The 72,089-nt window shown below is 38.3% G+C and overlaps 1 protein-coding gene across 1 annotated transcript; it reads left to right on the plus strand.

Annotated features, from left to right (window-relative positions):
* Positions 1–6,210: 6,210 nt before the first annotated feature.
* On the plus strand, positions 6,211–6,447 carry LOC119524052 (signal transducer CD24-like). The gene has a single exon (XM_037822719.1). The coding sequence runs from the start codon at positions 6,211–6,213 to the stop codon at positions 6,445–6,447; it is 237 nt and encodes a 78-aa protein (XP_037678647.1).
* The last annotated feature ends 65,642 nt before the right edge of the window (positions 6,448–72,089 follow it).

Here is a 72,089-nt window from a genome sequence, read left to right on the forward strand (position 1 = left end):
CGCTGATACTGGATTTGCACGAACGAGGAAAAAATGGCATCTGTTTGTTTTCTTACAAGCTGGACAATTTTGCGTATGATGCAGGGTCCTAAGATGAGAGCTAGAATAATTATTAATAGGGGGCCAAGAAAAGGAAGGATGTATGGGAGGATGGGAGTGAAAAAACTGGACCAATAACTGGTGGCTTCACGATCTCTTTTACGCTTTTCTAGTCCCTCTCGGACCCTTTTTAGGCTGTCCTCGACGAGACCTGTGGAATTGGCATATACACAGCACTCTTCTCCTAGGGCGGCGCAGAGGCCTCCTTCTTTGAGGAGGAGAAGGTCAAGACCTCGGCGGTTTTGGAGCACGACTTCAGAGAGGGAATTGACAGAATTTTTTAGATGGTAAATAGCGTTTTGTAAGTGACGAATGTCCTCGTCAACAGCCGCCCTGAGGTGAGTTAGGGCGGAGCCTTGACTGGCTAGTGCAGCGATTCCGGTGCCAGCGCCGGCAAGACCTAGGAGGGAGGCAATTGTAAGGACGGTGATGGGCTCTCGCTTTTGCAGAAGGGCAGGAGCTGCAGTTCTTTCCAGACGGAGGAAGAAGTCTTCTTCGCTGTGGTATAAGACCCTAGGGATAAGGACAATTAGGAGGCAAGTTTCTTTATATTCGCTGATGATATTCGTGCTGAGACAGGGGGTAAGTCCTGTAGAGGAGCAGAGCCATTGGGAGGAATTATGAGGAATGAGAAATTTTGCCGAGCTGCTGGGAGATGAGTAGCTGGCACAGGCAGTGAGGTCGGGAGAGTTACTGGAGCGAGGGCGGACGCACTTTCCCGTATAGGAGACTGAATGAAAGGTCAGGGGGACGGCAGAGGTATTCCAATTGCATTCCAAGGGGCTGTCTTCTGTGCTTTCTGAAAAGGAGAGGTTGGAGGCAACGGGCTCGTACAGTGAGGAAGAGGTGGAGAGGCAGAGCCAGCAGGAGGAGGTAAAATTGGGGTTGGAGGAGTTCACTGAGGCAAAGGCGGCTTGGATGAGGCTGAGGAGGGGAGAGGAATAACGAGAAGGGGGCAGAGGAAGCTGGGGTGGTGGGGTTGGCGATGCGCTGTTTGTAGCTGAGGTGCGGCTGGTTGGAGCTGAGGTGCGGCTGGAGAGCTGTGGAAAAAGGGGGTTAATGACTTTATTGGGACCAATGGCAGAGAGTGTTTTCAATGCAGTATTTTGGCCTGGTTGGTTTGCAGCCTCCTTTTTTATGAGAATAAGTGATCCTCGGTCGGCTCCTTTCTCATAGATTCTGAAGCCTCAAGTTTGACCGAGTAACCAGGAGGGATCAGTGGGGAGCTGCACTCTAAGATTAAGATGTGTGCAGGATTCCTTACTTTCTTGGCCGAGCCAGTTAACAGTAGGGAGTTTGCACCCTGTAGGGGTCCACTTTAGGGTAAGGTAATGATTAGGAACAGGAGGCTTCCAATTAGTGGATAATGTTTCACACCCCCAGTATGCACAGTAGTACTCGTTGGGGGAATTACAGTACGATTTTCCAGGATTTGAGGATGGGCACATGTAATATTGGGCCTGGGGATCACTTACCTTTTGAGCGCAGGTTTCTTCGACTCTGGAGACAAAGGTGGCGAAAAGCTTATTCGGCTCCTGGAAGAGCTTGGTGAATTTATTAGGCTAACAGGTAGAGCAATTGGCAAATGCTCGTAAGGCGATGCCTCTGAGGACAGTCCAGAAGGTGGCAGGGACATTAATATAAGCAGACGCATTTAGAAACGTTTCAGTGCCCAAATAGGCTTCAGGGGGATGATAAACTCCAGTGGCTGCATCTTGCTCACTTTGCTTAGCTGCTTCTGCCTGGAAGTGAGCACGCTAGTCAACAAACTGACCGGGGTTAAAAATTGAACGGGCAAGCGAGGCCCAGTCTTGGGGGATGCAATAGTTCATGGCGAGATCCTGTAGTATTTGGGAAGCATATGGGCTACCTAACCCGTCCTCCCTGACGGCCTTGCGAAGCTGCTTGATAGTATCTAAGTCAATGGGATACCAGTCATGCGGCCTCTGTGGGGTGGGGGCAAGGTTAAGAGGAAAACAGCGAAAAGCACGAGAGAAAGGAGGACACGCTTGCAGAGGACTTGGCGCGGGAGTGGGGGTAGGGGGGAGCGTTGCCCCAAGGGTTGCCTTGAGGTGCAGAAGGCAGCCAGGGGTTGTTAGTCGGCAGGGTGGGAGGAGCGGCGGCAGCTGCCGGTAGCGGCTCCGAGGGGGAGCTCGCCGGAGGGAGAGGCGGGAGTGGGAGGCCCCAAGTGTCGCAAGATGGCGGCGCGGTGGGTGTGGCTAAGACACAAGATGGTGGATCAGCCCCGCCCTGTGAAAGGGCAGGGCCCAAGGCATAAGATGGTGGACTAGCTCCGCCCTGTGGAAGGGCAGGGTAAAGCACATGCGGTTTCCGGCCCAGCTTAGGGCTGACGTCATCGCCGGAGCATTTCCTCCCCTCGATGGAAGAAGAAGGAGGAAGTTCGCCATCTTGGCGTGGCGCAGTGTTATTTTGCTTTTTGGGAGTCACCTCGAGCGCGTTGTTAATCTGCTCGACTAAGGACTCCGTGTCCGAGTCATGATTTGAATTAGTATCGCTATCTGAATCTGTTGGCTGGGTTGATAGGGCCTCCTTGGATTTAACGGGGCCTCTATCAGGGGGGAGGGAGCCTTGAAGGCAGGAGCGGATGGTTATCAAGGTGGGGAGCAAGCCGGGAGGGAAGCGCTTGCTCTCATGTTCCATGGCATTAGTGACTCGATCAATAAGGCGATCATAAGTAACAGGGTCCCAAAGATGGCAAGTGGTGAGCCATGGGTTAAAGGGCAACAGGAGATCCCAGTATATCTGCAGCTGCCGGACAGACACTTTACAGCTATGCGTGTCTAGGAGACCCGCTAGAGCACGAACTTGAGGTGCCTGACATGTAGATATACGATTGCCCATAGCTGAGGGGAGAGGAGGGGGAGTTGTTCCCGAGCCGGGCCGGCCGGCTGGCGGGGAGGAGAAGGAGGAGTAGTTTACTGAGCAGAGAGAATGAGATAAACTGTGGCTGCAAGGCCGAAGGAGACGGCGAGAGCAGAAAGCAGTGCCCTTTGGCAACGAGAGCAGTCAGGGGGGGCGGTTGCAAAGAGGCACACGGCGCCAAATGAGGAAATAAAGATACAAAGAACTACAGCAAAGTAATGGAGGGGAAGAGGGAGAGCGTTAGGAGGAACGGGGGTCATAGAAGTGCGCATACAAGAGGACGAAGAGAGCGTGGGGGAATGCTCCTACTGGATGAAGAGAGCGTGGGGGAAGGGAGGAGCGGCTTCGGAGCAAGGAACCTCCCACGGCTCCGGAAGCGGCGAGGGAGAGGCGGCCCTTACCTTGCAGGCGAGGAAATGGGAAGCTGGAGGGGCGTCCGGGCGAGCGGGTGACCTGCCAAACTGTCGTGTGGAGACGTTCCTCACACGGGGCACCAGTTGCGGTCGGGGTTACTGCTTCTAGGGGGAGTGGCGGCCGGTAGCCGAGCCCTCAGCTCTCGGGGCTGCTTAAAGGGTACCGGCGGCGGGGGCTCTTTCCCGGAGGCGAGGGCGAGGCGGAGGACGTGGCCAAGGTCCTCGGCGAGAGGCGTGCAAGGTATGGAGGGCGGCGATAAGGACAAAAACCCTCTTCATCCAGTAGGAGTATGCGCCAAAGAGATTTATTCAGGGGTGATTACAGGTTATATAGGCTGGTAAGAGGGGCAGGGCTGGAAAGGAGGTGAAGTAGCCTAAAATGGCAATATTGAAGGGAGAGGGGCTAGGATTGGTTCTGAGAGGACGCAGGAGCCGTTGCAGCGGGCGGGGGTTGTTCTGGCCACGGTGCATGCGCGCTGGCGGTGGCAGGAGTGGCCTTGGCACAAGGGAGTATGTGGGTAAGATAAGGAAGTGGGGAAAGGGCAGTTGGGAGAAAGGCGGTTTCCTCCGGCAAGCCTCCCCTGCCAGTGGCATTTTGGGTGAGGAAAAGGGAGCTGCCTTGACCTCGCTCCTCAGGCTCGGGGGGGCTGCAGAGGGCACTCACGCCCGTACCTACTACCCTCCCCAGGGGGTGATATCAAGTCCCCTGGCCCAGGCCTGGTAAGTCGAGGCACAAGCTCAGTCCCCGCATATATGTATATATATATATGTATATATATATATATGCTATAGTAAATGGAAAAAAACACAGCTTAGAGAAGAATACAGTGTGTTTAAATATAATTTATATATGTGTACTTGTTTTCTATTGTTGTGTATCAATTGCCCACAAACAAAGCAGCTTAAAACAATACACATTTATTATCTGCCAGGAATCTGAGTATGATTAGCTGGGCTCTCTACATAGGGTCTCTCACCAGGCTGAAATCATAGTATCAGCTAGGCGGCAATCCACACTCACTGGTTGTTGGTAGAAGTCAGTTCCTTATGATTATAGAACTGAGATCCCTGTTTTCTTTTTGGCTGCTGGTTGCGAGTCCCTCTCAGCTCCTAGAGGCAGCCATAACCTAATCAAGTGAGCAACTACCCATGATATTCATAGGTTTTGCCCACACACAAGGGGAGGAGATTATACAGGGCATATACGTAAGAGTGGAAATCTTAGAATTCTGCCTTCCACAATATGGAATCATTTATATATTTTCTTCCATGGGGGAAAAGACTGAAAGTTCCTATATTAAGATTTCCAGCACTAATCATCTCTGTTGGGGTGTGCTTTTTTTTTTTTTTTTTTGAAGATACATTAACTTTTATTCTATAAAGCACACATATTACTTGGGAGGAAAGGAAGGAAAAGGGGAAAGAAGAATGAAAGGAAGGGCCTGCAGTTGCTTACCAAACTAAGCATAAATTCATCTGTCAAAACAAGGGCTCCACAGCATAGTCCCAACTATGTTCCAGAAATCATCTCCCAATACAGCTTTCCACTGATCCCATATTCAAGCCAAACTAAGTACCCTGGCTTACATTTACACTGTGCTTTTCTACCTGTACGGCACACTCATATTTTTTGTCTCATCTCCACTGCTCCATTTCTGTCAAAATCCTAGCCATCTGTGCCAGTTTGAATGTATTACATCCCCAAAACACCATTATCTTTGATGCAATCTTGTGGGGCAGACATTTTAGTGCTGATTAGATTGGAATTCTTTAAGTGTTTCCATGGAATATGCCCCACCCAACTGTAGGTGATAACTCTGATGAGCTGTTTCCATGGAGGCGTGGCCCCACCCATTGAGGGTGGGCCTTGATCAGTGGAGCCATATAAATGAGCTGACAGGCAGAGGGAACTCAGTGCAGCTGTGAGTGACATTCTGAAGAGGAGCTACAGCCAAGAGGGACACTTTGAAGAAAGCACAGGAGCTGCAGATGAGAGACAGTTTGAAGATGGCTGTTGAAAGCAGACTCTTGCTCTGGGGAAGCTAAGAGAGGACAAATACCCCAAGTGCAACTAAGAGTGACATTTTTGAGGAACTGCTGCCTAGAGAGGAACGTCCTGGGAGAAAGCCATTCTGAAACCAGAACTTTGGAGCAGACGCCAGCCACGTGCCTTCCCAGCTAACAGAGGTTTTCAGGACGCCACTGGCCATCCTCCAGTGAAGGTACCTGATTGCTGATGTGTTATCTTGGACACTTAGTGGCCTTAAGACTGTAACTGTGTAACCAAATAAACCCCCTTTTATAAAAGCCAATCCATCTCTGGTGTTTTGCATTCTGGCAGCATTAGCAAACTAGAACACCATCATTCAAGGCTCATTGCTATCTCCTCTATGAAGTCTTTCTGGATCCCACCAGCCATGAGGTGTTTCTTCTTGCTTTTATTTATTTTTTTCAGTTTAATGCATTTAATATAACTATACTGAGGATAGTGTAAAGAATATGTATATTGTTTTGGGGGCACAGGAAGAAAGTTAAATTCTTATCTTCCATAGTAGGAGAGAGTGGTAGGAAGTCAGTATACAATTTCTAAAGTGGAAGAAAGGCAACAAAATAACTGCACCCGCATGTTACTTAAAAACATGAAGATAAATAACAGAGGAGCAAAAAAAAAGTTTAAAAAAGTTGCCTCTATAGACCCTTATGTTTTTTCACTTTAAGATTATCTGGGACCCACCTTGCCGGTGCCCGCCCCTAGCCAGTGGTTCTCCATGCACTCAGCATCCAGCGAGACTCGTGGTGCACTGATGAAGCGGACATGGGCAAAGCGATGGTGGCCAGGCTCGGACTGGGGCTGCTGCTTTTGGCGCTGCTCTTACCCATGCAGATTTATTCAAATCAAACAACTGCCAGAACACTTTCAAGTAACTCCTCCCAGAATACCTCAGCTGACCCAAGTCCAGCTAACGCCACCACCCCAGGAGGTGGCAGTGCCCTGCAGTCTACAGCCAGCCTCCTTGTGATCTCACTCTTCCTTTTACATCTTTACTGCTAAGAGACTCAGATCAAGAAACATCCACGCTCCCCCATCTTCTGAACCCAACCCAAATAACATCTAAAGTCCAGCGTGGCAAGAAGAAAACAGGTCTTCATTGAATCTACTGGTTTCACACCTTACTGATGCAGAAAATGTTGAGAATCCCAAATTTGGCTGGTTTGAAGAACACGTGAAGGATTTGACTAGATGATGAAGGCCAGTATTAATTCTGCTGGAGTTTCGTGTAGAAGATGAAGACAGACAACATACAAAATGAAGACAGGATTTCCTTAAATGTGACTTAAGAAATATGGACACCTAAAACTCTACTTTGAAAAACAAATAGATTTTCTCTTATCTAGAGAGAAGCAATGGGGTGTGGAATGTAGATTCAGTTTTCATTTGGTACATTAAATATATAGGGCCATGAAATGATTAGGTAACATAAAAGCTTCCATGATTCTATTTATGTGTACATTATAAGGAACCTCCAGGTGTTACTGTAAATTCTACATGTACTGTTTCACCAATACTAATTTAATGCTGATAAACGCCAGATAAAAGTTTTACATTGTTAAGCTATCACTGTTCTCTTGGGAACTGAACCCTTATTTCTGAGCCTTTGGATTTGACACTGTATTTGACTTTTTATGTAGTAATTGACATGTGCCAGTGCAATGATGTGTTAGAATCTACCCCCCAATGCAAGCATAATGAATAAATCTTGCGTATTTATACACTTGTAAAAATCAAATAGTAGGCATTTCCCATCACATTTCCATCCACCCACAGCACCAGATTCATTTAGCTAAACTGATTCCAAAGAGAAGTGTATTGACCTCAACCAATTTCAAAATGCTGCTTTTTTGTTTTTGCATATGTTGAATACTTTTTACAATTTAATAAGTGATCTGTTTTGAAAGTAAAATTGACAGGTCTTGAAATTTAAAAGGCAAATGTGAAGGAGCCAAAAATAATGTAAATTCAGTATTTGGGAAGGGAGGACTGGAAACTATTCTGCATTAAATTCACAACAACTTTTATGCTCTTTCTGTAAATACTTTTTTTAATTTTATGAATCAGAATAGCCACATTTGGAACATTTTCTGTAACAGTTTGTATTTTTTAGATGGTCCTAAGCCTTAAGTTGGATTGATTCTGGAAAGTAAATCTTTTACAACTGCCTCAGTACACAGAAACCTTTTTAAAAATAGATACCGAGGCAGAGCAAGATGGCAGACTGGTGAGCTGTAAGTTTTAGTTACTCCTCCAGGAAAGTAGGTAAAAAGCCAGGAACTGCGTGGACTGGACACCACAGAGCAATCTGTCTTTGGGCATACTTCATACAACACTCATGAAAATGTCGAACTGCTGAGATCAGTGAAATCTGTAAGTTTTTGCGGCCAGAGGACCCACGCCCCTCCCTGCCAGGCTCAGTCCCGGGGGAGGAGGGGCTGTCAGCTCCGGGAAGGAGAAGGGAGAACTGCAGTGGCAGCCCTTATCAGAAACTGATTCTACTGATCCATACTCCAACCATAGATAGGCTGAGACCAGACACCAGAGAATCTGAGAGCTGCCAGCCCAGCAGAGAGGAGACAGGCATAGAAAAAAAAAAAAAAATAACACGAAAAACTCCAAAATAAAAGCAGAGGATTTTTGGAGTTCTGGTGAACACAGAAAGGGGAAGGGCGGAGCTCAGGCCTTGAGGCGCATATGCAAATCCCGAAGAAAAGCTGATCTCTCTGCCCTGTGGATCTTTCCTTAATGGCCCTGGTTGCTTTGTCTATTAGCATTTCAATAACCCATTAGATCTCTGAGGAGGGCCCTTTTTTTTTTTTAATCCTTTTTTCTTTTTCTAAAAACAATTACTCTAAGAAGCCCAATACAGAAAGCTTCAAAGAATTGCAATTTGGGCACAGCAAGTCAAGAGCAGAACTAAGAGAGCTCTGAGACAAAAGGCAATAATCCAGTGGCTGACAAAATTCACTAAACACCACAACTTCCCAAGAAAAGGGGGGAGTCCGCTCACAGCCACCATCCTGGTGGACAGGAAACACTCCTGCCCATCACCAGCCCCATAGCCCAGAACTGCCCCAGACAACCCAGTGTGACGGAAGTGCTTCAAATAACAGGCACACACCACAAAACTGGGCGTGGACATTAGCCTTCCCTGCAACCTCAGCTGATTGTCCCAGAGCTGGGAAGGTGGAGCAGTGTGAATTAACAAAGCCCCATTCAGCCATCATTTGAGCAGACTGGGAGCCTCCCTACACAGCCCAGCAGCCCAGAACTGCCCTGGGGGGACAGCACTCACCTGTGACATAGCACAGTCATCCCTCAACAGAGGACCCGGGGTGCACAGCCTGGAAGAGGGGCCCACTTGCAAGTCTCAGGAGCCATATGCCAATACCAAAGACTTGTGGGTCAGTGGCAGAGACAAACTGTGGCAGGACTGAACTGAAGGATTAGACTATTGCAGCAGCTTTAAAACTCTAGGATCATCAGGGAGATTTGATTGTTAGGGCCACCCCCCCTCCCCGACTGCCCAGAAACACGCCCAACATACAGGGCAGGCAACACCAACTACACACGCAAGCTTGGTACACCAATTGGGCCCCACAAGACTCACTCCCCCACTCACCAAAAAGGCTAAGCAGGGGAGAACTGGCTTGTGGAGAACAGGTGGCTCGTGGACGCCACCTGCTGGTTAGTTAGAGAAAGTGTACTCCACGAAGCTGTAGATCTGATAAATTAGAGATAAGGACTTCAATAGGTCTACAAACCCTAAAAGAACCCTATCAAGTTCAGCAAATGCCACGAGGCCAAAAACAACAGAAAATTATAAAGCATATGAAAAAACCAGACGATATGGATAACCCAAGCCCAAGCACCCAAATCAAAAGACCAGAAGAGACACAGCACCTAGAGCAGCTACTCAAAGAACTAAAGATGAACAATGAGACCAAAGTACGGGATATGAAGGAAATCAAGAAGACTCTAGAAGAGCATAAAGAAGACATTGCAAGACTAAATAAAAAAATGGATGATCTTATGGAAATTAAAGAAACTGTTGACCAAATTAAAAAGATTCTGGACACTCATAGTACAAGACTAGAGGAAGTTGAACAACGAATCAGTGACCTGGAAGATGACGGAATGGAAAATGAAAGCATAAAAGAAAGAATGGGGAAAAAATTGAAAAAATCGAAATGGACCTCAGGGATATGATAGATAATATGAAACGTCCGAATGTAAGACTCATTGGTGTTCCAGAAGGGGAAGAAAAGGGTAAAGGTCTAGGAAGAGTATTTAAAGAAATTGTTGGGGAAAACTTCCCAAATCTTCTCAACAACATAAATACACAAATCATAAAATGCTCAGCGAACTCCAAATAGAATAAATCCAAATAAACCCACTCTGAGACATATTCTGATCACACTGTCAAACACAGAAGAGAAGGAGCAAGTTCTGAAAGCAGCAAGAGAAAAGCAATTCACCACATACAAAGAAAACAGCATAAGACTAAGTAGTGACTACTCAGCAGCCACCATGGAGGCAAGAAGGCAGTGGCATGATATATTTAAAATTCTGAGTGAGAAAAATTTCCAGCCAAGAATACTTTATCCAGCAAAGCTCTCCTTCAAATTTGAGGGAGAGCTTAAATTTTTCACAGACAAACAAATGCTGAGAGAATTTGCTAACAAGAGACCCGCCCTACTGGAGATACTAAAGGGAGCCCTACAGACAGAGAAACAAAGACAGGACAGAGAGACTTGGAGAAAGGTTCAGTACTAAAGAGATTCGGTATGGGTACAATAAAGGATATTAATAGAGAGAGGGAAAAATATGGCAAAGATAAACCAAAGGATAAGATGGCCGATTCAAGAAATGCCTTCACGGTTTTAACGTTGAATGTAAATGGATTAAACTCCCCAATTAAAAGATATAGATTCGCAGAATGGATCAAAAAAAATGAACCATCAATATGTTGCATACAAGAGACTCATCTTAGACACAGGGACACAAAGAAACTGAAAGTGAAAGGATGGAAAAAAATATTTCATGGAAGCTACAGCCAAAAGAAAGCAGGTGTAGCAATATTAATCTCAGATAAAATAGACTTCAAATGCAGGGATGTTTTGAGAGACAAAGAAGGCCACTGCGTACTAATAAAAGGGGCAATTCAGCAAGAAGAAATAACAATCGTAAATGTCTATGCTCCCAATCAAGGTGCCACAAAATACATGAGAGAAACACTGGCAAAACTAAAGGAAGCAATTGATGTTTCCACAATAATTGTGGGAGACTTCAACACATCACTCTCTCCTATAGATAGATTAACCAGACAGAAGACCAATAAGGAAATTGAAAACCTAAACAATCTGATAAATGAATTAGACTTAACAGACATATACAGGACATTACATCCCAAATCACCAGGATACACATACTTTTCTAGTGCTCACGGAACTTTCTCCAGAATAGATCATATGCTGGGACATAAAACAAGCCTCAATAAATTTAAAAAGATTGAAATTATTCAAAGCACATTCTCTGACCACAATGGAATACAATTAGAAGTCAATAACCATCAGAGACTTAGAAAATTCACAAATACCTGGAGGTTAAACAACACACTCCTAAACAATCAGTGGGTTAAAGAAGAAATAGCAAGAGAAATTGCTAAATATATAGAGATGAATGAAAATGAGAACACAACATACCAAAACCTATGGGATGCAGCAAAAGCAGTGCTAAGGGGGAAATTTATAGCACTAAACGCATATATTAAAAAGGAAGAAAGAGCCAAAATCAAAGAACTAATGGATCAACTGAAGAAGCTAGAAAATGAACAGCAAACCAATCCTAAACCAAGTAGAAGAAAAGGAATAACAAGGATTAAAGCAGAAATAAATGACATAGAGAACAAAAAAGAATAGAGAGGATAAATATCACCAAAAGTTGGTTCTTTGAGAAGATCAACAAGCTTGACAAGCCCCTAGCTAGACTGACAAAATCAAAAAGAGAGAAGACCCATATAAACAAAATATTGAATGAAAAAGGTGACATAACTGCAGATCCTGAAGAAAGTAAAAAAATTATAAGAGGATACTATGAACAACTATATGGCAACAAACTGGATAATGTAGAGGAAATGGACAATTTCCTGGAAACATAAGAACAACCTAGACTGACCAGAGAAGAAATAGAAGACCTCAACCAACCCATCACAAGCAAAGAGATCCAATCAGTCATCAAAAATCTTCCCACAAATAAATGCCCAGGGCCAGATGGCTTCACAGGGGAATTCTACCAAACTTTCCAGAAAGAACTGACACCAATCTTACTCAAACTCTTTCAAAACATTGAGAAAAATGGAACACTACCTAACTCATTTTATGAAGCCAACATCAATCTAATACCAAAACCAGGCAAAGATGCTACAAAAAAGGAAAACTACCAGCCAATCTCCCTAATGAATATAGATGCAAAAATCCTCAACAAAATACTTGCAAATCGAATCCAAAGACACATTAAAAAAATCATACACCATGACCAAGTGGGGTTCATTCCAGGCATGCAAGGATGGTTCAACATAAGAAAAACAATCAATGTATTACAACACATTAAAAACTCGAAAGGGAAAAATCAATTGATCATCTCAATAGATGCTGAAAAAGCATTTGACAAAATCCAACATCCCTTTTTGATAAAAACACTTCAAAAGGTAGGAATTGAAGGAAACTTCCTCAACATGATAAAGAGCATATATGAAAAACCCACAGCCTGCATAGTACTCAATGGTGAGAGACTGAAAGCCTTCCCTCTAAGATCAGGAACAAGACAAGGATGCCCGCTGTCAACACTGTTATTCAACGTTGTGCTGGAAGTGCTAGCCAGGGCAATCCGGCAAGACAAAGAAATAAAAGGCATCCAAATTGGAAAAGAAGAAGTAAAACTGTCATTGTTTGCAGATGATATGATCTTATATCTAGAAAACCCTGAGAAATCAACGATACACCTACTAGAGCTAATAAATTTAGCAAAGTAGCGGGATACAAGATTAATGCACATAAGTCAGTAATGTTTCTATATGCTAGAAATGAACAAACTGAAGAGACACTCAAGAAAAAGATACCATTTTCAATAGCAACTAAAAAAATCAAGTACCTAGGAATAAACTTAACCAAAGATGTAAAAGACCTATACAAAGAAAACTACATAACTCTACTAAAAGAAATAGAAGGGGACCTTAAAAGATGGAAAAATATTCCATGTTCATGGATAGGAAGGCTAAATGTCATTAAGATGTCAATTCTACCCTAAGTCATCTACAGATTCAATGCAATCCCAATCAAAATTCCAACAACCTACTTTGCAGACTTGGAAAAGCTAGTTATCAAATTTATTTGGAAAGGGAAGATGCCTCGAATTGCCAAAGACACTCTAAAAAAGAAAAACGAAGTGGGAGGACTTACACTCCCTGACTTTGAAGCTTATTGTAAAGCCACAGTTGCCAAAACAGCACGGTACTGGCACAAAGATAGACATATAGATCAATGGAATCGAATTGAGAATTCAGAGATAGACCCTCAGATCTATGGCCGACTGATCTTTAATAAGGCCCCCAAAGTCACTGAACTGAGCCATAATGGTCTTTTCAACAAATGGGGCTGGGAGAGTTGGATATCCATATCCAAAAGAATGAAAGAGGACCCCTACCTCACCCCCTACACAAAAATTAACTCAAAATGGACCAAAGATCTCAATATAAAAGAAAGTACCATAAAACTCCTAGAAGATAATGTAGGAAAACATCTTCAAGACCTTGTATTAGGCGGCCACTTCCTAGACTTGACACCCAAAGCACAAGCAACAAAAGAGAAAATAGATAAATGGGAACTCCTCAAGCTTAGAAGTTTCTGCACCTGAAAGGAATTCCTCAAAAAGGTAAAGAGGCAGCCAACTCAATGGGAAAAAATTTTTGGAAACCATGTATCTGACAAAAGACTAATATCTTGCATATATAAAGAAATCCTACAACTCAAGGACAATAGTACAGACAGCCCAATTATAAAATGGGCAAAAGATATGAAAAGACAGTTCTCTGAAGAGGAAATACAAATGGTCAAGAAACACATGAAAAAATGTTCAGCTTCACTAGCTATTAGAGAGATGCAAATTAAGACCACAATGAGATACCATCTAACACCGGTTAGAATGGCTGCCATTAAACAAACAGGAAACTACAAATGCTGGAGGGGATGTGGAGAAATTGGAACTCTTATTCATTGTTGGTGGGACTGTATAATGGTTCAGCCACTCTGGAAGTCAGTCTGGCAGTTCCTTAGAAAACTAGATATAGAGCTACCATTCGATCCAGCAATTGCACTTCTCGGTATATACCCGGAAGATCGGAAAGCAGTGACACGAACAGATATCTGCACGCCAATGTTCATAGCAGCATTATTCACAATTGCCAAGAGATGGAAACAACTCAAATGTCCTTCAACAGATGAGTGGATAAATAAAATGTGGTATATACACACGATGGAATACTACGCGGCAGTAAGAAGGAACGATCTCGTGAAACATATGACAACATGGATGAACCTTGAAGACATAATGCTGAGAGAAATAAGCCAGGCACAAAAAGAGAAATATTATATGCTACCACTAATGTGAACTTTGAAAAATGTAAAACAAATGGTTTATAATGTAGAATGTAGGGGAACTAGCAGTAGAGAGCAATTAAGGAAGGGGGAACAATAATCCAAGAAGAACTTATAAGCTATTTAACGTTCTGGGGATGCCCAGAAATGACTATGGTCTGTTAATTTCTGACGGATATAGTAGGAACAAGTTCACAGAAATGTTGCTATATTATGTAACTTTCTTGGGGTAAAGTAGGAACATGTTGGAAGTTAAGCAGTTATCTTAGGTTAGTTGTCTTTTTCTTACTCCCTTGTTATGGTCTCTTTGAAATGTTCTTTTATTGTATGTTTGTTTTCTTTTTAACTTTTTTTTCATACAGTTGATTTAAAAAAGAAGGGAAAGTCAAAAAAAAAAAAAGAAAGAAAAGAAAAACAAGGAAAAAAATAAGATGTAGTGCCCCCTTGAGGAGCCTGTGGAGAATGCAGGGGTATTGGCCTACCCCACCTCCATGGTTGCTAACATGACCACAGACATAGGGGACTGGTGGTTTGATGGGTTGAGCCCTCTACCATAAGTTTTACCCTTGGGAAGACTGTTGCTTCAAAGGAGAGGCTAGGCCTTCCTATAATTGTACCTAAGAGCCTCCTCCCGAATGTCTCTTTGTTGCTCAGATGTGGCCCTCTCTCCCTAGCTAAGCCAACTTGAAAGGTGAAATCACTGCCCTCCCCCCTACGTGGGATCAGACACCCAGGGGAGTGAATCTCCGTGGCAACATGGAATACGACTCCCGGGGAGGAATGTAGACCCGGCATCGTGGGACGGAGAACATCTTCTTGACCAAAAGGGGGATGTGAAAGGAAATGAAATAAGCTTCAGTGGCAGAGAGAATCCAAAAGGAGCCGAGAGGTCACTCTGGTGGGCACTCTTATGCACACTTTAGACAACCCTTTTTAGGTTCTAAAGAATTGGGGTAGCTGGTGGTGGATACCTGAAACTATCAAACTACAACCCAGATCCCATGAATCTCGAAGACAGTTGTATAAAAATGTAGCTTATGAGGGGTGACAATGGGATTGGGAAAGCCATAAGGACCACACTCCACTTTGTCTAGTTTATGGATGGATCAGTAGAAAAACAGGGGAAGGAAACAAACAGACAAAGGCACCCAGTGTTCTTTTTTACTTCAATTGCTCTTTTTCACTCTAATTATTATTCTTGTTATTTTTGTGTGTGTGTTAATGAAGGTGTCAGGGATTGATTTGGGTGATGAATGTACCACTATGTAATGGTACTGTAAACAATTGAAAGTACGATTTGTTTTGTATGACTGCGTGGTATGTGAATATATCTCAATAAAATGAAGATTAAAAAAAAAAAAAAGAAAGAAAAACAAGGAAAAAAAAAAAGAAGATGTAGTGCCCCCTTGAGGAGCCTGTGGAGAATGCAGGGTTATTCGCCTACCCCACCTCCATGGTTGCTAACATGACCACAGACATAGGGGACTGGTGGTTTGATGGGTTGAGCCCTCTACCATAAGTTTTACCCTTGGGAAGATGGTTGCTGCAAAGGAGAGGCTAGGCCTCCCTATATTTGTGCCTAAGAGTCTCCTCCTGAATGCCTCTTTGTTGCTCAGATGTGGCCCTCTCTCTCTGGCTAAGCCAACTTGAAAGGTGAGATCACTGCCCTCCCCTCTATGTGGGATCAGACACCCAGGGGAGTGAATCTCCCTGGCAATGTGGAATATGACTCCCAGGGAGGAATGTGGACCTGGCATCGTGGGACGGAGGACGTCTTCTTGACCAAAAGGGGGATGTGAAACGAAATGAAATGGGCTTCAGTGGCAGAGAGATTCCAGAAGGAGCCGAGAGGTCACTCTGGTGGGCACTCTTACGCACAATTTAGACACTCCTTTTTAGGTTCTGAAGAGTTGGGGTAGCTGGTGGTGGATACCTAAAACTATCAAACTACAACCCAGAACCCATGAATCTCGAAGACAGTTGTATAAAAATGTAGCTTATGAGGGGTGACAATGGGATTGGGAGAGCCATAAGGACCACACTCCACTTTGTCTAGTTTATGGATGGATGAGTAGAAAAATAGGGGAAGGAAACAAACAGACAAAGGTACCCAGTGTTCTTTTTTACTTCAATTGCTCTTTTTCACTCTAATTATTATTCTTGTTATTTTTGTGTGTGTGCTAATGAAGGTGTCAGGGATTGATTTAGGTGATGAGTGTAACACTATGTAATGGTACTGTAAACAATCGAAAGTACGATTTGTTTTGTATGACTGCATGGTATGTGAATGTATCTGAATAAAATGAAGATTGAAAAAAAAAAAAAACAACCTCAAGATAAAGAACTCATTTAACTATCTAACTTGAAGGACAATTAGAGTACCCCAAGTATCTTCCAACCACAAACAACTTGTGTAATCTTTTTTCCATCAAACACCTTTGCCTGGAAAGGCCAAGACAGACACTATTTGGGTTGCTACCTGAATCTGTTCGCCCTGAATTGCAATTCTAAAACCCGAAATAAATGCCTTTGTTGCCCTGCAGCTTGGTTTGTTATTTCTCAGCTGACAATAGTCATTGACAGCTCAAGCTTTCTCCCTAATTTTTTGATAGTCATGGTCAATGACAAATTACCGAAAATAAATGAAATCAAGTTCTAGCTTTTTGAGGTTCTAAGGCATCAAGCTTCAAACACACCTCCATGCCTAACAAAGGTTCACTTCTCACCTTCACCCAGAAAAGCAATTTAACCTCTTAATGTCCATTTTCTCACTGGGAAAACACCTACCCAACCTCATGAGTTATCTTCTCTTTACTTCAACTCTCTACCCCTACCCTTCATTTTCTCCAAACAGCAGAGTCTTACTAAGATAAAATTGTACCTGACAAATTTTGTCAAGTCAAAACCATCTGCTCTTTCCCAAGTAGCTTAGACTGTATACTCTGGGTGCAATGGGTGCCTAGTAGGAAATCAAAGCAGATGCGGCTCAGTGGGTCAGTGAGTAAATTTACTGAATCGACTCCATTGTGATCTCTGTGAACAGGTTCACAGTAAAAGAGCCTAAGGGGCAAGAGTTTTCTTGAGGCCCCAGTCTGGAGCCCAAATCAGCACTCAAAGTACCATGCCAACCTCTTCCACCAAAACATTTCTCTGGGTTGCTAATTTGCTGTACTATTAAATTTCAAAATCCACTCTTATCTGGTGTAAAGAATAATGATGGTGATGATGTTAATACAGGGAAGCAGAGTGAGTACAGGAGGAGGAAACTTATAAGGAGGGGAAGTGGAAATGTTAGACTGCATTGTCTGACAGAAGGTTGTTAAAACAATCAAAGCCATTAGCAAATGAAAAGCGCCCAGCCTTGACTTCCAGCAGAGATTTTGGTATGAGTTGCTCAAGATAGCACAGGGCTAGTACAAAATGATCTGTAGGAACACTCAGTGAGCCAACCAAAACACCTAGTTTGTAGGGCAACTTTTCTTTAACTGCCTTTTTCAGGAGTACTTTCTTGCCTACTGTCTCTTTGAAAACAATGGCACCCATTTTGGCACTTTGAGAGCCATACCCCCAGAGATACTGAAAGGCTGTTCAAAGCTATCCAAGAGCTGTAAGGACCAGAAGGAAGCATTATATGACCAACCAAAAGAAAGTCTAGGTAGGAGTTATGTGGCCCATAGAAAAGATTATGTCCATCATGTGCCAAATCTTTCTCCATCAGGAAGAAGGAATTAAGGCTCCAGGGCATGCATGTGGGTGCCCCTGTGATAGGAGATCAAAAAGACAGTCTTTGGATACAGCTGCAGGTGTTAGTGACATTATTACGAAAGAAAGAATGTGAGCTACTTCAGGACTAAGGCATAAACACACTGAATAACCCAGGTTTCTTTCTTGGTTGGGATAAACATAGGCATAAGTCAAACAAAATGTTAAGTGCCACCTCTAGCTTGGTGTCACTGATTGGGGAAATGGAATAATTCTGGCAGTTTGTTTGTGATAACCTCAAAATTATATGGAGGTGTGGGGGCTGGAAGTCAAATAACCCCAAACCAAATTACTGCAATACTTAATTTCTGGGTATCAAAAACACTGAGGTATACCCTTACTGAGATTATTTTAAACCAGAGGTAATAATGTTATTCAAACTGGATCAGGAACTCTGGCCAGGACTGTAATGTACTAAAATTGAGCAGTGATGGCTAGTTGTTCCCCTATATCAGTTCTCCCATTGTTCACTAAGTGGTAGAACTATGGCATTTTAGCTGGGCACATAGCCACCCAGAATAAACACTACAATTTGTGATCTCAATTTCAAATGAATGTGACCCTGGGACTAAATACTGGCCAATGAGATGCAAGTAAAAGCAAAATCATTTAAAGGCACTAGGAAGTGCCTTTAAATGGAGGAGCATGCTCTTTTCCCCTAGTCTTCCATTCTGGTGGTTGGATAGCAGATATGATGGCTGGAGCTAGAGTAGCCCTTATGGACCATGAATTGGAAGCCATATGTTGAGAATAGTGCAGCAACAAGCAGAAGGAGTCTGGGTCCCTGGTGATCAAGGAGCTGCCATATAAGCCCTCAAGTACCTACATGGACTTTTACATCAGCTCAGACTGTGAATTTTTCATTTCTAGAAGTTTTATTTCGGCCTTTTTTAATACCTCCATGTCTTTGTGTAACATGCTCTATCTAGCCTCTAGCTTCTTGACTATTGAAAAACAGTTATAATAACTTTTAACGTCCTTATGTAATAAGCCTATCATCTGTGTTATTTCCGGGATGGATTTGAGTGACTGATTTTTCTCCTCATTATGGGTCCTATTTTCCAGTTTCATTGAATGCTGGGTAATTTTTTTAAACGTAATTTTATTGAGATATGTTCACACACCATACAAACCATCCAAAGTATACATCCAATGGCTCACAGTATCACCACATAGTTCTGCGTTCATCAACATGATCATTTTTAGAACATTTGCATTACTCCAGAAAAAGAAATAAATTAAGAAACAAGAAAACCCCACACATCTCATACCCCTTCCCCTCCACCCCCTTTTTGACCAATAGTATTGTGCTCTACCCAATAGACTTACAATAGAGGTAAGGTTAGCTATGACAGAGTAGTATTGTCAGAGTAGATACATGGAGCAATGGAACAGAACAACACATCCAGAAGTAGATCCATACAAACATTGGCAATTGACTTTTTTTTGCTATATAGTTATACAATCATTATCAACGATCAGGGTTATTGGAATACAGTTCAACAACTTCAGCTTTACTTCTGGCCTGAATGCTGGGTAATTTTCGATTGGACACCAGATGTGAATTTTACCTTTTGGGTGCTGGATATTCTGTATTTCTATAAATATCCTTGGTCTTTGTTTTAGGACACAATTAAATTACCTGTAAACAGTTTGATCCTTCAACGCTTATTTTAAAGCTTTCTTTGGCAGGTCCAGAGCAGCCTTGAGTCTAGGGCTAATTTGGCATCACTGCTGAGGCAAAACCCTTCTGGGTACTCTAGCTGATGCCCTGTGAATTATTATATTTTTCACTCCAGCTGGTGGGAACAGGTACTGTTCCTAGTCCTGTGTGATCTCTGAGGTTTGTTCCTTCTGCTTCTTTGGGGTAGTTCTTTCCTAGCCTAAGTTAGTTTCCTTACCCACATGTGCTATCCACAGTCAAAGATTCAAGGGGATCCCTCCCCAGATCTCTCCAGATTTCTCTCTCTGTGTGGCTCTCTCTTCTCTAGTACTCTGTCCTGTACATTCTAGCTGCCTTGGTCTTCCTGGAATCTGGGTTCTATCTCCTAATCACAGGGAGTCTGCCACACTCTGCTTGGGTTCCCACCCCTTGCACTGCTGCCTGGAAACCCTCTCCAGGTAGTAAGCTGGGGGTAATCATAGGGCTCACCTTGTTTATTTCCCATCTCCCAGGAATCACTGTGCTTTGTTGTCTGGTGTCCCATGTCTGAAAACCACTGTTTCATATATTTTTTCTTATTTCCACTTGTTTCAGACAGGAGGGTAAGTCCCTGTTATTCTATCTTGTCCAGAAGTAGGGACTTTGATATCAGAGAGAAATAAATGACTATTGTTTAAGCCACTGTTATTTTGGATTTTCAGTCATATCCAGCCAAATCTACTCCTAACAAATACAGGACTTTAATATATTTAGGATAGTTTCTGATTTTAAAAAGAGACACTGAAAGCTTTAGAATAACCAGGGACTTGAGTAGCACCCAAGTAAAGTCAAGTATCTGGATGAAAACTGAAAGCCCTGTCATTTCCCATGAGAAGTGCAATGCTTAAGCAGCCAAATCAATTCCTGCTGGTGACAGTTGACTAAATAAAGTACATTTTTCACTGAGTGTGTGTGGTGGTTTGAAGCTGTATGTACTCCAGAAATACATGTTCTTAAATTTTATCCATTCCTATGCATGTGAACGCATTGCAAGTAGGACCTTTTGATGAGGTTACTTCAGTTTAGAAGGTATGGCTCACCTCAGTCAGGATGGGTCTTAATGCTATTACTGGAGGCCTTTATAAGCAGAGTGAACATTCAGACAGAGAGAAAGCCCCAGGAAGCAAGAAGCTACATCAACGGAACCTAGAAGAGAAGGGAAAGACCAGGAGATGCTGCCACATGCCTTGCCAAGTGACAGAGGAGCCAAGGATCACTGGCTGTCAGCCCCAGAATGCCACAGTCTTTGGCGAGAAAGAATCGCCTTGATTTGGACTTTCTTTTAGTCTCAAAGCTGTAAGCTAATAAATTTCCACTTTTTAAGTCAATCAGTTTCATGGCATTTACTTGAATTTACATGGTATTTACAATGTGATTAATTTCTCATTCAGAAAGTCAGAACTTCCAATTGGACAGAAACTTATCCAGCAAGCTTTTCCTGAGCACCTACTGTGGCCCAGGTTCTAGGTTACAGTCTAGGGATACAGGTAAGAATAGACTTTGGCATACTCCTTCACCAGTAGTTCAGAATTCAGATAAGGAACCCTTAAGGTCCTTTATCATGTGAATGAGCTATTCACATGAATTTGGCTAAGAGGCTTACTGCCAGTTTACTTTTAAATAAATCTCATTTTTCTTTTCTTTTTCTCTTTTAATTAGGGATAAAGCCTTTCCAACCCTTGGTTCTGCAGTGAACCAAATAATTTATACCTTCAACATAAAGAAGGTTCTCCTGGAACAGGATATTCACAAAAACTCAAATCTTTAATGGTATCATTACAATGGACATATCATGTTGAACACACCCTAATCAAACCATTAAGCTTATTACTACCAATAACTGGAAAACTGACATCTTATTCCTCCTGATGTGAGGCACTGAGAAGGTCATAACATTGTAGTGGACAAAAATGTTTATCCTGAGTATATTAATGGGTAATGATCAGACAAATCCCAGTTGAGGGACATTCTGCAAAACAACTAGCCTGTACCTTTTAAAAATGTCAATGTAATAAAAGGGAAAAAAAAAAAGGAAAGGTGGTGGTTGGGGAAATAGTCTAGATTAAAGGAGATCAAAGAGGGGGACAACTAAATGCAATACACAACTTTTGATTGAATTCTGGATCAAAAACACAAAACTCTAAGGACCTTACTGAGTCAACTGGGGAAGTCTGAATAAAGACTTTATACTTGTATATTGTATCAATGTTATATTTCCTGAGTGTGATAACTGTACTATAGTTACATAGGAGAGTACCCTTGTTCTTAGAAGATTCATACTCAAGTATTTAGGGGTCCAGGTATCTGAAACTAACTCTCAAGTAGTTGATAAAAATACATGGATAGAGACATAAAGCAAGTCAGAAAAATAACAGTTGATGAATCTAGGTGAAGGTTTTACGGGTGTTCATTGTACTATTCTTGCAACTTTTCTGAAGGCTTGAAAATTTTCAGTATAAGAAATGATGGGAAAATGAAAAGCCTGTGATAAGTCAAAAAAGTTTCTCTAATCCCTGTTGTAAGAGCTAGCTTTTCTGAGAGGTTTCATAAGGGACCAGACCTGGACTTGCAAGCTGCAACGAGAAACCGTTCCATTCCTCTGTACTTCCCTTAAATTGTTCCACCCTCTGGAATAGCCCTGCACTTGCCTCTACCTCTCTTTTTCACTTATTAAAACCAAGCTTCCTGAATAATACTTACACTTTAATTCTCACTGAATTTATTTTGAACTGGGGAAAGCAACAGACTCAAAATTAGGCTTCTGCTTCCAGAGGTGTGCTGGTGCTGGCTTGTATTAGCTTGCACTAGCTTGCACTGGTTCACAGGAGCCAATTACATTGGTAGTTTGAAATCAGCCACTGTGGGAATATTTACCCGAAGGATATCTGCAAATGCTGCAAATCAGCACCCTACACCCCAGAGCTGTTGTTAAACATTTACCAGCACACTGCTGATTTTAACCCTTACTCTGTGAGGAGTGTTCTGAAAATGCTGTAATTGTTTTCCAGCCTTTATAAAGGTTCCTGAAGTTCCCTGAGGATTGCTAACAAAATATTCTGTAGAATGTTTCCTTGTAGCTTCTATTGAACCCAAGTCCATCATTTGAGTAATGGTGATGTATGTAAGAATGCAGTCTACATTAAAAAGAAAAAAATTTTGGCTTTGTTCTTGTATCTAAAAAAAGCTTTAACAGGGTGACAATTTAATGAGGTGGAAAAGAGTGCTGCGCCAGGAGACAAATGGCCCTGTCACTTACTGGCTGTATAAACTTAAACAAGGCACTTAACCTCTCCGAGCCATACTTTTCTCATCTGTAAAATGGAAATATTAAAAGAAGTACTTATCTCATAGAATTGTAATTAGGTATTATAGGATTCCCATAACTAAATTTTCAAGCTGAGATATATAATCAATCACATAATCATAAGAGCTAAAGTCTACTGAATGCTAACCAGAAGACAATCATTGCACTAATTTATTTAGACATATAACCTAACTTGGTCCTTACCACAGTTCTATGAATTTGGACTCATTAATTACTCCCCTGATCTTAGTACTGTGCCTAAAGTAATGTAGCACATGCCTACCTTGTATTTATGAATTTTTGAATTTTGTCTGCATATCGACACTGTGGGCAAGAAAGGTAAATATTTATATCCTTAACAGAGCCTCAGATTAAGTGTCTTGCTAATAAGCAGTAGAGCAGGGATTAGAACTAAACCCTTTGAACTCCTAATCCAGTGCTCTGCTACCTACGTTGTGTGACTTTAGTCATGACACTATCCAACACCTAATCTCTCAGTCTCCTCTTCTGCAAAAGAAATGGGTTGAATTTGAAGATCACAAAGGGTCTTCTGGCTCAAATATTTTTTGAATCTGGGGTGACCAGTTAATTCTAGGACATTTTTGGTTTTAGCACTACAAACTGAGATGGTTGGTTCCCCTACTTGAGTCTACCTTCTCATTCACATAGCACACCCAGGCCTCTCCCAACAAGACCTACCTGGCTCCCTTCACCTCTTCTTTCCTGCTCTTGTTAACACTATTTACTGATATTTTCTCAGTCTCTTTGTGGACTCCTCTTCTTCTGCCTGTCCAAGAATTTTCCCATAGTCCTAACTTCTGTTGATAACCCCTAATAATATTTTTTGTTTGTTTGTTTTAAATTCAATTTTATTAAGATTATTCACATACCATACATTCATTCAAAGTGTACAATCAATTGCTCACGGTACCATTATGTAGTTGTGCATTCATCACCACAATCAATTTTTTTAAAATGTTAGGACATTTTCATTACTCCAGAAAAGAAATAAAAATAAAAACGAAAACTCAAATCCTCCCATACCCCTAACCACTCCCGCTCCATTACTGACTCAGTATTGGCATAGTACATTTTACTGTTGATGAAAGAATGCCGTAATAACGTTTTGATGTATATCATTTCAGTCTTTTAAAACTACTTTGGGTGTGTGTTATAATAATTATTATCATTAGAAAATTGTGATCATACTGTATGAGTACTCACTTTCCATAAATTTTATTTAACATTATATCATAAGCATTTTTCCTAGCCATTAAACATTCTTCAAAGAAACATCACTTTAATGGCTCTATGATATTCTACTGCAAGTGATATACCTTACTTTTTAATTTAATCATTCCCCTTTTGTAAGATATTTAGGCTTTTTCCATTTTTTAATGTTATAAATAGGACACTGACAAATATCCTCATACAAGAAATCTTTCTTTACTGCTTTATTTCCTTCAGCCAAATTCATGGGAGTGGAACTACTGGGTCAAAGGCTGTGAACATTTTTAAGACTCTTGCTACATATTGCCAAAATGCAGAAAGGATTAATTGGGAAGGGAAATTGCCAGTATTAATTTTAGAGACACATTTAGATTTTCTATGAAGAGGAAACACTTTCTTCTCATTTAAAAAAAAAATCAAATCACAGATAAACACATTAATCAGTTTGAAAGCCTTTTAACCAAAGCAGCAGCTGACACTTTCTACCAACCCAGAGCTAAAAATCTTACAGGAGACTCATTAAAATGTGATGACTACAACATGTAATTCACAAATACTAACATAGTAAATGGTTTTCTTTGATTAAAAACATTGTGATTTTTAAGATAAACAAAGAGTAAATATAGATTCTTTAAGTTTTTTCGATCTTACATGTTTACACATTAAGGAAGGTGAGGGAAAAAGTTGGGGAAAAGAAGTGAGAGACATAAGAAAGATTATCAGACAGAAAAACAATGTGATACTTTAAGGATGATCATAAACAAGGGAGCCCAAAGATTTAGTGAAATCAGCTATCAGACAATGGAGCTTTTCTGGCATCTAGCCTGGACAAATTAGTAAATGCTCTACCAGAATTAGTAACTTAAAAATCCATTAACAAGTTGTTCAGATTATCCCCAAAGATATTCCTCTTTTAGGTAGGGAGGCGTAGGCCTATAGCTCATTTAGAGTATATTTATTTTTTATTTACAAATATTTAGGATACCATTTGGTAATATGTGAAATGAGGAGCTTTTTTAAAAAAATTAGGTTATTAGATGCTTTTTGCAGCATTTGGATAAATGGGACTTTTATTTCAGAAAATTACATCAGTTCAGAATGCAAATGTTAAGAGTAGATTCCAAAGGTGTGAGGCAAAACGGTGATGTGGTAAAGTGTGTAATTCAGTTACTCCTCTAGGACAGCAGGTAAATAGCCAGTAACTGTCTGGAGGAACTGCTTGGGGGGACTTCTGTAACCAGACATGCATCATACACCAGTCTTGAATGGGTGGAACAGCTGAGATGGCAGTGAAGAACTGTAAGTTTCCCTAGCCAGGGAGCAGGTGCCCCTCCCTCACAGTCACGGCAGACTGTCTTGGAGCTGGTTCCCCCAAGGGAAAAAGAAACAGTCTCTTCTGGGAGCTGTGAGGGGGATTCAAACAGGCTCCAATAGTAGAATGAATTAACAAGCTCGGACTGCTGAATAAAAGTTCCAAGCACAGATAAACTGAGAGCAGGCGAGTAGGCAGCAAATAAACTGGAAGCAATCAGTCTGGTGGAGAGGAGGCAGGGCTAACAGCAGCAGGAAAAAAAAAAAAACAAAAAAAAACAGACAAACCAAAAAACAGAGACTTTCAGAACTGGAGGAGCTCAGCATACTGGAAAAGGGCTGAACTCCAAGATAAAGGGGCACACATAAACGGGTACCAACTCCAGCTCTCACTTGCAAACACGGGCAGCTAGTGAAAAGAGTTGTTTTTTTTTTTTCTTTCTCTCATTTTTTTTGTTGTTGTTGTTGTTTTACTCTTCAAATACACCATTAGAGCTGCTGGACTCTCAGGCTTCAGCACTGCCCCAGGCAAGAACAGAAGTAAAGCTGTCTAAGAGTAAACTGGCAGGTGAAGGAGATCATTCCCTAAAGGGTGTATCTTTAAATAGGCTCTACAGGAAACAAGGAAAAGTAGGTAGGCAAGGCTAAAATTGTGGCTTTAATCCCTGCAGACAGGAGGCAGGGATGACAGAAAAAAACAAAATGAAATAAAATAAAAAAGAATAAAGACAGAGGTTTTGGAGTCAGCTGAACTCAGAGTGCTGGAAAGGGGCTGTCCCCAAAGAAGGGGGTTGCACAGAGCTGGATACCAGCTCTAGCTCCTAACTTGTAAAACTCATGAGCTGGGGAAATTGTCCAAAAAGAGATTTCTTTTTTTATTCTTTTTTCTTTATTTTCCTTCCTTTTTTTTCTTTTTTTCCTTGTGTTTTTAAAATATTTTTCTTTTTTTTTCCTTTTCTAAATTCTGAGATTCTGAGCTCTTTGTGTATAACATGGTAATTCCCTGCAACATTGGGTATCTGTGTGACACCTGAAACTCAGAGTTAGAGTTCTGAAACTCCGAAAGTCAGCATTACTCCAGTAAGCAACTGTTAAAGAAGTGGAAGAAAGAGAGATGAGACTTCAATTGGAGATATGAATGAAAAGGACCTGGTTAAGACCAAGGTAAATCAGAATACAGGGCAAAGGATGATATTGATTGTATTTTTATAATATTTTTTATTGTTGAATATAACATATAACACAGAAATGATAACTTTCCAAGTGCAATTTAACAAGTAGTTAGAGAGCAAATTTCAAAGAATATTATAGGTTACAGTTCCACAGTTTCAGTTATTTCTTTATTATGAAATATAACATATATACAAAAAGGAAATATCTTTCAAAGTATAATTTAACAAGCAGAAATATAAGAAATTTCCAAAGTTGTTATGAGTTATAGTACCATCATTTCCATATTTCCTTACTGAAATATAACATATACACAAAAAGGTATAGCTTTCAAATTGCAATTTACAAAGTAGAAATACAAAAAATTTCAATGGATGCTATGTGTTACAGTTCTACCATTTCAATTCTTTCCTTCTAGCTCTTCTAATTTCCTAACAACTAAGAAAAAGAAAATTATATAAAGATTCAGTATTCATAATCCTTTGTTAAATTCCATCTTGTCTGTTGCTACCCCTTCTCCTAGTTTGACCACTATCCCTATCTATGGGGATGTACTGACTGTACTTTAAAACTTCACCTTCTGTGTGAGACCAAAGGAAGAGATGTTTATTTGGTCCAAAATTTAAATTTTCCATAGCACACTACATGATTTAACCTGTCCGATCTGTTTATTTAACCAATCCAAATACAGGGAACCTAGAATAGGTAGTGAGATCCTATTATTTTGTACAGGTTAATGTAATACCTGGATACATTCCAGAGTATTTAGGGCAGAAAATAAAAAAGTATTTGCAAAGTCTACTTGAGGGACTGGGGGAAAATGTGGAACTATTAAACTCTCCCATCTGGGGAATTCCAGATATTCTCTCAGGCACTAGGGACTTACAACTGATTAAGCCAAGCCCTCAATCTTGAGGTTTGCCTTTATAAAACTTATTTCTGCAATGGTGAAGCTAGGCCTGCAAGTAATTATACCTAAGAATCACTCCTGGAGAGTCTCTTTTATTGCTCATATGCGGCCTCTCTCTTTCAGCCAACTCTGCAAATAAATTCACTACACCCCCACCACGGGCATGACTCCCAGGGGTGTAAGTGTCCCTGGCAACATGGGACATGAATCCCAGAGATGAGCCTGGCTCTGGCATCATGGGACTGAAAATGCCTTCTGGACCAAAAGGGGGAAAAGAAATGGAACAAAATAAAGTTTCAGTGGCTACAAGATTTCAAATAGAGTCAAGAGGTCATTCTGGAGGTTACTCTTATGCAAGTTTCAGCCAGATATTGCAAACTGCCACAGTATGCCAACCCCCAACCAACAGTATTCCTGAAAACCCTGGGGAGTGCCCTGGGCTCTATCTAAGTCTCTGTAAGAGTTTTTCTTACCAAGTCTATTTTTTTAAAAAACTTAAAGCCTCCAGATTGTTTCTATTCCAGATAAACCCTGAAACCCAGAGGTACCCATTTCTCCAAGAACATCATCTGGTTTCATGCCTCTACCCCATAAGGTCAACACCCCTTTCCAGCACAAAGAAATTAAAATTGTCATTGCCCAGATATCCCTGAAGATTGTGAGAAAGATCAAATGAGAGGGAGGAGTTGTAACAGAAATTTGGATTTAACAAATGACTGCCAATACTGGCTCATTATATAGATATTTCTTTTTAGTGTCTAGTGTTTTAGAATAGCTAGAAGGAAATACCTGAATTTGTTGAACTGTAATCCAGTAGCTTCGATCTTTGATAATGATTGTATAACTATATAGCAAAAAAAAAGAAGAAAAAAGTCAGTTGCCCATGTTTGTATGGATCTACTTCTGGATGTTTTGTTCTGTTCCACTGATCTACATATATATATATATATATATATATATATATATATATATATATATATATATATATATCTGACAATATACAACACTGTCAAAGTTAATCTACCTCTATTATAAGACTTAAAATGGGTAGATTGCAATACTAGTGGTCAATAATAGGAAGGGGTAAGGGGTATGGGATGTTTGGGGTCTTCTTTTTATTTCTTTTTCTGGAGTAATGCAAATGTTCTAAAAATGATGGTGATGAATACACAAATATGTGATGATACGGTGAACCACTGATTGTATAATTTGGATGGATTGTATGGTGTGTGAGTAGTATCTCCATAAAATTACTTTTAAAAAGTTATAATATAAGCAGCAGAGGGATCATTTACTTTCCCTACTCAAACTGAAAGCAGTTATTTACTCTGGAGGATGGGGAGATGAACAGTGCCTATACAGAAATTGCTTCAGCTGTAATGATTATTATTCACTTATAATATGAAGCTCTGGTAAGAAAATCTGGTTAAGTACATGGTAAGCAATAAAATGAAACACAAATTCTTAAGTGGTACTATCATATCTAACCTGACACACATAAGATTATATACATAGGATAGATGTATTAAGGAGTTCGGGGAAAGTGTTGCAAAACAATGACAATGACAACCAAAATTTGTATATATAGTTTTTTTTACCACTTACAAATAATATGACATATCTGTAGCTTGGTCCTGCCAGTAATAATCCTGGGATTTATGCAGTTATAATTACTTATTTTTTCAGATGCAGAAACTGAGGTTTTGAGAGTTTAAATGACTTTCTCCAGGACCACATAGTAAGCTAAGACTTGAATCCAAGTTTTGTCTTTTACCACTGAATGTTTTATTCCTTCCAATACCAACTCATCTGTCTAAAAGAAAGGGCCTAAGACTTCCAACTGAAAGTTAGCGGTCCAGAAGGATAGGGGGGCATAGACATGAGTAATTCAATAAAGCCATCAGATTTTAACTTATCATTTATTTCTAGATATAATGAAAACCTCCAACACCATATAGTATGATTTACTTTCTGAAAAATGAGTTAATCACATATGTGGCTACATAGACAAAAGAAAATTGAGAAGTAAGATAAACCTTGGTTTTATTATAAGATCATTTGGACTGACTTTTGACAACACTGCAGTTTTCCATACTACCAGACCTGTAGAGACATATCCTGAGCTCCAACATTTTTCCCATGATTGCAGAAAAGCAGTTCCAGAAATTTATAGAGGTTAGCACCAGTAGAACATACCTGTAGTTATTTGTTTTAACATGGTCTTGGAAAAGTACTAACATCACAGATAAAAGAAGCAAACAAAAAGACCGTGGTACCACAATAATAAGAATAGAATCTTCAGAATTGTGCTGAGCATAAATATGTCTGGAATGTCTCATATGAAGCAGTCAAAACCTGCATTCTAAGTGCATTTAAGACTCAGCAAGTCCAACTCCAGGGCTCTGCGCCAGTATAAAAATGCACTAACATGCCCTAGGTCTCCCTGTTGCCTGCTGGAAGGAAGGTAAGAAGGAGGAGAAATTGGTTCTTGCTTTACACTGAGTGAACCAAAATTTCCAGTGTATTTCTAAAAGAATTATTGGCTGATCATGTCAACAGCTGGTATTCATGGTAGGAGGAGCTAATATGATCTTTATTTCACAGACAGCAAAGCAGGAAGCTCTGCTACCACTTCCACCAAGGCAAGCGTTCTGCATGAACGCTCCCATGGTATTTTCCAACATAGGCAGAAATCAGGAAAACCCTAGTATAGTACAATCACAAAATGCAAGAATGCATCAGTTCTGGCTGTTTTACTTTTAACCAATAGGAAAAAATAATGCATTCTTAATAATGTTCTTGATTATGGCCCATTGATTACATAAAATCACATATCAAGGGTGGGAAATAATGCCCTAGAGCTACCACCATCCCTCCCAGATCACAAAAGCACCAGCTCTAAGCACTAGGCTTGTAATTGTTGAGTCAATATTGAGAAAAGTTACAACTTGCTCTAATATAAAGCTGGCAGTGCTCTTTCAATACTTGTCACTCAAATTGCTTTTAAAGCAGCTTCAATTTATACACTACTTAAAATCTATTATCACCTTATGCTCTTGTCATGACAAAAATCTGTCCTTTATTTAGCCCCAACTTAAATAGTAGAAGAATAGGTGAGAAAGAGATGATATGAGAAACAGGTCTGAGAGATGGAAGTGGAGAATTCTGTACAGACAGAAAGAGTCCAGGATATGCCTTATATACACACAATCATTCAAGGAGCTTTTAATAAAAATAGCAAAAAATGACAATTTGCTCTTTAATCAAGCTTGTTAACGTGACACTGTACCTGATTTCTTGCCCAATGCCCATTTCTAGTGAATGCTAGGGTGAAAAGCTTTAAGAATCATAAACTAGCAAAACAATTTTAGAAATCAAAGTCTACCTGGCTAGTCATATACAAATATAATTCAAGGCAACACTGAGTTTGAAACAAAAAAATGAAAAAACATTGCATACTGCAAAATCATAAAAGGGAACTGAAATGGTGCATCTAACTGAACAAGAGCTATACATACACGAGTAGACAAATTCTGAACAGAACGTACGCTATTTTGACTCGTGACTGGAATTTTGAAAATGGAATGTCTCCACCCTTGATGGAGGTCACATTCCTAGTTACTAACCCTCTGCAATATGTAGGCACATCAAGAGATGGACTGTATAGAATTCAATTCCATAAACATTTATTGTATGCTTTACTATCTCAAAAAACAATGAGATCTTCTAGGGATGGGGGAAGATAGCACAATAATGAAAATCATACACAAAACTTGCCTTCAGAGACACCTTGTAATTTAGTTGAAGACATACACATGCAAATCAATTATTGTACTATAATAAAAGCAATAGGATATAAAATGCAATGATGGACAGAGTTACAAATAAAGTGCCATGAGAAAAAAGAGAAAGGATTAATTTTAATTAGGAAGGAACTGTGACACAAGAACAGTCAGCAGGTATTTTGGATAGCAGATCTTAAGGGAAATAATAAGGAAAATAATTCATCTGGGCCTGCTTTAACCAATAAGGTAGCCACTAGTCTCATGTTCCTACTGAACACTTAAAATGCCGTTATCCAAACAAAGAGCTTCTATAAATATAAATTATACACCAGGTTTCACAGACTTAGTACAAAAAAGAGTGTAAAATATTCCATATCCCTTTAATAATATAATATTGAAATAAAATTGAAATATAATATTGAAATACTGAAATGATAATGTTTTAGATATATTAGTTTAAATAATACACATTGCTGTAGTTCATTTCACCCTTTTATGCTTTCAAAAATGTCACTACTAGAAAATTTTAAATTATATATATGTGATGTGTATTATATTTCTATATAACAGAGCTGATCCAGGATACAAAAGATAATGATAGTTGTACTGGTTAATTCCAAGATATATTTGGGCTTAAAGTACAAAACGAGTTATTCTTCTAGAGAATAAAGCACTCTTAGCATAGAGAACCAAGAGGGAAAAAAGACAGAGTGATTCGGAATGGGTGAAGAAAAAACTTTCTTACAATAAGAGCAAATAATAAGAACATGATACAGAATAAACAAGCAAGAAAAAAGCTCTTCTTATTACTTAAGAAAAAGAAAAAAGTTTTCTACAGTTTCCCTTTCCACTAAAATAATAGTCCTCAATCTGACTCTCTAGGCCCTACCCGAGACCAGTCAAATCTAATGTGCACCCAGGGTTGAGAACCACCATTTCAGAAGAATTAGGAAGACTCATAGTCTTGAGAAGGTGATTAAGATCAGATTATTTCCAACAAAAGCATTCCAAACTTTAAGCCTCATAAAAAAAAGTTGAACTAGTTGACTTCTGGCAGTAACAAACTTAAAGATGAAATTGTAATGTCAGATTGGGATTGTTAGTACCAAAGGAAAATAAAGCTGAGCACAATCAACTGTATCGGTACTGTTGTACCAAACACCAACATGATGCTGTTATCTGCAGTGCTGTCACTAAAGATAACATTTGCAGTACCTCCATGTGAACAGTTGCCCTGCCAAAACATCTATGAATAGAAAAGTGTTTAAAATGAGTAACAACAGTAATTAAATCAGTAAATTCCATCATCATCTCTAACTTACATAATAAGAAGATGTGACAGTTTTGGATTTCTAACCTGTTAGGGGAAAGTCATACCTTCTGATTGAGGTAATCATACCGATATCAACATTTGAATATTTTTCAGTTATCAAAAATAGGAAGACAAAAACTTGAATCCACCAGAGTAGTTCCTATGCAAGTCAAGTCCTAAAACCCAGAGGGAACAGCGTCTTTAAGAACATCAACCTGATGCAGCCCCCTTCCCCATAATATCGACACCCTTTTCCAATATGAACAAGTTAGGGTAGTCACTGCCTAGACACCCCTGAAGATAGAGAAAGTGATTAAATGAGAGGAAGGGATAGTAACAGACAAGATAGGCTTCAACAAAGGACTATGAATACTGAATCTTTATATAAATATATTGCTCCGGTTTGCTGATGCTGCCATTATGCAAAATACCAGAAATGGATTGTTTTTTTTAAAGGGGTTTTATTTGGCTACAAATTTACAGTTCTAAGGCCATAAAAGTGTCCAAACTAAGGCATCAACAAGAGGATACCTTCACTGACTAATGGCCAATGGCGTTTGGAAAACCTCTGTCAGCTGGGAAGGCACGTGGCTGGCATCTGCTGGTCCTTTGCTCCTGGTTTGCATTTCAAAATGGCGTTCTCCAAAATGTCTTTGGATTTGTCTCTCTTAGCTTCTTCAGCTCCTCTGCATCTAAGCATCAGGAGTCCTCACTTAGCTTCTCTGGAGCAAACTCTGCGCTAGCAACTCTTAGCTAAGCATCTCCAAACATCCTTCTGTCTGCATCTCTAAGCATGTCAAAACATCAGCAAGTGTCTGGGCCTGTGTGGCTCTTTTTAAAGGACTCTAGCAAACTAATCAAGACCTACCCTGAATGGGCGGGTCAAATCTCCATGGAAACATTCAATCAAAAGGTCACACCCTAATCAAAAAGATTACTCAACCTGCCCCCATAAGATTGCATTAAAGAATATGGCTTTTTCCAGGGACATAATATATACAAACTGGCACACACACACACACACGTGAATATAAATATATATATATTTATAGATGCTAGGGTATTAGAATAGCCAGAAGGAAATAACTGAAATGGTGGCTACTCATTAAATTGTACTCTAAAAGTTATTACCTTTCTGTATATATCTTATATTTCACAATAAGGAAATAACCAAAACTGTAGAAATGTAAACCATAACATTCTTTGAAATTTGCTAACTAGTTGTTAACTCGTACTTCAAAAGTTATCACTGTTCTGTATATATGTTAAATTTCACAATAAAAAATGCATAAAAAATAGAGGGAAATTGGAAGAAATAGAGAAATAAAGAAAATATCTGTAAGTATATGTGCAAATGCTACTTTATTCATTACAGTGTTTAACCAGATGTATGTTGGCAATTTCAATGTATATAATGTTCTTCAATAAATCCTTCCTATAAACAGGATTTTCAATGGCTAAAATTATTTGGAGATGCAAATAACCATAAGACAATTGCTTCTGTGGTAAAAAGATCAAAGAATTGTAAACATACAGTTTGAATTTTGTCACGTGGCACAATACTTTTTTTACCACCATAACTTCTAAATGTCCAAACCACAGAATGCAACACAATAGTCTAATATGCTGGATTTCCGCTTTAAATACTATGAGTTGAGCTCTGGGGGTCTTATTACATACAACCGTTAACTAGAGAAGTTCTACTCTTACCTGCTTTACTTTTTTGATACATTTAAAATAAATATTTGAAAATGACTTTCCTAGCCTACTAAAGGTTATATATTAGCACTATATATTAGCACATATACACATATACTTGCTCTATATCTACTCATTAAATTGTACTTTGAAAGTTATCACCTTTCTGTATATATCTTATAGTTCACAATAAGGAAATAACTGAAAATGTCAAATGTGAACCATAATATTCTTTGAAATTTGCTCTCATATTACTTATTAAATCATACTTCAAAAGTTATCACTGTTCTGTAAATATGTTATGTGATGACCTATCGTTTTATAACACATATATTTCTGTTATCTTTTTCCTCCTCTTTCCTCTCTGTTCTCCTAATCTCTTTCTTGCTTTTACTTACTTTTCTACTAGTTACGCCAGTGTGAAGGGTGCCCCCTGGAGTTGTGCAGTATAAAATTAATGTTGTAGCCCTGGATGTCTGAGTCCTACTAAGAATTTCAGGAAAGGTTACCAAGTGCTAGGTTCAAACATCCCTAAGGACTATGCTCTCAATTATACATACAGTTAAAGCAATTTCTGTAGTAAATACTAATGACATTCTAAAAATTATAATGGTTTCATATAAAAGTTTAAAATACTCCTAGTGAATTAATATTATTCATATTGGGAAGATGAAAGCACTTAGAATAATTTGGTTAAAATCTTTCTTTTCCATATTAGATCTTCTGCTTTAATCGGGGGTGGGGGGGTGGACACAAACTTGACTTCAAGACTTACTATAAAGGCAGAATAGTTAAGATAGTGTGGGTGGTGTTATCAAAAGCATCAGCAACTAGAAACAGAATAGAGATCCCATATTTGATTTCAATGATGGTACCAAGGCATTCTTATAGGGAAAAGCTACTCAAAAAAATGGTGCTGGAATAACTGGGTATCCGCATGGAAAAAAACGAGCCTCAACCAACCTGTCAAACAAAGGAATGTTCTCATTCATACTCCAACGTGGATAAACCTTGAAGACATCAGAGTAAAACAAGTCAGACATGAAGGGAAAGATACTGCATGATTCCACTTATATGAAATAATTACGATATACCATTTCTTAGAGACAGAAAGAGTCAGGTTACCAGGTATGGGGAGAGGGCAATTGGAAAATTAATGCATAGTGAGTGCAGGGTATCTGTTTGTGATGGGAAAGTTCTCATAATGGATAGTGGTGAGAGTAGCACAATATTATGAATGTGATTAGTCCCACTGCATGATATGCTTGGGAATAACTGAAATGGGAAATCTTATGTTGCATATATGTTTCCCCAATTGAAAAAAAAGAGAGACTGAAAACACAATGACAATTAAATGCAATTCACAATGCTGGATGGGATCTAACAATAGAGAAGAAAATGCCCAAAAGGACAATACTGGGACAAATTGAGTGGGGGGGAGGGAATGGAATAAAAACTATAAGCTCTATGTCAGTGTTAACTTTCTTGAAATTGCTAAGTATAATTAAGGTGGTTATAAAACTGAATATCCCTGTTCTTAGAAAATATACATGGAAGTATTAAATGGTAAAGGAGCAGGGTTTATGTAACCTACTCTCAAATGTTTAATAGGTATATATATATTGTCAGATAGAAGAGATAGAAGATAGATATAGCTAGACAGGCAGATAGACAGTCAGATAGTTCTCTGTATATATTTTGTATTATTATTGCAACTGTCACATAAGTTTGAAATTTTTAGAAAATAAAAATTTTTAAAAATACCAACAACCCAATGGAAAAATAAGCAAAAGATTTGAATATACTTCACAAAAAAAGATATATGAATGGCCAATAAGCCCATCATTAGTGATCAACATCATTAGTGAACATCATTAGTCATCAGGGAAATACAAATTAAAAGCACACAGAAGACAGTCTGGCAGTTCTTCAGAAAGTTAAGTATAGAATTACCACTATGACCCAGCAACCCCATTGCTAGGTATATACCCAAAAGTACTGAAAGCTAGGATTCAAATACATATTTGCATACCAATATTCAGAGGCACTATTCACAATGGCCAAAAGATCATGCAACCCAAGTGTCCATCAACAGAATGGGCAACAGACATACACGATGGAATATTATTCAGCCATAAAAAGGAATGAAGTCCTGATATACATGACAACATGGATGAATCTTGAAGAAATCATGTTCAATGGAATAAGACAGACAAAAAATGACAACTATTATATGATGTAATTGATATGACATAATTAGAATAAGCAAATTCATAGAGTCAGAAACTAGAATACAGGTTATTATGGGCCAGAGTGGAGGTAGGGTATGGGGAGTTAATGTTTTAATTGTGCAGTTTCTATTTGAATGACATTAAAGTTTTGGTAATGGATGGTGGTGAAGGCGGCACAACATTGTGAACATAATTACAAGCACTGAATTACATATTTGAATGTGGGTTTTAAAGGGGAAATTGTAGGTTATATATATGCTACTAGAATAAAAATTGTTAAAAAACCACAGGACTGTACAACACAAACAGTGAACCCAAATGTAAGCCATGGACTATATTAATAATACAATTATAATAATGTTCTCTGTATTTTATGCATGATTTTTCTGTAATCCTACAAGTCCTCTGTAATAGTTAGGGTTCTCTAGGGAAACAGAATCAACAAGAGATATCTATAAATAAAAGATTTCATAAAAGTGTCTCATGCAACTGTGGGTATGCACGAGTCCAAACTCCGTAGGGCAGGCAACAAACTGGCAACTCCAATGAACGTGTTTGATGAACTCCTCAGGCAACAAACTAGCAACTTTGATGAACTCCTCAGGAAAGCTTCACTGGTTAGCCAAAGAAGAAGTGAAGGTCCTCTATCTGTCTTGCTTAAAAATCTTCAACTGACTGAATTAAATCTAGCTGATTGCATCCTCTGATTGTGGAAGACATGCCTTTCATTGACATCATCAGCCACAGCTGCAGTCAATAGACTGATGATTTAACAAACCAGCCTCCTGGTTTATTAACAAGCCATAAATGTCCTTGCAGTAACAGGCCAATGTTTGCTTGACCAGACACCTGGGTACCATCATCTGGCCAAGTTGACACATGAACCTAACCATCACATTCTCTACCAATAAAAGTATACTAAGGGAGGTGGGGCAAGATGGCAGACTGGTGAGCTGTATGTTTTAGTTACTCCTCCAGGAAAGTAGGTAGAAAGCCAGGAACTGCGTGGACTGGACACCACAGAGCAATCTGACTTTGGGCATACTTCATAAAACACTCATGAAAACGTGGAACTGCTGAGATCAGCGAAATCTGTAAGTTTTTGTGGCCAGGGGACCCACACCCCTCCCTGCCAGGCTCAGTCCGGTGAGAGGAGGGGCTGTCAGCTCCGGGAAGGAGAAGGGAGAACTGCAGTGGCAGCCCTTATCAGAAACTCATTCTACTCATCCAAACTCCAACCACAGATAGACTGAGACCAGACACCTGATCCCTGTAATCTGTAACCTGTACTCTGTAATCTGAGAGTAGCCAGCCCAGCAGAGAGGAGACAGGCATAGAAAAAAACAACACGAAAAACTCCAAAACAAAAGCGGAGGATTTTTGGAGTTCTGGTGAACATAGAAAGGGGAAGGGCAGAGCTCAGGCCCTGAGGCTCATATGCAAATCCCGAAGAAAAGCTGATCTCTCTGCCCTGTGGACCTTTCCTTAATGGCCCTAATTGCTTTGTCTCTTAGCATTTCAATAACCCATTAGATCTCTGAGGAGGGCCCTTTTTTTTTTAATCCTTTTTTCTTTTTCTAAAACAATTACCCTAAGAAGCCCAATACAGAAAGCTTCAAAGACTTGCAATTTGGGCAGGTCAAGACAAGAGCAGAACTAAGAGAGCTCTGAGACAAAAGGCAATAATCCAGTATCTGAGAAAATTCACTAAACACCACAACTTCCTAAGAAAAGGGGGGTGTCCGCTCACAGCCATCATCCTGGTGGACAGGAAACACTCCTGCCCATCGCCAGCCCCATAGCCCAGAGCTGCCCCAGACAACCCAGGGTGATGGAAGTGCTTCAAATAACAGGCACACACCACAAAACTGGGTGTGGACATTAGCCTTCCCTGCAACCTCAGCTGATTGTCCCAGAGTTGGGAAGGTGGAGCAGTGTGAATTAACAAAGCCCCATTCAGCCATCATTTCAGCAGACTGGGAGCCTACCTACACAACCCAGCAGCCCAGAACTGCCCTTGGGGGACGGCACTCACCTGTGACATAGCACAGTCATCCCTCAACAGAGGACCCGGGGTGCACAGCCTGGAAGAGGGGCCCACTTGCAAGTCTCAGGAGCCATACGCCAATACCAAGGACTTCTGGGTCAGTGGCAGAGACAAACTGTGGCAGGACTGAACTGAAGGATTAGACTATTGCAGCAAATTTAAAAAACTAGGATCACCAGGGAGATTTGATTGTTAGAGCCACCCCCCCTCCCTGACTGCCCAGAAACACGCCCCATATACAGGGCAGGCAACACCAACTACACACGCAAGCTTGGTACACCAATTGGACCACACAAGACTCACTCCCCCACTCACCAAAAAGGGTAAGCAGGGGAGAACTGGCTTGTAGAGAACAGGTGGCTCGTGGACACCACCTGCTGGTTATTTAGAGAAAGTGTACTCCACGAAGCTGTAGATCTGATAAATTAGAGATAAGGACTTCAATTGGTCTACAAATCCTAAAAGAACCCTATAAAGTTCAGCAAATGCCAAGAGGCCAAAAACAACAGAAAATTATAAACCATATGAAAAAACCAGACGATATGGAAAACCCAAGCCCAAGCACCCAAATCAAAAGATCCGAAGAGACACAGCACCTAGAGCAGCTACTCAAAGAACTAAAGATGAACAATGAGACCATAGTATGGGATACAAAGGATATCAAGAAGACCCTAGAAGAGCATAAAGAAGACATTGCAGGACTAAATAAAAAAATGGATGATCTTCTGGAAATTAAAGAAACTGTTGACCAAATTAAAAAGATTCCGGACACTCATAGTACAAGACTAGAGGAAGCTGAACAATGAATCAGTGACCTGGAAGCATAAAAGAAAGAATGGGGAAAAAATTGAAAAAATCGAAATGGACCTCAGGGATATGACAGATAATATGAAATGTCTGAATATAAGACTCATTGGTGTTCCAGAAGGGGAAGAAAAGGGTAAAGGTCTAGGAAGAGTATTCAAAGAAATTTTTGGGGAAAAATTCCCAAATCTTCTAAACAACATAAATACACAAATCATAAATGCTCAGCGAACTCCAAATAGAATAAATCCAAATAAACACATTCCAAGACATATTCTGATCACACTGTCAAACACGGCAGGGAAGGAGCAAGTTCTGCATAAGACTAAGTAGTGACTACTCAGCAGCCACCATGGAGGCGAGGAGGCAGTGGCACAATATATTTAAAATTCTGAGAGAGAAAAATTTCCAACCAAGAATACTTTATCCAGCAAAGCTCTCCTTCAAATTTGAGGGATAGCTTAAATTTTTCACAGACAAACAAATGCTGAGAGAATTTGCTAACAAGAGACCTGCCCTACTGGAGATACTAAAGGGAGCCCTACAGGCAGAGAAACAAAGAAGGCACAGAGAGACATGGAGAAAGGTTCAGTACGAAAGAGATTCGGTATGGATACAATAAAGGATATTAATAGAAAGAGGAGAAAAATGCGACAAACAAACCAAAGTATAAGATGGCTGATTCAAGAAGTGCCTTCACGATTATAATGTTGAATGTAAACGGATTAAACTCCCCAATTAAATGACACATATTCGCAGAATGGATCAAAAAAAATGAACCATCAATATGTTGCATACAAGAGACTCACCTTAGACACAGGGACACAAAGAAACTGAAAGTGAAAGGATGGAAAAAAATATTTCATGCAAGCTACAGCCAAAAGAAAGCAGGTGTAGCAATATTAATCTCAGATAAAATAGACTTTAAATGCAGGGATGTTCTGAGAGACAAAGAAGGCCACTACATACTAATAAAAGGGGCAATTCAACAAGAAGAAATAACAATCATAAATGTCTATGCACCCAGTAAAGGTGCCACAAAACACATGAGAGAGACACTGGCAAAACTAAAGGAAGCAATTGATGTTTCCACAATAATTGTGGGAGACTTCAACACATCACTCTCTCCTATAGATAGATCAACCAGACAGAAGACCAATAAGGAAATTGAAAACCTAAACAATCTGATAAATGAATTAGATTTAACAGACATCTACAGGACATTACATCCCAAATCACCAGGATACACATACTTTTCTAGTGCTCATGGAACTTTCTCCAGAATAGATCATATGCTGGGACATAAAACAAGCCTCAATAAATTTAAAAAGATTGAAATTATTCAAAGCACATTCTCTGACCACAATGGAATACAATTAGAAGTCAATAACCATCAGAGACTTAGAAAATTCACAAATACCTGGAGGTTAAACAACACACTCCTAAACAATCAGTGGGTTAAAGAAGAAATAGCAAGAGAAATTGCTAAATATATAGAGACGAATGAAAATGAGAACACAACATACCAAAACCTATGGGATGCAGCAAAAGCAGTGCTAAGGGGGAAATTTATAGCACTAAACGCATATATTAAAAGGGAAGAAAGAGCCAAAATCAAAGAACTAATGGATCAACTGAAGAAGCTAGAAAATGAACAGCAAACCAATCGTAAACCAAGTACAAGAAAAGAAATAACAAGGATTAAAGCAGAAATAAATGACATAGAGAACAAAAAAACAATAGAGAGGATAAATATCACCAAAACTTGGTTCTTTGAGAAGATCAACAAGATTGACAAGCCCCTAGCTAGACTGACAAAATCAAAAAGAGAGAAGACCCATATAAACAAAATAATGAATGAAAAAGGTGACATAACTGCAGATCCTGAAGAAATTAAAAAAATTATAAGAGGATATTATGAACAACTGTTTGGCAACAAACTGGATAATGTAGAGGAAATGGACAATTTCCTGGAAACATATGAACAACCTAGACTGACCAGAGAAGAAATAGAAGACCTCAACCAACCCATCACAAGCAAAGAGATCCAATCAGTCATCAAAAATCTTCCCACAAATAAATGCCCAGGGCCAGATGGCTTCACAGGGGAATTCTACCAAACTTTCCAGAAAGAACTGACACCAATCTTACTCAAACTCTTTCAAAACATTGAAGAAAATGGAACACTACCTAACTCATTTTATGAAGCTAACATCAATCTAATACCAAAACCAGGCAAAGATGCTACAAAAAAGGAAAACTACCGGCCACTCTCCCTAATGAATATAGATGCAAAAATCCTCAACAAAATACTTGCAAATCGAATCCAAAGACACATTAAAAAAATCATACACCATGACCAAGTGGGGTTCATTCCAGGCATGCAAGGATGGTTCAACATAAGAAAAACAATCAATGTATTACAACACATTAAAAACTCGAAAGGTAAAAATCAATTGATCATCTCAATAGATGCTGAAAAAGCATTTGACAAAATCCAACATCCCTTTTTGATAAAAACACTTCAAAACGTAGGAATTGAAGGAAACTTCCTCAGCATGATAAACAGCATATATGAAAAACCCACAACCAGCATAGTACTCAATGGTGAGAGACTGAAAGCCTTCCCTCTAAGATCAGGAACAAGACAAGGATGCACGCTGTCACCACTGTTATTCAACATTGTGCTGGAAGTGCTAGCCAGGGCAATCCAGCAAGACAAAGAAATGAAAGGCATCCAAATTGGAAAAGAAGAAGTAAAACTGTCATTGTTTGCAGATGATATGATCTTATATCTAGAAAACCCTGAGAAATCGACGATACAGCTACTAGAGCTAATAAACAAATTTAGCAAAGTAGCGGGATACAAGATTAATGCGCATAAGTCAGTAATGTTTCTATATGCTAGAAATGAACAAACTGAAGAGACACTCAAGAAAAAGATACCATTTTCAATAGCAACTAAAAAAATCAAGTACCTAGGAATAAACTTAACCAAAGATGTAAAAGACCTATACAAAGAAAACTACATAACTCTACTAAAAGAAATAGAAGGGGACCTTAAAAGATGGAAAAATATTTCATGTTCATGGATAGGAAGGCTAAATGTCATTAAGATGTCAATTCTACCCAAACTCATCTACAGATTCAATGCAATGCCAATCAAAATTCCAACAACCTACTTTGCAGACTTGGAAAAGCTAGTTATCAAATTTATTTGGAAAGGGAAGATGCCTCAAATTGCTAAAGACACTCTAAAAAAGAAAAACGAAGTGGGAGGACTTACACTCCCTGTCTTTGAAGCTTATTATAAAGCCACAGTTGCCAAAACAGCATGGTACTGGCACAAAGATAGACATATAGATCAATGGAATCGAATTGAGAATTCAGAGATAGACCCTCAGATCTATGGCCGACTGATCTTTGATAAGGCCCCCAAAGTCTCTGAACTGAGCCACAATGGTCTTTTCAACAAATGGGGCTGGGAGAGTTGGATATCCATATCCAAAAGAATGAAAGAGGACCCCTACCTCACCCCCTATACAAAAATTAACTCAAAATGGACCAAAGATCTCAATATAAAAGAAAGTACCATAAAACTCCTAGAAGATAATGTAGGAAAACATCTTCAAGACCTTGTATTAGGCGGCCACTTCCTAGACTTTACACCCAAAGCACAAGCAACAAAAGAGAAAATAGATAAATGGGAACTCCTCAAGCTTAGAAGTTTCTGCACCTCAAAGGAATTTCTCGAAAAGGTAAAGAGGCAGCCAACTCAATGGGAAAAAATTTTTGGAAACCATGTATCTGACAAAAGACTGATATCGTGCATATACAAAGAAATCCTACAACTCAATGACAATAGTACAGACAGCCCAATTATAAAATGGGCAAAAGATATGAAAAGACAGTTCTCTGAAGAGGAAATACAAATGGCCAAGAAACACATGAAAAAATGTTCAGCTTCACTAGCTATTAGAGAGATGCAAATTAAGACCACAATGAGATACCATCTAACACCGGTAAGAATGGCTGCCATTAAACAAACAGGAAACTACAAATGCTGGAGGGGATGTGGACAAATTGGAACTCTGATTTATTGTTGGTGGGACTGTATAATGGTTCAGCCACTCTGGAAGTCAGTCTGGCAGTTCCTTAGAAAACTAGATATAGAGCTACCATTCGATCCAGCGATTGCACTTCTCGGTATATACCCGGAAGATCAGAAAGCAGTGACACAAACAGATATCTGCACGCCAATGTTCATAGCAGCATTATTCGCAATTGCCAAGAGATGGAAACAACCCAAATGTCCTTCAACAGATGAGTGGATAAATAAAATGTGGTATATACACACGATGGAATACTACGCGGCAGTAAGAAGGAACGATCTCGTGAAACATATGACAACATGGATGAACCTTGAAGACATAATGCTGAGCGAAATAAGCCAGGCACAAAAAGAGAAATATTATATGCTACCACTAATGTGAACTTTGAAAAATGTAAAACAAATGGTTTATAGTGTAGAATGTAGGGGAACTAACAGTAGAGAGCAATTAAGGAAGGGGGAACAATAATCCAAGAAGAACAGATAAGCTATTTAACGTTCTGGGGATGCCCAGAAATGACTATGGTCTGTTAATTTCTGATGGATATAGTAGGAACAAGTTCACAGAAATGTTGCTATATTATGTAACTTTCTTGGGGTAAAGTAGGAACATGTTGGAAGTTAAGCAGTTATCTTAGGTTAGTTGTCTTTTTCTTACTCCCTTGTTATGGTCTCTTTGAAATGTTCTTTTATTGTATGTTTGTTTTCTTTTTAACTTTTTTTTTCATACAGTTGATTTAAAAAAGAAGGGAAAGTTAAAAAAAGAAAAAAAAAAGAAAAACAAGGAAAAAAAAAAGATGTAGTGCCCCCTTGAGGAGCCTGTGGAGAATGCAGGGGTATTCGCCTACCCCACCTCCATGGTTGCTAACATGACCACAGACATAGGGGACTGGTGGTTTGATGGGTTGAGCCCTCTACCACAGGTTTTACCCTTGGGTAGACGGTTGCTGCAAAGGAGAGGCTAGGCCTCCCTATATTTGTGCCTAAGAGTCTCCTCCTGAATGCCTCTTTGTTGCTCAGATGTGGCCCTCTCTCTGGCTAAGCCAACTTGAAAGGTGAAATCACTGCCCTCCCCCCTACGTGGGATCAGATACCCAGGGAAGTGAATCTCCCTGGCAAAATGGAATATGACTCCCGGGGAGGAATGTAGACCCGGCATCGTGGGACGGAGAACATCTTCTTGACAAAAGGGGGATGTGAAAGGAAATGAAGCAAGCTTCAGTGGCAGAGAGATTCCAAAACGAGCCGAGAGGTCACTCTGGTGGGCACTCTTACGTACACTTTAGACAACCCTTTTTAGGTTCTAAAGAATTGGGGTAGCTGGTGGTGGATACCTGAAACTATCAAACTACAACCCAGAACCCATGAATCTCAAAGACAGTTGTATAAAAATGTAGCTTATGAGGGGTGACAATGGGATTGGGAAAGCCATAAGGACCATACTCCACTTTGTCTAGTTTATGGATGGATGAGTAGAAAAATAGGGGAAGTAAACAAACAGACAAAGGTACCCAGTGTTCTTTTTTACTTCAATTGCTCTTTTTTCACTCTAATTATTATTCTTGTTATTTTTGTGTGTGTGCTAATGAAGGTGTCAGGGATTGATTAGGTGATGAATGTACAACTATGTAATGGTACTGTAAACAATTGAAAGTACGATTTGTTTTGTATGACTGCGTGGTATGTGAATATATCTCAATAAAATAATGATAAAAAAAAGAAGAAATAGCAAGAGAAAAGATAAATACATAGAGATGCATGAAAATGAGAACACACAACATATCAAAACCTATGGGATGCAGCCAAAACAGTACTGAGGGGGAAATTTATAGCTCTAAATGCATACATTTAAGAGGAAGAAAGAGCTCAAATTGAAGAATTAATGGAAGAACTAAAGAAGCTAGAAAATGAAAAGCAAACTAATACTAAACCGAATGGAAGAAAAGAAATAGCAAGGATTAAAGCAGGAATAAATGACATAGAGACAAAAAAAAAACAAACAAACAATAGAATAAATAATGCCAAAAACTGGTTCTTCAAGAAGATCAACAGGATTGACAAGCCCCTAGCTAGACTGACAAAATCAAAAAGAAAGAAGACTAAAATAAACAAAATAATGAATGAGACATAATGCTGACAGAAATAATCCAGGCACAAAAAGAGAAATATATTTTACCATTAATGTGAACACTGAAAAATGTAAAATAAATGGTTTATAATGTAGGTTGTAGGTGACCTGGCAATAAATCACATTTAGTGACGGGGGAATAACCTAATAAGAACAGAGAAGTTATTGTGGGTAGATTTAACATTGTGTGAATGCTCAGGAATGAACATGGTTTGTTAATTTCTGGGGAGAATAATACAAACAAATTCACAGAAACATAGTTATATTAGATTACATTTTTTCTTATTCCATTTCTGGTTTATAATCCAAATACTCTCTTGGGATAGAGTAAGAACATGTTGGAAGTAATGTAGTTATTATAGATTATTAGTTTTTCCTAATTTCTTTATTTTCTTTTTTTGAAATGTTTTTATTGTCTGTTTCTTTAATTTTCTGATAAAATTAAATGAAAAAAATATACAATGAAAAACAAAATATATGCATCTCCATAAGGATCTGGGAAAAATGTGGAGATATTGGGCTTCCTCACCTGGATAGTTGTTGGTGTTCTCACAAACATTGAGAACTGGTGAGATGATGGGCCAAGCCCTCCATTACAGGACTTACACTTATGAGAAGCTTGTTACTATAAACGAGAGGCTAAACTTGTATATAATTTTGTCTTAGATTCTCCTCCTAAATACATCTTTGTTGCTCAAATGTGGCCCTCTCTCTCTACATAAGCCAACTTAGATGAAATCACTACTCTCCCCTACATGGGATCTCACACCCAAGGGTATAAATCTCCCTGGCAACATAGAATATGACTCTCAGGGAGGAATCTGGACCCAGCATCATTGGTTGGAGAACATCTTTTTGACCAAAAGGGGGATGTAAAATGAAATAAAGTTTCAGTGGCTGACAGATTCCAAATGGAGCCTAGAGGTCACTCTGGTGAGCACTCTTATGCATAATATAGATAACTCGTTTTAGGTTTTAATGAAATGAAATAGCTAGTAGTAAATACCTGAAATTATCAAACTACAACCCAGTAGCCTTGAAACTTGAAAAAAATTGTACAGTGTAGCTTACAAGGGATGACAATGTGATTGTGAAAGCCTTCTGGATCACACTCCCCTTTATCCAGTGTATGGATGGATGAGTAGAAAAACAGGGGCAAAAAATAAACTAAAGGAAAAATAGATTGGGTGGGACTATTTGGTTGTTCTTTTTTTTACTATTATTTTTTTTATTTTTACTTTCACTTTTTCTGGTACAGGGAATATTAAAAAAAACAAATTGAGGTGATGAATGAACAACCGTATTACAGCAATGTGATAATTGATTATCTACTTTGGATGGTTGTATTGTATGTTAATAAATCTTAATAAAAAAAGGACACTATGATCAACCGTATGCCAAAAAAAATGAGACAAGATAGATGAAATGGACAATTTCTTAGAGGAACACAAACAACCTACACTGAATTGAGGAAAAGCAGAAAACCTCAACAAATCATTCACAAATAAATAGATGGAGTCTGTATCAAAACTTGCTTAAAAAATTAAGGCTCAAGGATCTGATGGTTTCACAGGTGAATTCAAAAAACCATTCCTGGAAGAATTGATACCAAACTTCTCAAACTTTTTCAAAAAATTGAAGAACACTACCTAACTAATTCTATGAAGCTAATATTACCCCAATAGCAAAGCCAGATAAACATACAAGAAAAGAAAATTACAGACCAATCTCTCCAATGACTATAGATCCAAATATCCTAAACCAAATTCTTGCAAATCTAATGCAACTGTACTTTAAAGAAATTATTCACCATGGCCTAGTAGGTTTTATGCCAGGTATGAAAGGGTAGTTTCACAGAAGAAAATCAATTAACGTAATACATTACATTAATAAGTCAAAAGTGAAAATTGCATAATAAACTCAATTGATGTAGAAAATGCATTTGACAACATCCAACATCTTTTTGTGATAAGTACACTTCAAAAGACAGGAATCAAAGGAAACTTCCTCAACATGATAAAGGGCATTTTTCTGGTTTGTTAATGCTGCTGTTAAACAAAAGACCAGAAATGGATTGGCTTTTAGAAATGGTATTTATTAAGTTACAAATTTATAGTCCCAAGGCCATAAAAGTTTCAAAACTAAGGCATCAACACAACTGCACATTCACTGAAGAAAGGCCATTGGTTCATGGTATACCTGTCAGCTGGGAAGGCACATGACTGACATCTGCTGATCCCAGGTTGTGTTCCAGCTCCTCTCTCCCTCCTGTGTATTCTTGGTTCTTTCTCCCAGGATGTTTCACTCTATGTACCTGGGGGTCCTGTCTTAGCATATCCCAGAGCAAATTCTGTGCTTCATTTTTTAGCTTGAACATCCTTGTCTGCATCTTCAAGCCTAAGTATCAGCATCTGCAGTGCCTGAGCTGGTTTGGCTTTTTTTAAAGGACTCCAGTAAACTAATCAAGACTCATGCTGAATGGGCATGAAAACTCCTCCATGGAAATAATTCAATCAAAATTATCACATACAGTTGGTGAGTCACATCTGCTTGGAAACAATCAAAAGTTTACAACCCAGTCAACACTAACATGTCTTCCCCCACAAGATTGCATTAAAGAATATGGCATTTTGTGGATGTAATAGTCCAAACCAGCACAGGCATTTATTAAAGATCCACAGCAAACATCATACTCAATGTTGAGAGTCTGAAAGTTTTCACTCTAAAATTAAGGACAAGAAAACAATGCCCAATATCACCACTGTTATTAAAGAATGTATGAGAAATTCTAGCTAGAGAAATTGGGAAAGATAAAGAAATAAAAGGAATCCAATTCAGAAGAAAATTAAAACTATCAGAAGAAATGATGCTATATTTAGGAAGTCCCAATAAATCTATAACAAAATTGCTAGAACTAATAAATGAGTTCAGCAAAGTTGTGTGATAGATCAACATGCAAAAGTCAGTAGTGTTTTTATACACTAGCAAAGAGCTATCCAAGGAAGAAATCAAGAAAAGAATTCCATTTACATCTAAAAGAAACAAATATCTAGGAATAACTTAATCAAGGATGTATAGAACCTATATTCAGAAAATGACAAAACATTGTTAAAAGAAATCAAATACCTCAATAAATGGAAGACCATTCTGTGTTCATGTATTGGAAGGTGGAATGTCATTAAGATGTCAATTCTATGCAAATTGATCTACATATTCAATGCATTACCAATCAAAATTCCAATAGACTATGATGCAGAAATGGGAAAGCTAATTATCAAATATATTTGAAAGGGTAAGGAGTCTTGGATAGCCAAAAACTTCTTGAAAGAGAACAAAACAAAGTTGGAGGACTTAACAATTTCTGACTTTAAAGCATATTATAAAGCTACAATAATCAAAACAGCATGGCACTGGCATAAAGATAGACATATTTTTCAACGGAATTGAATTGAAAGTTCAGAAATAGACACTTACATCTATGGCCAATCAATGTTTTTCATTTTTATTTGATGTTTCCAAATGTAAAACAAGTCAAGATTCTTATACCTGTTACCTCAAATGAGACCACACAAAATAATTCAAAGTGTGTAAAACAAATGTTTGCTTCCCTTTGGTGTTGCTGCTTTATACAAGGCTGTGATCACAGAAAGCTGAATGGCATGTGCTTGGTTGAAACACCACCTGTTTACAAAACATGCAGGACAGTTTCTACATCATGCCTGCAAGTCTTAATTTAAAACAACTAGTTCTTTTCTGATTTTTATTTGGGAAGCACTTGGTACTGCAAATTTTAGTTGCCCATTTTATCCAACTATCACACAAAAAGTACAAGTGATGCTCCCAGCACTACAAATATTGGAGGCTTGAGATAGTAGATATTATTATCTCTAGTGGGTTCAACAATTCATCTTGAAAATGTTGGCTTTTTCTCTTAAGAAAAATAAATTTACCTAGGGCCTTTCCTCTAATTTTCCTAGACTGCATTCCAAAGGATCCCTCACAAATTTAAAGTTTAACAACTGTAAAGCATTCTGTTGTATATGGAAGTAGAAGACCTTGGAACATTGTTAGTTTCATAGACTAAAGAGAGTTGTTTGATAAATAGAACAGAAGAAAATCCTGATCCAAATGCCACTAGTTAGTCCAAATGTTTCTGACCAAAGAAAATTATGCCACTGTATTAATAGCCTAACTTTCTAAGTGATGGTTGATATCAATCCTGTACATATCTTACAGGTCAAATACATAGTTCAAGAGTTTATAAAATAAGATCATGCAATATTACCTCTAAGAATATCATATACAAGAGAAATCCCCCTAAACTCTTGTGACAACGTTCCAAGTGAGAGCAGTCTTAATACAAAAACAGTCCAGTTTCTCTGCTGTTTTCATACATAATTTCAAGAAATTTAAGAGATAACTGAAAAAAGAAATCCTAGCCCATTGAAAATTGATAGAAAATGTCAACTGTGGAATTTTAAATGCTTCCTTTTAAAAAAACACCCAGAATACATAGTCTCTGTACAAAGAAAAATACAAAATTCTGTATTATCATAAGTGATAATACTACATAATTTAGAATGAAATTATGTAATTGGTTATTTTTTAATGTACTTATTCCTTTCACAACACTAATTTGTGAACTAAAGTTTAGATTTAGTTCAGCTGCATTTATGGCACAAGATCTCATCTTCAAAATGTGACACCAACTCATTAAATGTAAGAGCTCTCTATTTTTAGCAACAATTACATTTTTATATTTTGTATAATAAAGTTCTCTAACTCTAATTTATACTCCCCAGTAAATTTTTTACAAAAGGCTCAAGTCCATATATAGAATGATTTTTCATTCTTCCCCATCCTACATCTTAAAGTTTTTTCCTCCCATATTCCTGACCTGGTGGGGGAGTACAGGAGCTTCAGAAAGGATACCTATTTGTTTTAGATGGGATTCTCGATTTTAAATGAGTAGTGTAAGGCAAATATAAGACAAAATAATTCTTAGTTCAGGGTATGCTACAGTGTCACAAAATTAGTTGTGTGATAAATAGTACCTATTGACATTTCACAAAAGATGAGGCATTCTAAGATGCACTAGCAATAGAAGTCTGCACCAGTTGAACAAGAAAGCCATTTCATTCAGCTGTGCCACAATCCCCATTGCCTGGGCCTTTAAGAGTAGGCCACTATCCTGTGGCCATCAGAAAACAGGGAGTTTAACTGAAGAGCTGTCACTACACTCAACAACAAAATGTATTTAAAAAGCAATTTATCATGTGAGAAATATGGTTCCTAGTGTATTCTGGAGCTGGCCATGAGCATCCTAAATCAAATTCTGGAATATAATTTTCATAATATGTATTTACTACATGCATTTTGCTAACATTGCCTCCTTGAAAGTCATCACTTCTGTATTCTACATGTTAACACACTGTTGAGTTACAGGGGAAATAGCTGAATCAGATAGCTACCAGGTATGAAAATTAAGACAAAAAATTTTAAGACAAGCCAGTTGACAGATTCCTGAAAAGAGCAAATTAAATTCTTTGTCAAAATAACTGTTGCACAACCCAAAAAATAGCTCAACTCTGGAACAAGACATTCACCACTGTCACCTAGAAACTCAACAATGTCCTGGGAATCTTGCCATAGCAATTAGATAAGGAAAAGAAATAAAAGGCATCCAAACTGGAGGGGAAGGAGAAAACTTACACTACTTGCAGATATCATGATCCTAAATATAGAAAGTCTGCAAAAATCCACAATAAAGTTATTAGCATTAATTTAAAAATTTGGAAAATTGATGAGTCACAGAATCAACATAGAAAAATCATAAATCAGGAATGAACAATCTTGAGGGAACTTTTAAAATATCATTCACAATGGCAACTCAAAGAATCAATTATCTAAGATTAAATTTAACCTGGGACAAAAACTACTTCTACTTAGAAAACTACAAAATATTTCTAAATGGACTCAAAGAGAATCTAAAATGGAAGAGTTTCCATTCTTGTGGATTGGAGGACTAAATATTGTCAAGGTGTCATTTCTAGCCAAAGTGATGTGCAGAATCAGTGCAACACCATACAAAATCCCAAGAGCCTCCTTTGCAGCAATGAGAAAGCCAATCATTAATTTTTTTTGGAAAGGTAAGGGGATCCAAATAGCAAAAGCAATTTTGAAAAAACAGGAATAAAGAACTCACACTTCCCAACTTAAAAACTTATTACAAAGATACAATGGTCAAAACCACAAGGTACTTGTACAGAGCAGCTATACAGACAAATAAATTGAGTTTACAGTTTAGAAATAGTGGCCTCACATCTATATGGCCACTTGATTGTTGACAAGGGAAAGAAGAGTCCTTTCCACAAATGGTGCTGGGAAAATTGGATATCCATAAGCAAAATTGTGAAGGGTAATCACCGTCTTAGACCATGTACTCAAATTAACTCAAAATAGACCAAAGATATAAATATATGAACTAGAACTATAAAACTCCAAGTAGAAAAAGCATATGGAATCATTTTCAGGACCTTGTATTAGGCAATGTTTTCTAAGACTTCATCCCCAATGCATGTTCAAAAAAAGAGAAAGAAATAGAGAAAATAGTTAAATGGGGCCTCATCAAAATAAAAAAAAATTATGTACATCAAATGCATTCTTCAAGAGTACAGGATGAAAGAAAATATTTGGAGACTACATATCTGACAAGGGCTTAACATCAAGATTTAATAAAGAAATCCTACAATTCAACCAGGAAAAATCCCAATCATAGGCAAAGACTTAAACAGACATTTCCTGAAAGAAGATAAAATGGTGAAAAAGCATATGAAAATATGGCCAACATCATTAGCCAATAGGGAAATGTGAATCAAAACCACAATGGGAATTTTCTGAGACCTTTGTAAATGGCAGGAAGCAGTGGTACTGGCATTTGTGGCACAGTATTCATGATTTGCAATGAATGGAGCTGGCCTAAGGGTAAACAGGGTGAATGCAAGGGCAAACTGTGATGTGTACCTACAATGGAATATTAAACAGCTGCAAGAAGGAATGAAGATGTGAGGCAGGCAACAATCTGAATGAAATCTGAGGATATATGTTGAGTGAAATAAGCCAAAAAGGAAAGGACAAATATTGTAAGACCTCACTAATAAAAACTAACTATAATAAGCAAATGCTGAAAATTGAATTTGAGAACATAGGTATCAGGGCTTAGAACATGGTCAGAGTGTTAGGTTTGGAGCCATTCAAGAATTCATACAATGCGGTGAGTCAAAGTTTAAGTGTAAGGTTTAAGATTTATTAGAGGAAGAAAGCAGGTGGGGAGCCAGCAGAAAAGAAGAAAAAGATAATGGCTCCTGCTCTCTATCTGAGAGCAGCATTTTTTAATGAAAAAAGGAACCCACATTGGGTAGGGTGTCTGCTGTGATGTTCTGTGCCTCGATTGGGTGAGTGCTTATCTAGTTTTGGGGTGATTGGTTGGTAGAATTCTGAGACAATATTCTTTTTAGGAAAGCAGCTGCATTATCTAACTGGGGAGAGCAGGCCTTTTTGGTTGTTTATTTAATGGGCATATCTGACCTCACCTTACCCGCCTTTGAGGGGCCACTGGGATGGCCTTGAACAGCTTTGAACAGCCTCATTCTTTAGTCTATGGGGCACCTGTTTTCTTGTGAGATAAGCTGTGGGGCCCCTGAGTTAGAAACTCCTTTTACATGTTAGTTTCTTCTTCTGGGATCTAACACAGAGATTGGGCAATTGATGATGCAGGAGTGCTGAGTGTTCAATGAGGCTTCAAGACTGTAAGCTCTTGTAGCAGTCTCGTGTATTCCTGAGTTTTGACTGTTGTTTAAGAGATGTTTATCTGGTATAAAATTTCTATTCTCTGTAGCACACTTCCTAATAAAACCCATATGATAAGTTTATTTAGACAACTTGTCCTGCTGTACAATATGATACCCAGAATTTTGCACAGAGTATTTTGGGCAGAAAATATAAAAATATTTTCAAAGTTCCCTTGAGGGCCAGCAGAAAAAAATGTCGAAATATTAAACTTCCTTAATGGGGAATCTTCTGATATTCTTGCAAGCATCAGGGACTCCCAATTTAATAAGTCAAAGTCTCAATCTTGGGGCTTGCCCTTATTAAACATTCCTGCAAAGGAGAAGCTAAGCCTACTTAAAAATATGCTAAGGGTGACCCCCAGAGAATGCTTTCTTTGCTCAGATGTGGTGTCCTGCTTTCAACCAACTCTGCAGATAAAACCACTCCCCTCTCCCCTACATGGGACATGATTCCCAGTGGTGTAAATCTTCACATGGAAAGTTTTCTGTCTCTTACAATGCAGTACAATTTTAGCTCTGGGTTTCTCCTATATATTCTTTATAGTGTTGAATGAATTTCCTTTAATTCCTATCTTCTGAAGTGTTTCCATCAATAAAGGATGCCGGAATTTTTTTTCATCAGATGAGATGATTTGGTTTTTCTCTTTTGATTTATTGACAAGGTGCATTAAATTAATTGATTTTTTACACCGAACCTCCCTTGCATACCTGGAATAAAACCCACTTGATCATGGTGTATGATACTTTTTATCCAATTTGCAACTATTTTGTTTAGGATTTTTCCATCTTTATTCATTAGAGATTGGTCTGTAATTTTCCTTTTTGGTAGTATCTTTATCAAGCTTTGGTATAAGGGTCATGTTTGCTTTACAGAATGAGTTAGGTGATATTCCTTCCTTTCCAATTTTTTGGAAGAGTTTTAGCAAGATTATTATTAATTATTCCTAAAGTGATTGCTAAAATTCACCTGTTAAACTACCTAGGCTGGAGATTTTGTGTTCATTGGTAAGTTTTTGATGACTGATTCAATGTATTTATTTGTGGTTGGGTTTTTGTAGTCTTCTGTTTCTTCTTGAGTCAGGATAGGTTGTTTATTTCTAAGAAATTGTCTATTTCACCTAAGATGTCTAGTTTGTTGGTAAACAACTGTTCATAGTATTCCCACTGCTTTAAGTCTACAAGGTCTATGTTAATGAACCCATTTCATTGCTAGCTTATTTGTATCTTCTCTTTTTGTCTTTGTCAGACTAGCTAGTGGTTTGTCAGATTTTTATCTTTTTAAAGAAACTGCTTTGGTTTTATTGATTCTTTCTATTGTGTTTTTGTTCTTAATTTCATTTAATTCCAAAATAATCTTTGTTATTTCTTCCCTTTTGCTTACTTTGGGATTATTTTGCTGTTCTCTAGTTTATCCAGGTGTTCAGCTAGGTCTTTGATTTTAGCTCTTTCCTCCATTTTAATGTAGACATTTAGGGCTATAAATTTCTCTCTCAGCATTGTCTTTGTGACATCCCATCAGTTTTGAGTTTTTTTATAGTTTCACTCATCTTGATACATTTAGTAATTTCTCTTGCAATTTTTTTTCTGACCTAGTGATTGTATAAGTGTGTTAACATCAATATATTTGTGAAATTTCTGGTTCTCCAGCTGTTCTTGATTTCCAGGTTCATTCCATTATGATCAGAGAAAGTGCATTGTATAATTTCAATCATTTTAAGTTTATTAACACTCATTTTTGCCCCAGCCTGTGATTTATCCTTGACAGTTTTCCATGAGCACTTGGAAGAATACATATCTTATGCTTTTGGGGTGCAGTGTTCTATATATAACTATTATGTCTGGTTCTTTTATCATATTAGATTATCTGTTTCCTGACTGATAGTCTGTTTTGCTATTCTATGTGTTGAAGAGAGTGGTGTGTTGAAGTCTGTGCTTTTGAAGCTGTTATGGACCCCAGAAGAGCCATGATCTTTTAATCCAGTCTTCTTAGGTGGGAACTTTTGAATGAATGCTTCCATGAAGATGTGACCCACCCAAATGTGCAAGGGAACATTTGATTAAATTATTTCCCTAGAGGTGTAAAATCACCCATTCATTGTGGGTATTGATTAGTTTATTGGAGTCCTTTAGGAGAGTTCATGGAGAGGAGAAGCTCAGAAAAGCTGGGAGAGACATTTTGGAGAGATGCTAAAATGAGGAAGCAGAGTTTGCCCCAGGGAGAAGCTAAGAACTGACACAGATCCAAATGCATGGAGATGCTGGGAGATGCAGGCAGATGTTTGGAGATGCTATGCTAATAGATGAAGTCCACAGTTTGTCCTAGAGGTGCTATGAGAGTACTCCCATATGCTTAGAGAGAATGCCCTCAGAGAACAAGCAAGGGTGCACAGGAGCTGAGAGAGAGAATCTGAGAGAGACATTTTGGAGAAAGCTATTTGAAATGCATTCCAGGAGCAAAGGACCAGCAGACTTCAGCCCCATGTATTCCCAGCTGACAGCAGTGTTCTGGAATCCATTGGCCTTTCTTCAGTGAAGGTACCCTCTTGTTGATGTTGTTGTTTAGACATTTTTATGGCCTTGGAATTGTAAATGCGTAATCCAATAAATTCCCTTTATAAAAGCCAATCCATTTCTAGTATTTTTCTTAATGGCAGCTTTAGAAAACCAAAACAAAGTCTCCCACCATTATTGTAGAGATTCTACTACAGCCTTCAGTTTTGCCAGTGTTTGACAGTGTTTGTGACATCTTGATGAGGTGCATAGATAATTATATTTCTTCTTGGCAGACTTAGCTTCTATTTATCTGTGAATGGTTTAAACCCTCTCTTTTTTGAAGGATAGCATTGTCAGATAAAGGAATCCTAGCTGGCACTTTTTCTCTTTCAATTTTTAAAATATATTGTACCACTACTTGTCTTCTTGCCTTCATAGTTTCTGATAAGAAATCAGCACTTTGTCTTATTTGGCTTCACTTCTATATGGTGAATCACTCTTCTCTTGCTTCTTCCAAAATTCTCTTTCTCCTTGTCATTTGACAGTCTGGTTGGTATGTGCCTTGGAGAGGGCCTGTTCACATTTATTCTGTTTGGAGTATGTTGGGCTTCTTGGATTTGTCTTTTCTAATGGTTGGGAAAATTGGGGACCATTATTTGCTCAAATATTCTTCCTGGTCCTTTCCCTTTTTCTCCTAGTTCAGGTGTATCTATGATTTATATATTCTTGCATTTTGTATTGTCAATCATTTTCCTGAATCCCTGTTCAAATTTTTCCATTCTTTTCTCCATTTCTTCATCTGTTCAAATTTGGATTTTCTGTCTTCTAGTTAACTGATCCTTTCTTCTGCCCCTTCAAGCCCTCTATTGTGTGTCCCTAATGTATTTTTAATTCAACTATAGTTCCTTCATTTCTATAAGGTCTGTTATTTTTCTTTGAGAGCTTTCAAATTCTTCATGTTCATCCAGTGTCTTCTTAATATCCTTTAACATTTAGCCATCTCCTTGAATTGGTTAAGAAGATTTCCTTGAACATCTTTGATTAGTTATTCCCAATTCTGCATCTCCTCTGGCTTTTTAATTTGTTTGTTTGACTGGCCATATATTCCTATGTTTTAGGATGGCTTTTGAATTTTGGTGATATATGGTCATTGTATTATGTTGATTTACTCTGAAGATCAGTTTCTTTCACTTTTCTAGTATTTTTGTTGATTGGATTTGTCTTGAGGTTTTTTTTGACAGTTGAATCATCAGTATTTCCTAGCCAAACAGTGCCAGGAACCCAGGAAGGGGACATAGACATGAACCAATTGTTAATGGGTAAGAGTCTGATAATGTTTTAAAAACTCACTCTTTTTTCTTTCTCATATGTAGATTGAACTTTCCAGCCTGACCAGAAGATTGTACTCTTTAGCTACCTATTCCTTGCAGCCCTATGAAGGCAGGCTGTTATGTCTTTTGCCAGATCCCACTCTAGGCCAGTTGAAACAGTGGTGCCTGGAGACATCTGACCAAGTTGAGCTGAAATTCTGGGGGTTCTGTGTTCTAATTTTGCAATCCAATATCTGACTCAGTGTTGGGCTGTGGTCCCCTCTTACCCTGGTGTGCAGGACTCCATTCAAGTGTGCAGTTGCCTCTCAGGAAAGGCTTCACCCACTGCTGCTCCTTTATAGTTGTGTGTGTGTGTGCGTGTCAGGAGCCACAGACAGATTTACTCACAGTCTCTGCCCATAATTTTTCAGTCTCTTTATCCTGCACCTCTCTGGATGTCATACTGACCTCTCCTTGAGGAGAGGATAATTAAGACAGATTTTGCTTAGGATACTCACTGACTTGTAGAGAGAAGTAGGTTCTCCCACTCTCCCCTTAATCCTCTATTTTGGAAGATAATCCCAGAGATTCTTTTGTATGCAGCATTCCTCAGCAGCTTGTGTTCTGCCTTGGATCTCTATGGATTTGGATCCATGTCCTTGGATATATGTGGAGTTCTGTTCCAGTTTACTAATGCTGCTGATATGCAAAATACCAGAATGGAATGGCTTTTATAAAGGGGGCTTATTTGGTTACAAAGTTACCATCCTAAGGCCATAAAAGTGTCCAAACTAAGGCATCAACAATATGGTACTTTCAATGAAGAATGGCCAATGGCATCCGGAATACCTATGTCACTGGGAAGGCATGTGGCTGGCATCTTCTTCCATTGCTCCCAGCTTGTGCTTTAATGAAGCATTTTCAAAAAATGTTGTTTTTAGGGTGCTTTGTCCTCTCTTAGCTTCTCTGGAGCAAACTCCAGGCTAGCAACTCTGAATCATCAGCAAAAGTCTGCTTTCAATGGTCATCTCCAAAATGTCTTTCTCAGCTGCAGCAGTGAGCTCCTTCTGTCTGAGCTCTTATAAGCCTATAAGACCCATCCTGAATGCATGGGGGTCACACCTCCATGTAAATAATCTTATCAAAATTATCACCTACAGTTGGGTAACATCTCCATGAAAACAATCTAATCCAAATATCTCACAAAATTGGATACAAAGATCATGTCATTGTGTGGGACATAATAGATCCAAACAGGCACAGGATCTAACTCACTTCCATGAGTGGCTTTATAGTCTGTGTCCCCAGTAATATGTGGAAGGGATCCAGTCTGCTGCCTCTGACCATATCTTAAGTTGCATGTGACCAAGTAAGGAAAACTTGCATGGGATTAAGTGAGGAAGAAGGAAAAGGACTGGCTAATGCAGGACAGAATTTTCCTACCTGATATTTTTCTCTTCCTTTTATTCAGCATTTGTGGGATCCTTTTCCAGTTCCTATCATTCTCCACAGTTCTAAATACATGGAAATTGTTCTTTTTTTTGCTGAATCTTCAGGGAGGTTTATTAAAGAGATGTCTTGTGTCACCATGTTATTGATGTCCTACATTAATTTTTTTTGAATTTTGAAAATTGAGATTGTTCACATACCATATAATTATACAAAGATCCGGAGTGTACAATCAACTGCCCATGGTACCATCATACAGCTGTTCATCCATCACCACAGTTAATTTTTTCAATTTTTACAGCATTTCCTATTACTCCAGAAAAGAAATAAAGACACACACAGAAAAGAAACTCATATCCTCCTATACCCCTAACCATCACCCCTCCATTATTGATTCATAGTATTGGTATAGTACATTTGTTATTGTTGATGAAAGAATGTTAGAGTACTACTAACTGTAGTACATAGTTAGCAATGGGCATATGTTTTTCCTATATGCCCCTCTATTATTAATTTCTACTTATAGTTTTATACATTTGTTCCAGTTCATGGGAGAGATTTCTAATATTTTCACAGTTAAATAAAGACATTGTCCACCACAAGTTCACTGTTTTATACATTCCCATCTTTTAACCTTCAACTTTCCTTCTGTTGATACACATGACCTGACCCTGAGCTTCCCATTTCCACCATGTTCACACACCATTCAGCACTGTTAGTAATTCTCACAATGTGCTACCAGCATCTCTGTCCAAAAGTTTAAATTCACTTAGTTGAGCATTCTGCCCATAAGCAACCACTCCCCAATATTTAGACTCATTCTATATCCTGATAACTTACATTTAATGTCTATGAATTTACATAATTATAGTTAGTTCATATCAGTGAGACCATGCAATATTTGTCCTTGTATATGTCTTATTTCACTCAGTAAAGTGCCCTCAATATTTCTTCATTGACTCATTTTTTTAAAGATGGTTTTGTTCACACACCATACATTCCATCCTAAGTAAACAATTTATGGTTCCCTGTCTAGTCATGTATTTATGTATTCACCACCATTGCCACTGTATAAGGACATCTCCATTTCTTCCAAAACAGAGGTAGAGACAGGAGAAAGAGAAAAAAAGAGAGAGAGAAACAAAACAAAACAAAACATGACAGCTAGGAAGCAACAAAAGGAAAGATAGAATTAAACTAATATTCAATAAAAGAGTCAGAAAACATCACCAATGCCAAGAGTCCCATATCCCTCCCTTATATCCCCCTCTTACAGGCATTTAGCTTTGGTATATTGCCTTTGTTACATTAAAGGAAGCACAATACAATGTATCTGTTAACTGTAGCCTCTAGTTTGCATTGATTATATTTCCCCTGAATCCCACCCTGTTTTTAATACCTTGCAAGGTTGACATTCATTTGTTCTCTCTCAGGTAAAAACATATTTGTACTTTTTATCAAAAATTGTTGAACACCCTAGGTTTCACTGTGTTATACAGTCTCAGTCTTTTATCTTTCCTCTTCCTCCTAACCTTCTTCTTTCAACCATACTCACTCATCTTTTTTCAGTGTGCTTACATTGCTGTGCTGCTACCTCCCAAGATTGTGTTCCAAACCTCTCAGTCCTGTCTTTTCCTTTCTGTCTGTAGTGCCCCCTATAGTGTTTCCTGTAGATCAGGTATCTTGTTCACAAACTCAGTCATTGTCTGTTTGTCAGAGGATATTTTAAGCTTTCTGTCATATTTGAAGAACATTTTTGCTGGATATAGGATTCTTGATTGGTGGTATTTCTCTTTCAGTATCTTAAATATATCACCCCACTTCCTTCTTGCCTCCATGGTTTCTATTGAGAAATCCACACATAGTCTTATCGAGCTTCCTTTGTATGTGATGGATTGCTTTTCTCTTGCTGCCTTCAGGATTCTTTTTCTCTTTGATGTTTGACAATCTGATAATAAGTGTCTTGGCATAGACCTATTCAAATCTATTCTGTTTGGGGTATGCTGCACTTCTTGGATCCATAATCTTATGTCTTTCATAAGAGATGGGATTTTTTCATTGATTATTACCTCTATTATTTCTTCTGTCCCTTTTCCCTTCTATTCTCCGTTTGGGACACCCATGGCATGTACATTCCTGCATTTCATTTTTCCCTTAAGTTCCCAGAGATGTTGATCATACTTTTTCATCCTTTTCTCTATCTGTTCTTTTGTGTGTAGACTTTCAGGTGCCTTGTTCTCCAGTTCCTGAGTGTTTTCTTCTGCCTCTTGAGATCTGCTATTGTATGTTTCCATTGTGTCTTTCATCTCATATATTGTGCCTTTCATTTCCATAGATTCTGTCAGTTGTCTTTTTGAACTTTTGATTTCTACCTTATGTACACCCAGTGTTTTCATTATATGCTTCATCTCTTTTGCCATATCTTCCCTAAACTTTCTGAATTGATTCAGCACTAATTGCTTAGCAAATTCCTGTATCTCAGTTGAAGTGTAAGTTTTTTCCCTTGACTGGACCATAACTTCATTTTTCATAGTTTAGGTTGTAGTTTTCTGTTATCTAGGTATCTGGTCTCCTTGGTTACCCCAATCAGGTTTTCCTATACCAGAATGGGCTCAGGTCTTGGAAGGAGGCAATAGTTTCAGGTCTCTCTGAGGGGACATCTTAGATGATTGGTACACCCTGTGTGGCCTCAAGGCACTGTTCTTTTCTGCTCAGCTGGTGTTGCTTGTCAGCCTGTCACTCCCAACTTGTTTAAGAAGGTGTAGCCTGTGGCTCTTTTCCCCAGGCTCTGGGTTCCAGTTCTGAATGGAAGGTAGTTGAGCTTGTCACCACCTCTTTTCTCTTAGAGAAACTATACCTCTGGGGAGAGGTCATTTGCATTTGAATGGTCTCTGACTTTGTTATCTCCAACCTTGTCTGGGTCTGAGCATCGGGAATGGACAATAGCTGAGGGTTTCTCCACTGAGCCAAAAAAGGGACATAAAGATCCCTTTATGGTCAGTCTTTGTCCCCCTCAGTTTCACCTGTCAGCCCGAGACAGCTCCTCATCCTCTGGGCTCTCCCTCCCTCCAAGAGAGGTTTTCTGTCTCTCCAAAGTCAGTTGTCACCAAAAGCCTCTGTCTGCTTGTTGATGATTCATAACTTGTATTCAGCAGTCCATATTTGCTAATTAAAACCCCAGTTGGATCTAGCTGAGCTATATTCACTTGCTCAGAGAGTGCTGCTCTCTAGCACAGCAAGAGTATGCAGTTTGGGAAAGTGCTGCCCTCTAGTGCTGAGAGGCTTTGCAGTTTAGGCCATGGGGGGAGGGGGCTTCTGGCTCAGATCCACAGTTTTGCTTACAGATTCTATGCTGCATCTCATGCTTTCCTCCAAATTCATGTTGGCATATGATGAGTGGACATTCATGTTTGTTTCCCTGTATTTATTCCCGATTATTTACTATTTGTTCCTGGCAGTTTATTAGTTGTTCCTGGGGGACTGACTAGCTTCCACTCCTCTCTCTGTTGCCATCTTCTTCTTTCACTCCTACATTAATTTTTAAGTTGACATTTTTCTTACTTTTCCTTTTGGTTTTACCATCCCTGTATGACTCCCTAAACATTATAGATTAGTTTTGCCTATTTATGATTTTCATATAAATGCAATCTGACTTTATATACTTTATGTCTTCTTTATTCAATTTACACTTGTCAGAATGAATCATGTGCATCGTTGAAGTTCATTTTTATTGCAGTAAAATATTTCATTATATAAAATTGTCACAATTTAGTCATTCTATATTGATGTACATTTGAGTTGTTTTTCACTTTTGACCCCTTGTGAACAATGCTACTTTGTATTTTGACCACATGTATACTTATGTACATATAGATAGATGAATTACTCTACAATATACACTTATATGTGAAAATTTCTCATCAGTGATAAATATGTCCTCTATGTACTAGAAAGTGCAGAAATGCTTTCTGTAGTAATTGCATTCTTTCACAGTGTATTAGAGTCAATATTTTTCCACTTTCCTTAAGTCACCATGAATTATCAGTTTTCAATGTTAACCATCATGATGGGCAAGTAATAGATCACATTATTTTAATTTGCATTTATCTGAATACCAGTGAGGTTGAAAACCACTTCACATCACCAGTGGTCACTGGGTTTCCTTCCTTTCATTAAGTCCTTTGAGTGTTTCTCCCTATTCAGCTGTCTCTCTTTCTCATTGATTAGTGGGAGGTCCATATAAAATATGGATACAAGACATTTCATATGGGTGTGACAAATATCCTATTCCACTGCATTTTACTTCTTAACATATTTGAAGAGGTTTTTTTTAGTACATTCCTTAAACTTTTTAATTTAGTTAAATTTATAAGTCTTTGCTTACAAGTATGTACTTTAAAAATATTTGGGATTTTGTGGGTTTAGAGAACAATCATGCATAAAATATATGATTCCTCTACATCTCCTCACCATCAACACTTTTCATTTGTTTGAATGTTTTGTTAAAATTGATAATAGCCTTTTTATAATTACTATTTTTAAAAAGTACTTAACTTTGAAAGATTATTAAAATCATACTATTATCTAACATCCATCAGTTGCATTATGTGTATTTTTCCCATATACTACCCTATAGTCTCCTCATATTAACATATTTATTATAATTCATAAAAGTTCATTCTTAACCTTATAATATTAACTATAGTCCATCATCTACAGTAGGGCTCAGTGTGTCATACAGTCCTACACTGTATCTTTTATTTTTATTCAATATATGTATCCTAAATTTCCCCCAGTTAACCATATTCATGTCTCTAGTTCAGTGCTGCTCTTTCACTCACAATAATGTACTGCCATCACCACTATTTTCACATCTTCACCATCAACCAAATAGAAATTATGTTCAAATCAAATATCAGCTCCCCATTCTCTAATCACAACTGAACATCCTCTTACTTGTACTCTAGATTCTAACTCTTTGACTTTGCTCATTATAATTAGTTCATAACAGTGAGATCATACAGTATTTGTCCTTGTGTGTCTGGCTTATTTCACTCAACATATTGTCTTTAAGATTCATCTATGTCACTTGCATTGAGTTCCCTACTGACTGCAAGTAATATTCCATTGTATGTGTGTATGTTTGTACACATTCATGTATACATAAGTATATATACATATATACATTTTTTATCCATTCATCAATTGATGAACTCTCAGGTTGTTTCTATTATTTGGCAATTGTGAACCATACCTCTATGAATATTGTGACCACGGCATCTGAGCCCCTGCTGTAAATTCTTCCGGATATATACCAAGTAGTAGGCTTGCCAGGTCATATATTAATTCTATACTTAGCTTTCTGGGAAACTACCAAATTGTCTTCTAAAATGTCTGTAACCTTTTGCATTCCCATTAACAATGATTGTTTACTTCCATTTCTCCACATCCTCTCCAAAATTTGTAGTTTTCTGGGGTTTTTTAAGTAGTGACCATTCTAATGGGTGTGAAATGATTTCTCATCATGGTTTTTTAAAATAAAAATAAAAATTTTATTTCATTAATTACAAATACACCTACCACAAACACAGGAGAGTAGTTTGCAAGTAAATGCTTCAAAAATTTAGTAACTTTAAATTCAGGATTGGAAATGTGGGCAATCTTTCTTTCCTCTTTTAAAATTTTCTATAGTGTCTGATTTTGTAGAACTGAAATATATTTATATATCTCACACCAATCACACCACACAATCCCTTCAATGTATACAATCAATGGCTCGCAGTATCATCACATAGAAATGCATTTGTCACCATGAGCAATTTTAGAATATTTTCATTACTACAAAAAAATCACAAATCTCTCCCCTCCCTCATTTTAGACCCTTAGCATTGGTGTGATATATTTCTTATTGTTGATAAAAAAACTATTAAAATACCATTTTAACTATAGTCCATAGTTTGCATTAGGTGTATTTTTCACCATATACCACTCTATTACTAACACCATGTATATTTCTTCTAGTTCATGAAATGATGTTTCTGTATTTGTACTATTAATGATTGTCATCACCCAACACAGGGTTACTGTGTTATGTAGTCCCTGTTTTGTCCTTTAGCTTTCCTTCTAGTAACAGATGAAATTAAATTTCCCCTTTCAATAAAATTTCCCCTTTCAATAATATTTCAATAAAATGCATAATTCAGTGTTGTTCATTTCACTCACCATAATGTACTACAATCACCTCCAACCATTTCCAAACATTAAAGTTCAAACAAGTTAAACATTATGCACCCATTAATCTTCTGCTCCTAATTCAAACTCCTGGTAACCTAGATTTTAGGTTTTAGCTGTATTAATTTGCTTATTATAATTAGTTCATATTAGTGTGATCATAAAATATTTGTCTTTTTATGTCTATTTCATTCAACATATCCCCAAGATTCATCCATGTTGTCACAAGCTTGAGGACTTCATTACTGATTACTTCTGAATAATATTCCATTGTATGTATACAGCACATTATACTTGTCCATTCATTAGTTGTTAGACAATTGGGTGTTTCCACTTTTGGCAATTGTGCATAATGCCACAATGAACATCCATGTGCAAAATCTGTTTGCATCACTGCTTTTAGTTCTGGGTATATATCTAGTGGTGAGATTGTTAGTTCATACAGCATTTCTTTATGTAGCTTCCTGAGGAATTGCCAAGGTCTTGCACCACTTTACATTCCTACCAGAAGTGAGTGAGTGTTCCTATTTCTCCACATCCATTCTAACACTTTAGTGTTCTATTTCTTTAACAATGACCATTCTAAGGTGTGATTTATACATCATTTTGGGTTTTATTGCATTTCACCTTTTTTACAAAGTCCTTCGAAGCCCAAAATTATGAGGAGGTCTTGTTTATTTATTTTTTTCTTTTGTTTCTTTTGCTTTGGGTGTCAAGTCTAAGAAACCCATACCTATCGCAAGATCTTGAAGACCCCTCCCTGCATTTTCTTACAGGAGCTTTAAGGTCCTGTTGCTTATACTTTTGTCCTTGATCCACTTTGTGTTTGAATAAGATGTGAGATAGGAGTCCTCTTTCATTCTTTTGGATACAAGTATCCAGTTCTTCCAGCATCATTTATTGAAAATACTGTTCTGTCTCAGTTGAATGGACTTAGAATTCTTATCAAAAACAAATTGAGCATAAATGTCTCTATTTCTGAACTCTCAGTTTGTTTCCATTGATCATTTTGCCCATCTATAGATAAGTACCAGGATGTTTTGATGACTATAGCTTTGTAATAATCTTTAAGTCAGGACGTGTGAGTCCTCAGACTTTGTTCTTTTTCAAGGTGGCTTTTGCAATTAAGGATCTTTTACACTTCCATATACATTTGATCACTGGCTTTTGCATTTCTGCAAAGTAGAAATTTTGACTGGGATCGCAATGTCTCTCTAAATCAATTTATGTGTAACTGGCATCTTAACAATATTTAGTCTATGAATTCATAAGCATGAATGTCCATTATTTACTTTGATTTTCCTTTATATCTTTCTGCAATGTTTTGTAGTTTTCTGAATACTGGTTCCATGAATCCCTGGTTATATTTATTCCTAGAAATTTGATTCTTTTAGTTGCTGTGCCAGTTTGGATGTATTATGTCCCCCAGAAAAAAAGCCATACTCTTTAACACATTCTTGTCAGGGTACATTGATTAATATTTCTGATTAGGGTGTGAAATCTTGATTGAATGTTTCCATAGAAATATGGTCTTAATTAAATCACTGGAGTCCTATAAGAGAGAGACATTTGGAGAGTTGCTTGGAGACATTTGGAAATGCTAGCCCAGAGTTTGCTCTGGAGAAGCTAAAAGAGAAGGCCAGAGATACTTTGGAGAAAGACATTTTGAAAGGCAACCTGAAAGTAAAGGAATATTAACACCAGTCACTTGTCTTCCTAGTTGACAGAGGTGTTCCAGATGCCATTGGCCATTCTTCAGTGAAGATATCCTCTTGCTGATGCCTTAGTTTGCACACAAGATAGGGATTAATAAAAAATTATGAACACTGAATTTTTATATAAATATTTTTATATGCTAGGGTATTATAATAGCTAGAAGAAAATAACTGAAATATTGGAACTGTAATCTTATAACAATCTTTGAAATTTGATCCATGGCAACTTATTAATTTGTACTTTGAAAGTTGTCACCTTTCTGTATATATCTTATATTTCTCCAAAAATTAAAAATGAAATAAAATACATTTGTGCAAGATTATTCAAGGCATTATTGAGAAGAAAATATTTGAAATATATTGCAGGAGTGAACTGTATTAGTTACTGTATTTTAGCTCTAGCAGACATATATTAGTAGAGGACAGTATGCCCATTGATCATAAGTAATAACTAGAACATTTAGGTCAGCTGAGTAGCTGCAAAATTTCAACCTTTTACTCTGTGGAACTAGAGTTCTTGCTGAAACAATTGTTAGTGCTAATAATGATAAACAAATTTTAAGTAAAGTGATGATAATGTGATAATGATAATAATAAACATTAGCTAGAGAATGCCAGGATGTGGAAGTGACATCTTTTTGAAATGACATGTTTACCAACATAGAATAACATGATATATTAAAAGATTTATGAAGTTTTAACTATTGCCTGATGACCATTTTTTTTGAGGTGTTCAGGAGTTGAACATGCTTTCATTGGTGCAGTTGCATGATTTCACAGAAGCATAAAAATATCTTGTACAAATTAAATGTTCATGTTTTCTAAGCAATGACCTCATCATTCATTTTTTTCCTCTCTCAAGCTTTATAATTTGCTTCCTACAGGTGGGACCAGGCATTGGTGATGCTGTTGTCCTTTTTATTCAATTTTATTTTAATTTTATTTTATCTTTTATTTTTTAGTCATCTTTTTCTCTTTCTCTTTTTTATTTTTTCTCCTATTTCTTTGTGGGAAAAAATAGAAATGTGATCATATAGATTGTGGTGGTGATTATATGATATGTGATTATAACTATGTGATTATATCAGGAACAATTGATTGTCTACTAAGAAGGGAATATACTGTGTTTCAATAAAACTTTAGATAAACAGAGGAATATAAGTTCTGAAGAAAATGTAGAGAGAGGGATGTACCTAATTGCTGTTGGTGGGGAAGTATAATGGTGAAGCCCATCTGGAGGGCAGTGTGATGGTTCCACAGAAAGCTAAGTATGGTGTTGCCAAATGGTCCTGCAACCCTGTTATTAGGTATATACTTCAAAGGACCGAGAACAGGGACACCAATGGATGTTTGCACAGACGGATTTATGGTGACAGTATTCATGATTCACAATGGATGGAGGTGGCCTATGGGTACATCAACTGATGAACAGAATGGTGAACTATGGAGTATACCTATAATGGAATATTGAACAACTCTGAGAAGGAATGAAGTTGTGAGGCATGCAACCAGGAGAATTGGACCTTGATGAAAACAAGTTGAATGAAATAAATCAGAAATGTAAAGCCAAACAGTATAATGCCTCACTAATATGGATTAACTATAATGTGCAAACTCTAAGAATTGAATGAAAGCATCAGTTGTCTGCAGAAGGTTTATGGTGAATTTGCTAGATTATAAACTCTTACAACAGTTACTTGTATTCTGAGTTGTAAGGACTATTTCTCAATTCTGAGATGCTGAGCTCTTGTGTATAACCCGATCAGTCCCTAGAACTTTGGGACTCCAACTTTGGGCACTGGAGTAACATGACACCTGAGACTCAGAGCCAGTATTAATCAGCTATGAATGTCAACATTACCCCATACAGCAAATGTTACAGAGGCTGAAAGATAGATCAGAATTCAATTAGAGCTATGAACAAAATGGACTGGTTAGGACTAAGGTAAATCTGACTAAAGGGTAAAGGATGATATTGATGATATTTAAACTTCAACTTCTGTGTGAGACCAAAGGAAGAAAAAATTATTGAGTGCAAAATCTATATTTTTTTGGCACATTATATATTTTAGCTTTATGTAAGTTTATTCAAACACCATAATTACATGAATAGGGAGAGAGATCTAGTTGGTTTGTCACGTTAATGTGAATCTCCAATACATCCAAGAGCAATTTGAGCTGAGCATAAAAGTGTATATACAAAATCCATTTGAGAGACTGGGGGAAAATGTTGAAATGTTAACATCCCCATCTGCAGAATTAATGATATTCTCACAAGTTTCATGGTCTAAAAACTTAGGAGGCTTGGGCCTTGTCCTTATGAACTTTGTTACTGCAAAGGAGAATCTGAGCCATCTTATAATTGTGCCTAGGAGTCAACCAAGGGAACTGCTTTTGTTGCTCAGAAAACAACTTTCCCTCTAGCTAAGCTAATTTGGCAGGTGAATTTACAGCCCTCCCCCTTACATGGCACAGGACTCCCAGGGGTGTAAATATCACTGGCAATGTGGGACATATATCCTGGGAATGAACCTGGACCCAGCTTCACAGACTTCAAAGGGGAAGAGAAATGAAATAAAATAAGGTTTTGGTTGCTCAGAGATTTCAAATGGTGTCAAGAGGATATTCTGGAGGTTATTCTTATGTGTCATATAGACATCCCTTTTCAGTTTTTGTGTATTGGAATAGCTAGAAAGAAATTATCTGACACTCTTGAACTGAAATCCAGCAGCCTTGATTCTTGAAGGTAATTATATAACTATATAGGTTACACTGTGTGACTTTGTGATTCTGAAAACCTAGTGGCTCACACATCCTTTAGACAGTGTATGGACAGATGAGTAGAAAAATTGGGACAAAAAGTAAATGAGGATTAGGGAGGGATAGGGAATGGGATATTTGGGGTGTTACTTTTTCCTTTACTCTTTATTCTTCTTCTTCTTTTTTTTGCAGTAATGAAAGTGTCCAAAAATTAATTCTGCTGATGAATAGTACTGTGAACAATTGATTGTACACTGGATGACAGTATGGTATGTGACTATTTCTCAATAAAATTGAATTTAAAAATTGGGGTCAGAAAAAGTGATTTTCAGATATTTATCCCCAAAAGGACAATAAAATGATAAATAATCTAAAACTATTCTGTCCCAAAGTGATTAATTTGTTTAAAATGTATTTTTGAAATGTATTTTATAATTTTTATCAATAATGATGAAATAAATGAATTTGAAGGGAAATAATCCTTAAAATGGACTTCTATTCTTGTAATTAGTTTAAATTCTGTTTCAAGAATAAAGAGGAGTGACAGCAGCAAGATGGGGGTTAAGATGCCCTGGTGAGTAACCCCTTAGAAAATCGTAAAAATTGGGCAGAATCTATCAGATTCAACTCAACGAAATGTCTTGAAAATGATCAAGGATAGACAATTCAATGAGTGCAAAATAGGAAAAAAGAAAAATTAAAACAAGTAAGAAGGCCCCTGAAAGAATATCTGGACTCCCTCTTTCCTTAGTTCTGTCAGTTTTGTTGACCCATGGTGGCTTGAGAGCCCATGTGCACATGGGGACTGATTATTAGTTCACCTGAATGAAAATATTGGGTGTCATTGCACATCAACTTCAACTGGCTCCACAGGTGGCTGACAGAATAAAAAACTCTGAATATTTCTATGGAAGAGAAGCAGCAGGAAAAGACAAGGTAGAATGGATCACTGCTGACCCCAGCCACCTGGGGAAAAAGCTGTGATTGAGACAAAGAGCACCATCCGGGTCCAGAAGAAGAAGAGGAAGAGATAAACCCCTATAATGGAAGGAAAACAACTGCATTGACTGAGGAGTTATTGAAAGATCCTGCATATGCCTAGGGCAAAATATATGATTAGAATACCTGAAAATACATGAACATTCAGCAGAGACTGATCTATTTCATCAGGGTAAACTGGGGAAAGTGTTGAAGAAGTGCCATAACACAGTCTACACTAAAATCCTGTGGAAAAGGAAGACAACCTTTAAAGTTACCATATCAAAATATTCAAGTGGTCAAATTTCAGCAAAAGATTACAAGACATTGAAAGAGTAAGAAGAGAAAGATTATTGCATGGAATAACTGAAAAACCAGTAGAAGATCTAGCATTGGCATAAAAAACTCAAAGACACTAAGGCAATTCTAAATAAATTCAGTAAGTGAGGATAACATTGACATATAAATAAAAGAAATCTGGAAACTATACATGAAAAAAGGAATTTGAACATTTTCAAAAGAGCAAGCAGAAATTCTGGGTGTGAAAAATGGAAAAAGGAAATACACTGGAGGGGCTCAAATGTGCAAAACAGTAGATTTGCACATAGAAGAATGAATTATCTATGAAGACCAGGATAATTGACATTATTCATGTGAGAAGAAAAAAAAACAGTTGAAAAAGATAAGGAAAGCCTATAGGACATATGATATTACATGCTCATAAAAACATATGCAAAGAGACAAGATGGCAGATTAGGAGAGACAGCAAAATTCCCATGAAAAACACTAGATAAAAGACAGAAAGTGCCCCACAATAGCAGTTCCAGGGTTCCACTGGCTGGGCAGTGACTTATTCATCCAGAATGACTGAACACTTGGAAAAACTGAGAAACTTTATTTTGAATCATGTGAATATTTGCTCCAGAAGCCACTGGCAAAATGGCCACTACAGCCACACTGCAGTGCAGAGTAACCAAGAAACTATATTTGGGAGTGGATTAGAGACCTGGGAAATGAACCAGGAGCAGGCAGCAGGAGCCATGGTTGATCATGGTGGGGAGTGCCTTCCACACCTGGGCACTTGCCTCAGTATCTGGCATGGGTGATAGCCCTTCACACACCCACAGCTAAAAATCCCAGAGCCAGGGATGAGCCATGGTAGCAGGGAGATGATTGCAGAAGTGGGTATTTTCCATGACCCTTGAAGCCATTTTTGAAGCAGGCTAGGAGAGACACCTATGCAATGCCACAGCTCAGACCTTCCTAAGGGAATTTTGTGTTCATCTGGCTTCTGATAGCACACACAACTCCTCCATAGAAGACTGGAGAATGCACAGCCTAGAGGCAGTGTTGATGCAGGGAATTGCAAGGAGCTCTAACCAATCCCAGGGACTTGTAGACTCATAGCAGAGATGCGCTGCAGGAAATCTTAGCTGAAGGGATAGATGCACACTACAGCCCCACAGCATTCCTGCCACAGACTAGAGAATGGCTTGGAGTACTGGATCTTGATACCATCTTCCTGCCAAACTGCACAGGTCATGCCCCCAAGCCATAGGGCTGGTGGTCACCATTGTACATGGAAAATTGGTGTACTGACTGGACTTCCACAAGGTTTGAACCTCACTTCTGGCATAGATGACGTTGGGGAGCTGGCTTGGGAGTGCCATCTGCTGGTAGGCCAGGGAAAGTGCAA

The sequence above is a fragment of the Choloepus didactylus genome, chromosome Y (assembly GCF_015220235.1).
Source record: "Choloepus didactylus isolate mChoDid1 chromosome Y, mChoDid1.pri, whole genome shotgun sequence".
Classification (NCBI taxonomy): domain Eukaryota; kingdom Metazoa; phylum Chordata; class Mammalia; order Pilosa; family Megalonychidae; genus Choloepus; species Choloepus didactylus.

Excerpts from the sequence above, each read along its gene's own strand:
- LOC119524052 (XM_037822719.1), top strand. The coding sequence starts at position 6,211 with ATGGGCAAAGCGATGGTGGCCAGGCTCGGACTGGGGCTGCTGCTTTTG.